This window comes from Arvicanthis niloticus, chromosome 3, assembly GCF_011762505.2.
Source record: "Arvicanthis niloticus isolate mArvNil1 chromosome 3, mArvNil1.pat.X, whole genome shotgun sequence".
NCBI classification, from domain to species: Eukaryota; Metazoa; Chordata; class Mammalia; order Rodentia; family Muridae; genus Arvicanthis; species Arvicanthis niloticus.
In genome coordinates, this window is record NC_047660.1 from 34,873,058 (window position 1) to 34,945,146 (window position 72,089).

The 72,089-nt window shown below is 37.4% G+C and overlaps 1 pseudogene; it reads left to right on the forward strand.

The window, feature by feature from the left end:
* The first annotated feature begins 39,071 nt into the window (after positions 1 to 39,071).
* LOC117705183 (adenosylhomocysteinase pseudogene) lies at positions 39,072 to 39,978 on the forward strand (annotated as a pseudogene).
* The last annotated feature ends 32,111 nt before the right edge of the window (positions 39,979 to 72,089 follow it).

The following is a 72,089-nucleotide window of genomic DNA, read 5'->3' on the forward strand; positions in this document are numbered from 1 at the left end:
ATTAAATAAAAATTCCTTTATTCCATATAAACCACTGACAGTTTCAGGACAGGGACGCCTGTCATTATGTAAGATATTAATAATAACTTACATAGACATGCCTATTTCATTTGTAAATATACATCATTTGGGAAATTAATAGATATTAGATATTAGAATAAAATAGAATAGATATTAATTCTATTCAATTTTACAACAGCTTAAAGCTCTCATTCCTTGCAAAAGGATCTGCTGATGAGAGTGTTGATTTATGCATTTTAAATGGGGACTTTTGAGTAATTTCATCAAAGCCATCGAGGATTTTCACTACCTGATGAAGACTTTTAATCTACAGACTCAGTCACAGTACGCTAAACATACTGTGGTTGTCCCTGTGAGTTCCACATGCCTTTACTCATGCCTTTGCTATGTAGAACATGACAGCTCACAGGGCTGATAACGGTGCTTTCCTCGAGTGGTGTTGTAATAACTGATGGTATGATACATTAAAAAAAAAAGTACTTGATACATGGCAAGTTCTAAATGTATATAACTATTTTGAAACTTACTAATTTTTATGAGAAGAATTAAAAGAAAATGGAGGAACAGATTAAAAGAAAACACAAACCCTACACCAAGTTCTGGGGAAATTCAAAATAGAACCTAACCCTACATTATCATTTGGGTATTTTGGACTTGCTTTTGATATACTAAGGTTTGGTGATCATTGTTGACTAAATGAATAAAACCATGCTTTTGCTAATACCTTCAGCTCCTTTACCCCATCCACTCCTTCATCGTGACTTACAATAAGTCATCTGTCCTACAAAAAGCAATTTCTCCTACAATGAGTCCATATAGCTTTATCCCTGAGTGATAAAGCATTGCCTGAGCAAGCTCCAGCACAGAGCCAGCTCTCTCACTTTAGATCATCACACCCCTCAAAGGGCCTTTGGCATTACTCAGAGATTGTCTCCTCAGTAACCGTGCCTCCCCACCCAGCACGACTTCAATTTCAAACTTGCAATTTTTACACCTCCCACCCTCTCATTCTTAACTGAATACCTCACTTCATGTTTCATTCAGAAAATAGAAAACACAGAATGAAAACTCCATCTGCCCACAACTAAATCTAGAAAACCCGGTTCACTTGCCTTCGTCACTCTAATGTTCCCACCTGTTACTCTGGAGGCCAATCTCTCTACTGATGCTCTAAGCCCCATCTCCTCACTCTCAAGGACACCACACTTCCTGGTCTTGCCTTCTGAATGTCTCCCTTTAACCCGAAGCATCTCCATGAGGATGCAAACATGTCCATATACATCTTTCCTTAAAATGCAATCTTCCTTTAGCTTGACTTTCCCTTCAGCTGTATACATTTTTTTTTCTAGGTTTCTTCAGAGCCTCCTTTGATGAATGCTCACATGTTCTTTGCTCCCTGTGACCCTTCCCCCTTTACACACTCTCCATCCCTCAATGATCATCCCTTCTATTTCATTGAAGGTGGTAGCTTTATCGTTAGGTCTGTTAAACTCAGTCACATAGACCTAACTGGGGAAAGCCATTGCCCGAATAACCAGTTCCAGCTCCAGTCCTTCAGCAAATGAGAATTTGGTTCCTAATTTAGGTTTCCATTCATGATTTGAGAGAGAAAGAGAGAAAAAAAGAGAAAAGAACATACCTGTTAAGCCTTTGTAATCTATCATTTTCCCGTACTTGCCTAGGACACTGGAAAATAAGCATATGTAGATATTGGAACTTAATGGAAAGATGTATTCTTGCAAATATCTGGTTATTTGGCATTAGTAAGTGAGGATCATGCTGATTTTAACCTCAGTGGGTTATATCAACTAAATACGCTTTTTGCCTCACAAGCAGAGATAATTCTGGTTAGACGGAGGTCTTAGTGCACGAAGGCTGAGCAGCAGTCTGGGGCAGCAGATGCTGACCTGAATCAGGCAGGTGCGGCTCCCATCTAAATGGCGTCGCCAACGTGTAGATTAGATTAAGTGGAAAATAATCTTTTCATCCTAATTAAGATTTGCCTCAAAACAAGCAGATCTTTAACATATGGAGTGAAAGTAATTGAATTTGAAGAACTTGAGAAGTTGACAGAGAAATGTGTCAGATGGCAGACAGAAATGGAGAGGAGGATTTAGAGTCAAAATAACTTTTGAGTTTGGTAGAAATCTCCTAAAGAAGAAAAAAAAAAAAAAAAGCAAGAAATGTTTTGTTCAATTTTGAATGATTTCCATGAGAACACATTTTGTTTCTTTCTCAAAAAAGAAATTTTGGTGTTTAAAGTTGACTGTTAGTTATTTGGAAAATTTAGGTGTGAGTTACATGAGTCATCCCATTCTCTAATAGTGATGTTGGTTCAACTTCTAATCTATATCTTGAATACATCCATTTCTAACTCTTTCCATTGCTTCAAGCAGGATCCTAGGTAGCAGCATCTCTTACCTAGGCTACTGTAATTGTATTCCAGTCTCCCTCTGATTGCCCCTCCCCCTCTGGAGTTTTCCTCGACACAGAAGAGAGAATGACCTTTTACATATGTAAATCAAATGATACCAGTCTCCTGCCTGAAATCCTACAGTGGTTCCCATAGCAATTATGTAAAATCCGCATTACTTTCCATGACTTGCAGGGACCCTATATAATCCCACTCCAACCATCTCTCATCATCTTTCCTTTAGACAATTATACTTTGTGTCCCAGGGCATGTTGCTTTTTAGAGCCTGCAAGTTTTATTCCTTTTACCCTGAAACCTTCTTTTTTCTCCTATCTCTCTTCATACACTACTTGTGATCTCTCATTTTCCAAGTCAGTTCCGAGCCCCATTTTCTCATCTTCTTACCTTTTCCTCTTCATGTTAAATGTACTTGTGATGAATAATCATCGTTTGTTCCAAGAGCAACCTGAAGCAAATAGAATCCTTTTCTTTTTGAAAACCATGTTCATTTTCTCCCAATAAATCAGGGTTGTCTGAAAGCATTGATCTGTCAAGATAATCCATAGAGCTGACTTTGCTCATCAATGCAACTACAGCTATCCATAAGAGATAGATCACTAGATGCAGGGATCCTGGCATTGACCATGAACACTCTTTGCTTCCATTGTCCTTGTCTGAGAGTAGAAAGGGGTCTGTTTGAAATGATTAGCTAACGGTAAAGACACCAAACATGTAGTTCACCTTTTCTTTGAAGGACCAAATGCTTTGTTTTTACATTTTTGAATCTAGGTTAATATATAAAGCGATCAAATCAAGGGAAACTGCATTTCATTCTTTTTAGTTTTTCTCCATAAATCCTTTAATGAAAGATCTTGTGATCCAGTTCTTTTGTCAGTACTTATTCAGTGATAAAAACTAATTACATATTGAGTAAGAAGGCAACAATAGTATCTTTACGGACATTTGAGTAGCAAATTAGTGCACAGCACACTTTTGTGTTCTTGGGATGTTGTGTCACTATGAGATGCCCACTGGCATGACTAGTAGCAGAAGCCACATTTCTGACAAGTGCCCCTGGCCCTTCACAAAGTATCTGGACTCTGTGCTCATCTTGCTACCTTCTGTGATGATTAATACTGATTGATTGTCCTATTAAGAGGATCTAGAGCAATGATTCTCAACCTTCCTAATGCTATGTGACCCTTTAATACAGTTCCTCATGTTGCGGTGACCCCCAAATATAAATTATTTATTAGATACTTCATAACTCATTTTGCTTCGGTTATGAACCATACTATAAATATCTGAGATGCAAGATATCGGATATGTAACCCTCAAAGGGGTAGACTGAAAACCACTGATCTAGAATCATTGTCTGTGAGGGATTACCCATATAAGCTTAACTGAAATATAAAAACCCAATCTAAATGAATAGGACAATCTGTACATTTCACACTTGGACCAAATGAAAAAGAGATAGCAAGCTAAGCACTGGCTTCTGTTTCTATCTGCTTCCTGAGTGGACACAAGGACCTGCATACAGCTCCAGCATCAGACCTTTCCTACTGTTAGGGATGGATGGAACCTTCTGCAACTGAAAGTGAAAGCAAGCCTTTCTTCCTCCTCTGGCTTTGTCAGTTACTTTGTTGCAGCAGTGTAGTTGCTAGCAGACCCTCTGATACACAGCCACAAGTTTAGCAAGTTTGTTGCATAGCACTTGCTCTGAAAGCCTCTTGCTTTCCTGTGCCTTTGTTTGGTGTTTGCTCCACTGGAAGGAAAGCGGCATGAGGACAGAGACAGGCCTGCTTTGTGGCTGTGTCACTCCTGTCTGGCACCATGCCTACCGCTTGATGAGTATCTGTTGCCCTGAGTACGGAGCTATTTGTTTCCTAATATCAAATTCAACTTTCAAAATTCAGTTTAGCGCAATGAATGACATTTCTCCCGCAGAATTGGGTTCCTACTGGCTTCTGCCCATTGCATGCACCAGAGGAAAACTGAAGGGCTGGGGCAGAAAAGGACCTTTTGCTCTTCAGTTTTCTTTTTCTTCTCTCAGCACCTCTGTGACAACATATGTCATCCCAGTAGATCAAGTTGATTCAGCAGCAATTGCTTCCAGTGTCCAGGTTTCCACATCTTCTACATTGGCCTCAAGATTCCCTTTAACAACAACAACAACAACAACAACAACAACAACAACAACAGCAATAACAACAACAACAACAAACCCTTTGAGGACTGTGTCAGAGTTGCACATTTTTCTTTTTCTGAGATAGTAAAGACAAAATACAATTGTATATGATAATTAATCTTTTTCTAATAACCATATTGTAAAAATAGAAAAGAATGTGTATAAGAAAATATGGTACTTAACCTAGTGTATCAAAAACGTCATTTAAGTTGTATATAAGGGCACAATATATGGTATTTTTCCCAGAGTATCAAAAATGTCATTTAAGTTGTATATAATGACACATGACTGTAATGCCAGCATTTTGGAGGGGTACACAGGAAGAAAAGAAATTTGAAGCCATTCTTGGCTAGGTAATGTGTTGGGGGTGAGCCTGGGCTCACTCATAAAATTTAAAAAGTACTCTTAATCAATGTAAAAATTAATACTAATTAGTGCTTTAGTCTTTGAAATCCAGGCTGCATTAATGTTTCAGCCCAGCTGACCAGCCACATTTCACATACTGAGAGCACTCTTGTGGCTACTTCTAGCCATGTTGGTCAATTCAATTGAAAGTGTAACATTTCCAATAGCCTCCTATGTTCTTCAGCCCCAGGGGAGGCAGTAGCTTTCTGCTCTCATTATTTCTATGACACCGGCATATTTACAGGCTACTTACCAGTCTAACTCCATCTTAATAAAGCACATCCATTAATGTGCTTTTACCTTAACCAGATCGTATCTATTTCTGTTTAATAAAAGTAATGACAGAGCCAGAAAAATAAGATGTTTATAAAGTAAATGGTGACTCAGACAAAACGGCTTTGTGATATATTAGGAACAGAGAAGGAAACTGAGAACTTCCAAAGAAAGAGAGTTTAGCAGAATGGCCACATGAACTGAAAAGTCGGCTCACGCTGAGCTAGGGAGACTGTGCCTTTTCTATGGAGTGAGACAATAGAGCACCTTGGTCACTTTCTCTTTCTACTCTCTTCTTTTCCTTCACATCACAAAGAGAACTGCAATTATTATCTGATGGATTCTGGCCAAGGCTTTTGTAAAAGCACAAGATGGCTTTTGGAATTATCCATGTTTAACATCAAAACAAGTTGTAATATCTTTGCCCTTAGCAATCTGGGTAAATTTTAAAATGTTCATCCTTTGTAGGCCTTCTTGTCAGCTGCTGGATTGATGTAAAGTTTATATGATTAAAAGTTAAAACACAAGCAAATTGATAAACAAAGAACTATCCATTTGCTTGATTATAGTAGCATGGAAATCAATTTAATTACGTTCAACTTATCAACTACATTCTGCCAAATTGCTTTTTTGTATGCAAATACAGCTTTGGTGGTCAATGTATTTTATATTAGAAACTCTGGATATGATTACAAAACATTTCTTTTCACCATATGCTACAAGCCAAGAAATGAAACCGTGTCTCCACTGGATTTATGCAAATGATTATTTTTGTTATTGTTATTATTAGTTATTGTTATGTTAGAAGCAGAAAGCAGTGGATTGGATTGGTTCTGAGATCATGAAATCAAGCAACAAGGATGGGGAGTATCTTCATCAGGAAAGTGTTTCCAAATATGCATGTGGACCTGAGTTCAAGTCCTACTATGAAGGTTAAAAAGTGTTGGGTCTAATGGTGCTTTTAGTACCCAACATTGAGAACACAAGGACAAAACACTCCATAAAGCTCACTGGTCCTGGTCCATGATAAGGCCTAGAAATAGGCCTTATCTCAAGAAAGAGAAAAAGAAATGGGTGGCTTCTAGAGAATAATGGCAGTGGCAGTTGACCTCTGACCCTCAAGCACACATGTATACCTTCTACCAGTAAAACACACACAAGTTAGGCAACAGCCTTTATTTTTCTTTTTGTTTGTTTCTTATTGGTCATTTTACTTATTTACATTTCAAATGTTGTTTTCCCTCTGTGACCCTCACATACCATCCCTTGTCCCCTTTCTTCTATGACAGTACTCCTCTACCCCTCCATTCACTTTTGCCTCACCGCCCTAGCATCCCCCTATGCTGGAGCATCAAGCTTCCGCAGGACCAAGGGCCTTACCTCACATTGATGCCAGATAAGGCCATCCTCTGCTACATAAGCAGCTGGAATCATGAATCCCTCCATGTGTACTCTTTGGTTGGTGGTTTAATCCCTGGGAGTTCTGAGGGATCTGGTTGATTGATATTGTTGTTCTTCCTATGGGATTGCAAACTCCTTCAGCTACTTCAGTCTTTTCCCTACTTCCTCCATTGGGGTCCCAGTTCTCAGTCCAATGGTTGGCTGCAAGCATCCACATCTGTATTTGTCAGGCTCTGGCAAAGCCTCTCAGGAGACAGCTATATCAGGATCCTGTCAGCAAGGTTTCTTGGTATTAACAATAGTGTAGGGGTTTGGTGTCTTCAGATGGGATATTTCCCTAAGTGGGGCTGTCTCTGGAGAGCCTTTCCTTCAGTTTCTGCTCCATTTTGTGTCTGTGTTTCCTTTAGACAGAAATAATTCTGGGTTAAAAATTTTGACATGGGCAGGTGGGCCCATCCCTCAACTGAGGGTCATGCCTGTCTATTGGAGGTGGTCTCTATAGGTTTTATCTCCCCTTTGTTGGGTATTTTGGCTCATGTCATCCCTGTTTAGTCCTGGGAACTTATTGCTTCTGGGACTTTCTGGTGGCTGCCACCAGTTCCCCATCCTCCACTGCTCCATCTTTCTATTCTTTTTCCTGATCCTCTGTACTTCTGTCACTTCCCATACCTGATCCTGTCCCCCTTTTTTCCCTCCCCCTCTTCTATTCCTCTCTCTACCTCCTGTGAATATTTTGTTTTCCCTTCTAAGTAGGATTGAAGCATCCACAGTTTGGTCTTCCTTTGTCTTAAACTCCATATGGTTTGTGGGTTGTATCATGGGTATTCTGAGCTTTTAGGCTAATATCCTCTTATCAGTGAGTACTTACCATGTATGTTCTTTTGTATCTGGGTTATTTTACTCAGGATGATATTTTCTAGTTCCATTCATTTGTCTGAAAATTTCTTGAAGTTGTTGTTTTTGATAGCTGAGTAGTACTCTATTTTGTAAATGTACCACATATTCTGTATTCATTCTTCTGTTGAGGAACATCTAGGTTGTTTCCAGATTCTGGTTATTATAAATAAGACAGCCCTATTTTTATAGCACCTATTACAAATCTATCATATTCCTCTTCTCTATTAAACTTTCATTCTTTTGTTCTCCCATTTTCTAATAGTCTTTCATTACTTTTTCTTTTTTTTTGTATTTTGAATAATTGTTTGCTGCTTAATGCATCATGTCTTATAGAATTGAGAAATCAAGACCCAAGACTGACTGAGGAAACTCTCTCTCTCTCTCTCTCTCTCTCTCTCTCTCTCTCTCTCTCTCTCTGTCTCCCTCCCTCTCCTTCCCTCCTCCCTTTCTGACTCCTTACTCTATCTTTGTGTTTGATCTCCTATTTTTCTCACAGACCTGCTTCAGTTTGAATGCCTCATTATGATTTTCTGTAAATTCCTACTCTCGGCACCATTCTCTCATCTTTCCATTCCATTAATATAAATTTCCAGCACTTAAATCAAGACTTTTCTCTCTGAGGCAGTATGTGAACTTTAGTTAATCCTCCGTGAATGTTCCCTTATTGCACTGCTGTAGAAGGCAGCAGTGAGATGAGACTCTCATAGCTCCCAGAGGGGTCAATTTGGTATCTGATCTAGAAGTCAGATAGGCCTTATGCCTAGTTCTTTATTAAGACTGGGAGATAAAGGCTCTGTCTCTTTCACATAATAGTGCCCTGGATTTACACAGTGCCCTTTTCCTGAGCATCCAAAGGCATCTGAACACATCTTGCACACAATCTCATGGTGTCCACGGAAGTAAATGCTTGCCAATAATACCTGTGTGCTAAGGAGAGGCAGAGTGGGGCAAACAGGATTGGCTCAATAGGATGGAAAAAGTGTAATAGGCTTGCTTCTCCTTTCAGGTTGGTTTGGTCCTTCAGGGAATCTGTGTTTGGTTGAGCACTCTTCTTGTGCACTCACTAAAGCCAGATGCTTTCTTCCTTGGCAGAGTTGCACAATATGCAAATCAGTAGCTTTGGGAGATGCAAAGCTCACAGGCTGAATGGATTTTCTGTGGGCCAAAGGGCATTTACAAATTAATTGCAAAGCTGCCCTATGACATTGTTGTGTAGAAGGCTAGCAATGTGTCCAAAGTCACTTCTGTTATGACTGTTGAGCTTGAAGGAGTGTCCCTATCCAGGAGCCTTCCTGTGATTCTATGGTTACAGACTGATTTCTGATTTCCTCTTGAGTCGTAGGACAAAGTGCTGACAAAACACTCCCAATAGTAACAGGTAGCCTAATTTGCATTGAAAAGGACATGGTCTCTTATCCTCTGTCTAGCTTACTCTCTGTGGGTTCAGATGAGCTGATTCCACACAAATTTGAATTTCCTCCATTGTGAAGGTTCTCCTGAGACTTGGTTCAACCCTTTGGGTTAAAGCAATTAAAGCTACACTGCCTTTATGGGGTTATGTGCCTAAGGCCCTGAGCACACTGCATAGAACTGCAGAGTTGAGCAAAATAAGCAAGTCAGAGACATTTCTCTCGTTCATACCCAACACATCTGCATGAGCTTCAGGTAGCTTCCAATGACACAAAACCACTCACTTGAGCTTCTGAAGGTCAGGGCTCCAATCACTACCACAGGGCTGAGATCAAGGTGCAAATCCTGGTTGGAGGCCTCTTACCTATTCCTACTTCTGGGGAGTCTGACTCACCTTGGCTGCTCTCTGAATTATTTCAACCTTCTGACTCCATTGTCACGTTCTTCCTCCAGACCCCCTCTGTGTCTTTTTTACAAGGACACTCATGGTTTCATTTTATATCCATCTACACAACTCAAGATTATTTTCCTTTCAGAGAATTATGACTGACTCCCACTCCATAATAAGAGGACTGTGGACTTAGGAGAAGAGAAACCAAGGCAGTTCATTTTATCATTTTGCAAAGCTAGGTAGGCATTACCTCAGAATTGCAAGCATTAGACTACCCTGTCTAATGTCATGCCTTCTCTGCATGGTGGACCATGTTTCTATGGATTGTGAGGCAAAATAAACCCTTTCTTCTTGAAGTTGCTTTCCCCAGGGTATTCTGTCACAATAAGAAAGTAACGAATCTGGAAGGGAACTTGCTGAGAAGAAAGGTTCCAATAGAGAAGGGAGAAGAGGGAGGAGAATGAGTGATGACAATGACTAACATTTATTTTATAAATGTGTGAGTGACACTCATTAGGGGACTCATCCCTGGGGAAGACTGATTCTCTTTCCTTGGGAGTCATGAATTGCACGTAGCTCTTCTCCTAGAAGTGGGGACCCCATTCAATTGTAAAAACATGTACATGTGGGTAATACTAAGTAGACCGAGGAGTCTGTATTTATATTATTTATTCACATATGTGTAACAATAACAATGAAAAAGAGGCTATGAGTCTGAGTGGGAGGGAGGGTACACTGAACAAACTAGAAGGGGAGAATAATATAAATACAGTGCATACATATGAAATTAAAAAAAATAAATCTACGAAACTGCAAAACCAGTATTTATTTTTAAGTTTCACCTAAAATAATTCAGGCAATTTCTTTTTTACATGTTATTTTCGAGTGAACACGAGTGAGTTTTTAATCCATTCTTTGTGTTTGTTGTGTTGTTCCTTCCATACGTATTGGAGAATTCTCTGCTTTGGCTGTATATTTGCCAGGCTATATCCAAAGGCAATAATGGAAGGATATTGCTTTTCCCAGACTCAAACCTATCAACATACATTTACTGGATTTATACATTTGACCATTCAGAGAAGCAATAAAAAAAAATAAAGTTCTCTGGAGTATCCTGTGGGTTGGCTTGTTATGTGTGACTTGGGGGAGACTTTTCCTTATGAACAACTCCCTTGCCTCTTTTCCCTTCACATTATATAATTGATATTTTTAGTACCCCATGGCATCTACATCTCCTTGAAAGTCTCTGCTACTTCTATTTCCTTCAAAGAGACTCTCAGGGTGGTATGTTTAGATTTTCATTGTCGTTCCTCTTTGTTTCCTTAGGGCACAAACTATTTGCCTCTTTTTTTTTTTTTTTTTTCTCCTCAGTGGTTGATGCAGTAAAAAACAAAGACTGGAAGATCCTGCCTGGAAACATTCTGAAATTAGCTACCATTCATCTTCTGTAGAGAAGTCTCTTAACAGAAAGCAGAAGTGTCATGCCGATTTCATGCAGATGTGAAAGAGGCATCAGTGTACTCTCAGATTTTGGGAGGGATAAACTCCTCCGGGCTTATGATTAGGTGTGAGATGCTTCATTTGTACACTGAGGGGATCATTTTGGGGTGTGAACCCTTGTGATAATCAGTATCGTCATCTAATGCAGAAACAGACCAGGTACACTGGGGCTTTCTGTATTTTGTAAGTGAGTTATAATGGGTATGGGGAATAGTCTCACATGTTTTAGTCATTGTTCCTATGTGTACAGATATTTTAATTTTTTTTTTCACCAAGGTAGAATGCTGAACATTCTAATATTTTATAGAACAATAAAAATATTAGTAACTGGACAGGAAGTTTCAATTTTTCTCCCCAGCAGTCTTGAGCCATCAATGTAAGTCGTTAGATGGGCAGCTGTCATAGGTGACTTTAAGATCTTTAAATTATCATAGCAGTCAGGTCCCCCAGATCATGAGGAGAAAGCCCAGAATATAAAGGATGAGGAACCTAGAGAGATATTTTGCCAGATTCTCATCCCTATAACCAATGTACGAAGAGCGGTAGCCTCCTCATTCTGCTTTAGTTCATCCACATGAAATGTGTCTTCCACCTTAGGCCATCATGACCTCAGATCAGAAACATTCTAAACTGTCTATACCTTTGCTTTTCCTTCCCTAATAGCCTGTGTTCTTTCTAAAACTGGCATCATGGGATTTCTTGGTTAAAAGCTTTCAGTGCAGCCCCCAGGCAGGCCTCAAAGTACAATCTGAACTCTTTGGCTCATTCTGTCACATTTCCGTGATAGTGGCGAGAATCCTTTCAGCCTCACCTCCAGTGTTGTGGAGCACAGTAAACTGTACTGACATGTCTGTGAGCACCTCAGATATGATCCTTGCTGATGCTGTTAGACTTTAGACTGGACAGCAATGCTGCTTAGCCTCTTGTCCTGGTCTGCCTCTCCCACCTCTTTTTTTGAACCTGGACTAGCTCAATTTAACAGGACCTCTCCCGCAATCTTTAGAAAGCCACACCCTGAGATTCAACTATTTTCCCTCTTTCTTCAGGGTTTCTGTTTTTCTTTGGATGAATGTGTCTGACAAACCATGTGTTGTCCGTTTTGATCCTCAAAAGACAATGAAGTAAACATCCGTTGGCTGAGAGAAGCCCCATTAAAATAAGGTTATTGTAAAAATGAGAACAGACAAGAAAAAGATAACATAGATACTGAACAGAAGTGTCGGATCCATGTGGAACCCTAGTCTATACTCTGCGTTGTTCTCTAAAGAGGCAGACATGTTAACAGCACAATCAACGCTTCTCATTTCCTTGCAAACTTACCTCTCCGTAGCACTCTAAATTGGTCTTAATAAATGATACCTGCCATCACCCAATCTTTTCCTCCAGCTTTAACTTCTATAAATTAACTCTAATGGTTTTATGTTTTCTTGTTTATTCCTGTAAGAATTTTTGAAGGACATTTACATTTATTTTGAAGACCAGCTTAATGCATTTTAATGGCAAACTTAGAGAGCCAGTGCAGAAAACAGAGGAGATTTAAATGAAAATCACTTTCATGCAGGGACCACTCAGAAAAGTGTTGTGGGTGGGTGGTGAAGTAGGTAGTGGGTGAAATGCTACAAACAACATTTAAGCATTATCAGAAGAAATTTCCTGGTTTTAACACAATATAAATGCTGGTGTTACCTGAAAAATAGAAAGTTCATCTACAATTGTTAGAAAGTTGAACACTTTGATCTATCGAGGGTAAGGACACATGGACCTTCCCGAGTGACAGAGCCCACACTGGAACTGTGAGAAGAAAATAATCAAGCAAGCTAACAAACAAAAGAGAGAAGAGTCATACTATGAGATGCAAATGCTGGACCAAATGGTATCACTTTTTTTTTTTTTTTCCTGCCTGGAGACTCCAGTGTACACTGAGGAAGACCATGCATGCAGGACAGAGCTATGTTCATATGGATTTTAGTAAGACACCATAGAAACCTGTTTCTCTCTTACCTCAGGTAGCAATGCAGCAACATTTGTTTCTTTTTACTATTTTAGGTCTCTACTAGATTGATATGTTGTCAGATAAAAACCATTAAATAAACTAAAGCAGAAGTGTTGCAATGTGTCCACTGAATCATTCTGGTGAATACTAATGTTTCACATCCCAACACTTAGACTAAAAGTCATGCATAATTAAAACAAAGCAAAACAAAAAAACTGAAGTGCCTCACATTTTTTTACTCAATTTTTCCAGTCACAATTATGTTTATTTATCCTGACTCCATTGAGCTGTATTATTACATTTTGTTGCTGTGTGGCCAAAAGCAAGGTAAAGAAGAAAGGTTTCCTTTTCCTTTCCTTTCTTTCCCTTCCCTGTCCCATCTTGTCCTGTCTCGTCTCGTTTTATCCTCCCTCCCACCCTCTCTCCCTCCCTTTCTCCCTCCCTCATTCTCTTCCCCTGCTTCCTTTCTTTCTCCCTTTCCTTCTTTCTTTCTTTACCTTAAACTTCCAGAGGCATAGAGCTTACCATGGCAGGGGAGGGAGGCACGACAACAGACATGGTGGCAGGAGAAGGATGCTGGCTTATCACATTTCATTTACACACAGGAAGCATAAAAGCAGGAAGTGGGGCAAAGCTATAAATAATCAAGACCCATCTCCAGTGATACAGATCTTTCAGCAGGAATCTACTTCCTAAATGTTCTATCACTTGTAGGAATGGTGCTACCAGCTAAAAATCAAGTGTTTGAATGCAAAAGCCTATGCAGAACTTTTCTCATTCAAGTCAGAGGAGGGGGGCGGGGAGCAGATATTCTAGCCTAGTGTTCGCCATCATGGTGGGTTGTTGAATGTATACTCCTTTCATGTAACATGCACTATGGCTGTCTTTTGGCACGATTCTTACATATTTGGCATATAGGTTGCTCTCTTTCCAAATGGCTAACCAGATAGGCCTTACTCACAACCTCCAAATTTCAATCGACATGCACTAGAAGTGAAGAACCATTTTGAAGCCCAGTGCAATTTTCTTAGACTGAGAGAAAGTCAGAGAATCAGAAATTTTCCAGGTTTCTGATAGATTCTAATTTCCTGCATGGCCACAGTGCTAGGTTTGTAAAGATGAGGGCTTTTGTACTCCACCAAGGATGCTTATGTGCAACTGGCTTTTGTAGGTGGTAGCTTCTTTGGTGCTTTGCAAGGGGGTAGAACTGCAGGCAGAATGTCTTACTATTTAGACAGGAAGTTCTACGTTTCCTCAGTATTCTTAAACTATCAATATAAATGATTATACGCATATTTATTGTGGATTATTTGACTGTACGCCTACACTACCATGGTAATTGGGACCTACGGTGGTGGGAGTATGTGATGTAAAGGTCTTAGAAACCTAGAGATCAACTGTGTGGAGTTTCCATTCTCATCATCTGTGCTTTACAAGCTATCACACAAGACTTCCTCAATTTCCTGGAGTTTGACGAGCCCCTGGCCTTGCTGCTCTGAGAAGGTGGCTGCATACCTCAAGTTCTACATTTCTTTAAAAAAAAGCAACAAAGCAAAGTACCCATGGTTTCATGATTGAGACCATGACCTTAGAAGGAAGCTTTTTAGTAAGAAACAGCACATGACACTCTACTGGTAATGTAGAAAGTATCAAGTGTTATTCAACTTTGTTTACTTTGCAGAGTGAAGCGTCATAAAATGGTGAACTTTCACTCCTTTACTTACAGGCATTTGCAAGCTTTAAGCCAAAGTGAAGAAAACTAAATATTTAATAAAAAAATGGGTTTTCCTAAAAGATTTGTTTCTGCTGTCTCCTAATAACTTAAAATGCAATTAAAAATGCACCCTCTAGTTATTGAATTGTTTCTGAAGGTCTGTTAAAGCAAAGTAATTAGCAGGGAGACAGGGAATACATAATCAGCTTTCTGTCTTCTCTCTGCTCTAGAGCTACTGGGCCTTTCCTGATGAATTTTCTCTTAGACAAGCTAGCCACACACAGCATCTCATGCCTATAATTCCAGCACCCAGGAAGTAAAGGCAAGAGGATCACAGTAAGCTTGAGGGCAATCTGAGCTACATTATTTAGAATATACTGGGACACAGAGTAAGATGCTGAAAAAAAAAAAAAAAAGGAAAGAAAAGAAAAACATGACATGTAAAACAATCCCTTCCTTTCTTTTTTATTTAATCATTGGATATACCATTCAGAGATGGCAAGTTGAGACATTTTGTAGCCAAATGGAGGAAAAAAAACATTAAAAAGATCACAGTAAGTTTGATGATCCTAGTGTCTGAAATATGCACAGATGCCAGGGGAAGATCTGGGTCCAGTGTTGTTAGAACAAGAAAGGATTAGGAATAAGAGAAGTTAACTTGATAGGGCAAATGCTGACATTCTGAAATGTAGACAATATATCAGAAATATAGCTAAGTAGATTAAAGGAACAGCAAGCTGAAGAATGTAAACATAAGAGAGAGCAGGAAGACTTAGCTTTACCTGTGTATTTCTTGGTATGCCTGGAATTAGAACTTGTTAGGGGAAGACTAATAAGTCTCAGATGGCATGCAAGAATTAGTCTAATACACAGGCTCATATGTGAATGTGGTTTGTACAGCTCAAATACATTTTTGGACACACAAATACATTGCTATCTTTGACAACACAGAAATAGAATGCAATGAATGACAATACAGGAGTACAAATGGATGAAAATACAGATAAAGGACTGGTCTCCACCAAAATAATTCAGATTTTAATAGGATAGAAAGATGTGTCAATAAATGGTTTTGTAAGTAGAATGCTGGCAAATGTTTTGATGTTATCTTGGAAGTGTCTGGGAATACCAAGAGGGTTGTATGCGGGGAGACAGTGTGTGTGCTTTGCATTTTACAGTCTTTCAGCACCGTGAAGAAGAAAGTGGAGTATCCAGGAGTCAGAGATAAGGGTACCAAGGAAAGTCTAGTGTGCAGATGTAGGGGACATGATGAATGTAACAGGGAGGGACAGACAGTGGCAGCATTAATGTGTTGCATTGAATTAGAATTGTTTGTTCAACTACAAATTGTTTTGCCACTGGTGGAAAAGGGACTGTTTGTTGAGAAGGAGACCCTAACTTCTGACTTAGGCAACCAGAGGAAAGTCTGCCAGGTTGGAGAGATGAGTAAGTGCTTAAGAGCAATGGGTGTTTAGACAACTCAGAACTCAAATCCCAGCACCTACACAGTGGTTAACAACCAGTGCCAACTCCAGTTTAAGGGAATTTAATATCCTCTTCTTCTCTGGAACAAGGCGTGAATGTAATACACAAGCACACATGTAGGCAAAACTACTCATATACACAAAAAATGAGGCCTTCCTTCCTTTTTACTCAGCTGTAAGTTTGGCTTCTGTAGGAACATTCTGAGAACTCCTCTTCCCTGTTCCCTTGAAGGGAAGACTATTGTTTCCTTGACTAGGTCTGAGGTTGATAGTCATTGGCTTATTATTTATTAGAGGAATTGGACTGTTTTCCTCAAAAATAACAAATCAGACCAGAGCCTTCCTCCACTTCCTTTGCTTGTGCTATTGTAGGGAAGTTTTTTTGTAGCTGGCTTCATCAGGTTCATAGGACAAGGCCTTTTTTTTTTTTTTTTTTTTTTTTTTTTGAGGAATATGCTTGCCATTTTTTTTTCTCCCCTTCTGCATGCCTGAGTATTACACAGTTGTTGTTATGTGGCCTGGGAAGTCTATGCACAGTCTGTAATGTTTCCTAGACGCTCCAATTTGGATGATAACTAAAAAAAGACTTCAAGAATAGGGCTCTAAAGATCATTTTTTCCCCATTATTCTTTTTTTTCTTTAAAAATAGTGATATTTATTCTTTTAAATTAAGCATCAAATAAAATAAAAGTAAAACAAAAATTGTACTACTCTTAAAACCAATATATCTTAACATTGAAATGTATCATTGGATACTACTATTAAGCTTGATTTTAAAGTCAGTTTACTAACCAGGTATTTATTTTAGTTTTGTGTTTCAACATTATAAATAATATCTCTGTGAAGATTCCTGACCATGACTTCTGCAGAGTATAACAACCATTAATACAGTTAATATGTTGGCCCCTAACCTTTCTATGTATACTCAACAAGCCAGAAACTTGGAGTACAGATTTAGGCTCCAAATTTAGTAGAGTAACTGAGCATTATTGTAGGTGCTCATTCTGCAACACTGGAGAAACTAAACCCTTTCCATCTTATCTTCATTCTCCTGTCACTGTCTCAATTTGAGTAATTGAGTAATGTGCTCTCTTTTGGCTCTAAAGCTTGAATATCATCTTTAATGCTTCCCTTAGCACCAAAGAATTTCATCCTTGAAACTGAAGGGCCCTGCTTAACATTACAAACCCCATTTTACTTTTAGACTCCATTTTATGTTTAACTTGCCTTTTGATTGAACTCATTGACTGGAGTCACCCCAACTTGTTCCAGGAACCAAGACACCCATAGCAACAGCCACAACTCCCCTAATAAACAGCTACTCCACTTGTACTAACAGCCAATCAGCTCTTAAGAGGAAAGTGCCTAACGTTCCAAATGTCTTAAAATAGAATACTTAAGCTAGCTACTAGTATTTATGCCAATTTAAAATCATTACTAGCCCATAGAAGTGTGCCAAGGTGCAATTTTCAAATGTCAACCAATTATGTAACTGCCAAGTTGAAAGTCCCTCACCCTGCTGTAACTGTGATAAAAAGGCATAGCTTCACCAGCTCATGACTTTCCATGCCCATCTACTTCACTGGAGAGGTTGGAGTGTCTAAGCTCAAGCCTGAATAAAGATCATATGCTTTTGCATATGAGTTGGTTGCATATGAGTGGTCTCTGTTGGTCTTTGGGTACTTCATGATCTGGGCATAACAGAAATAATTTGCTAATCTATTTCTTCCCTTCTTTGCAAGGCATTGTCACAGAAGGTTCATGTTCCCAGCCTCCCCGGAGATGACTGGAGAAACACTTCAACCATTCTTTCTCTGTTTATTGCCTTTCTCCTAGTTCTAAGACTATGCATATATGGTCATAGCACCTGGATGAAAAATGTGCTCCTTATTCTTACTCACAAGAGGCACCTTTTACAATATATTGATACTCCATACTAGGATGGTGCGAAGGATACTTGCTTGGATGGTAGGACATTTGAGCTTACTCCTGGCTAGATGTAGGTACCACTTTCATCTTTGTTTGTTTGTTTTGTTTTTCCAGTGGACACTTTGATATCCTACTTCTTCAGATCTACAGCTGAAATGTCATCATAGCTTCATGAATGGTGTAATGAGCAGTCATAAACAGTGACAAACCTAACCAGAGGCCACACCAAAGAGAACTAAGCTTTTACAGCTCACTTCCCCTTACACTGGCACTTGGGAGGTTGATAAAGGAAGTTCAGAAATTCAGTCTTTCTTGGCTTTATAGTGAGTTCAAGATCATCCTGTTTAGGGAAGGGAGGAATGAGAGGAGAGAAGAGAGGGCAGAGGGAGGGAGGGAGGGAGGGAGGGAGAGAGAGAGAGAGAGAGAGAGAGAGAGAGAGAGAGAGAGAGAGAGAGACTTGCAAGCTATACCCCAATATACCAGAACCTCTAAGTCAGAATGAACATATAAATAAAATAGATGCAGTCTAGAATGCACAAAGATTTTATTCACTAAGAAATTTAAATAGGTTCTTGAAGAATATAGGCATAGAATAAAGATGAGGCAAGATACTTTGCAACTCAAGGATGAGGTCATAAAAGCCACTTCTAGGGGTTTCCATCACTATCATAGGTAGTGGAGACACTGACACTTGCTGTGTCAAATGGAACACAGAGGATAAGGTCACAGATGTGAGCCCTGGGAGTGGTCCAGTCTAGAGTTCCTGGAAGGTAAAATCTTTCCTGGGGTGGATGTTTTAGAATTTTCCTGCCTTTTGGTTCCTGTGCACAGCCCCTAAGTCAACTTACTCTTTTCAACATCCCCATTTCCTGTTACCACTGTTATCTCTGCCATCTTGGTGAGCCACTCAGGATATGTTTTTTCTATCATCTTTAAATAAAAAATAGATCTGAGTACCCTACTCAAAGGGACAGTTCTACTTTGAACATTTTAGTAAATATCTTGACTTATACCAGGATACTTAACTACTATAAACCTATTGTATGTATTCTTGTTCAGTGACTCTTTGTGGCTACATTTGTTTGTCATTTATGTATATGTCCTTGTCACTGTTCCTTTGTTAAAATCTTCTTTCTCAAGAAGATTTCATCCAGCTTTCTTTATCAACCCTCCAGATGACTCAGTTAGAAAAAAATCCTTCCTTTGGAAGAAATCTCATGCCATTTTACTTACAAATCCTGCAAGGTGTTGGAGTTGTTAAGTATTCATCTGCTATTTTTTTTTTCCATGCTGTTTGGTGCAAAGTCACCATGTCTTTCTTTCTTTCTTTCTTTCTTTCTTTCTTTCTTTCTTTCTTTCTTTTTTTCTTTCTTTTTTCTTTTTCTTTTTTTTTTTTGTTACTTTAAGTCTAGGGTCATACACCATCATTAGATGTTTGTTACTTTAGTCAATGATACAGATATTGCATTCATTAAGACACAACAGTCAATTTTAAATTCATTATTAGATTCTTTTTTATAAGACTTAACTGATGAATTTATAAATGAATTGTAGGCAATTGAAATAAAATTAAATTTAGCCTAAAGAGATAAATATAGACAGTAAATGCACTCTTTGTTTATTCTAAATTCCAAAACAAAGTACCAAAAAGGTTTTGAGCAATGAAAGGATGCTTGGGTTAGACATGTCTTCTTCCAGCAGCACAATGGAACCACACCCCCTTTGTCATGTAGTCTTTTCTAACATAACAAATAACATTTGTATTTTATATTTCTGGTTATATAACTATCTTATTTTTTTTTCCCCCTTTTTGGTGAAATGACTAAGTTGCAAGGAGAAAGAAATTGCTTAGTCGGTACATTTTGACAAGCTCTTATATTTATGTTGAAGGTGTTGACCATTTTGAGAAGTTTTACCCTTAAATTCTTCATCAAATTGAACTTAGACTACAAAGCTATAATTTTGTCTTTGTACATAAAGGAGAGTGATTAATTGCTGTCTATTGAAAGAGTCAGTTAATGGAATGGAAAAGAAACCAGACCCAGTGTGATATTGCCTCCTTTTCAGGGCCAGAAGCGCTCATAGGGTACTTGTCTGATTTAGGCTCTTCAGATGTGGAGATAAAAAAAACGATAGCTAATTGTATCTCTAGAATAGGATAAACACTTGGGTCTTTCCCTGAGATTCAGCAGCTAGCTTCAGTCTCAATGATGCTTGCCATCTGAAATTGGACTGCCACAATCAGAGTAATTTTCCATTTAGGAGCCTCCTGCAGAAGCTGAACTCTGGCAGGGCACTCTAGTACTGTGTGCTTGATAACTTTGTGGCCTTTGTAGCACTAGGGGTGAAGGAGGCTAGCGAAAAATCGTCCCATATCTTAGCAACTAATTGATTTAGTAAGATTCATGACATTCAACAGACATCCTTATTACTTGCCTTGTCTTGTCCTAAATCCATCTTGGAACACTGTGACATGGAAAAGCAATTTCTTCCTATGGTGATGCTTAAGCAATCTCACAGTGTGTAATAATGTCCAGTATTCAGTCTGTCTGCACAGCATGTTACTTCTTCAGTTTTGTGACCTAATTTGAGTGAATGACATGCACTTTTTATGGGAGGGGGTGGTTGTATGGATGATTGAAAAGAGGAAAAAATTGAATCCTCAAACATGCTTTATTCTACTATGAGAGAAATGATGCAAGTACCAATATTTCAATATACAAACCAGCCTAAGTAAACCATACTGTAAGGTGTTTGACAAGCACAGTGCCATTTAATGAGGGATAGCTGTGCCACTTACTTGAACTGTTTAAGAATCATTGTTAGCACTGGCTGCGGGACTGCCAGCATGCACAGCTAACTCACAGAACTGAATGCTGATGATAAGACAGCATAGAGTACATTTGCTCAATTTTCTTGCAGAAGTTCTTCTTCTCATTCTCCATCAATTTTAAATTCAATTCTCAGTGGCCATTCTCTGATTCATAACTCAGATTTTGTGCCAAAGCCCATTTTACTTATGGTTCTGTATTTAAATATTGGGGAAAGAAATGTGTAAGGGCCTGGGAGAAAGCTTTCTGGAGACTGAATTAAGTAAATGAAGAGTAGGTGAGGAAAAGTAAAAGGATCAGATTTATTCTGTGGGATAAGAGGGAGTCACCAGGGGATTTGGGAGCCAATACAGACTGTATCTGACATCAGTTAATAGTAAGTCTGTAACTGTGCTGGACACATTGCTGGGCAGTAAGCTTATAGATTGTAGATAAAGGATAGAATCATAATAGGTATAGGAATTATAGAGGAGGCTGGGTCCAATCCTACACTCCCAGGGGAAATGCATTTCTGAGTTGGTTTTAAAAAGTCACACCGTATGGGATTTTCCATATTAATCTAAAAACACAAATTTGTCTAAACAGCAATGTGTACAAGAATGTCATTTCTTTTTATTTTTGTAAGTGAATGTGAAAAAAGTTTTTATTTCTAAGGCAATTTTCCTGGAACAAATAAAGTATGAAATTTGTAAGAGTGAAATTCGTTTGGAAACATTGTCTTTTTGTTGTGTTGATTGTCTTAATTCTTTTTTACTTTTCTTTAAAGGATCAGTAGATTTTGTTGTTTTATTTTCTCTGAGGACACAGCTAGAACTTCCAAATGATCAGGAAAATTAATGCCTTCCATATTTCTTACCCAATAGAATTACGTAGATGAAATTATTTTCTTGGTATTAATACTTAATTATGCCACAAATGGTCAGAGATAATATGATGGAGGAGCTGTGTAAATATAAAATCATAGAGTTAAACAATAACAGCATTCTCAAAGGATATTGGAAATTCACTTATCATGATTTAAATATATGAGAGAGCATGGAATGTGTTACCTTTTGAGATGGGAAGGTGGATAAATGTGCAGTCTCATATACAGTGACTGTTTGAAGACTATTCTGCTTTATCCAGCTGGTTATCCTCTACTAGATTGATTGTAGATTTTTAATATACTGCCTATCATTCATGTTTCAGCCACCATGGATGAACTTACTCAGTTAGGTAAGGCATACTCTGGTAATGTGTGACCTCCAACAATCAGGGAATGACACCTTTCCTCTAAGGAGACAGAAGCAAGAGGCAAAATTAATGTACTCCTTTAAGTCTCTTGTATTCATGTAAGAAATTTAAAAGAATTTTTTAAAAAAATCATTTCTTCCATTTTCTGTTTTTCATTTTTCTCAATTGGTGTGAAATTCTTACAAAGAACTATATTAGAGAATAGCTACAGACATGTGGAAATATTGTCCTAGAGATCATCCCTTATGTCCCCTTTGGTTCCATGACCTTCTGATCGTTGACAGAATCTGTCCTGTCCTCTGGTACTGCTTCCCTCTCAGTTCCCTGAAGCATCCTTTGAAGCTGAGACGACACAGGGAATAATGGATGATAGAGCACAATGCAGAGAGGGAACACGCTAGCTAGCTGTTGACTTCATTCAGCTGCATTTCTATCTTTCACAGCTCTATTTGTGACATGAGTAACTTGAAAGAAGGCTTGAAAATCTGCACAGTATTTCTCAGATATTTCATTTGGGACTTTTCACTTTGCACAGAACAAAGCTATCCATCTATACAGTTGTTGATTTTCTAAAATTCCTTCAGTGATAGAGTTGTCAAATATAGCAAACAAAAATTTCTCATGAAGTATTCTTGTCTTAAAACACTAAACATTCATATTAAAGTGTTTGTAGAAAGCTCAAACTTCAATGCCTCTCTTGTAGTTTTCTTTACAATCTTATCTGGGATTTGAGCCTTTGGAGTTAATTACTATCCCCCCTCCTGTATCCTCAAGTTGGAATTGATGTGGGATCACCCAGAAATCATTTTAATATCTAAAGAATCAAGCCAGATTAAAGGAAAGACTCACAATCTATGTGATTGGTTATAAGCCTTTTAATAGTCCCTGAAATTGATTTTAGTTACTGAAATTGATTTGGGGATAACTCATATACAATAGTCTATAGGTGTATTTAAGATTTCCTTTCTAACTCTTCCCAAGGCTTTCCTACCATTTCTCTCTCCCCAAACCTAAGCGTCTATCAACAGAAATGGGAAGTGTAAGTGTTTCACTTGGGTACAAGGGTATCCTGGGACTTGGAAGCTCAGAAACCATACATTTCTGGGGTAAAATGTACCCATTGGAAGGGCATCCTGATGCACAGGGCCAGGAACCACACAACTTTTGGGTGAAACAGTGCCACAATGGAAGAGTATTCTGAGACACAGAGGCTCAGGAACATTTATCTCTGAGTTAGAATAGGTTCCAAAAGAAGGGAATCCTGAGATTCAGGAGTACAGAAAACACATAACTCTGAGAGGAAAACTCCTCAGCAGAGGTACTGTACCTCCCAGGGAAGGGTATCCCCAGATGAACTGAGGAGCTAAGGAGCCTCGGCCCTGTTCTTTCTCTTTGATACTCTCATAGGCATTGTGCCTGTATGACACATTTAGGAATACAAGGCTTATACCCAGTTTTTCTTTAACCTTTTCAACTGATTTGAGATGGTTAGCCTGTGAGTTAAGGGACTATAGAAAATTCATGGCTTTGAGTTCATTGTTAGGATGTTTTCTATATTTTATTTAGAAATAGCTGAGAGGAGTTAACAGACAAGAGTCCAGATTACCTTACATGGATAGTTGGTTTTCAAAACGTCAGAAGTCCACAGAATTGACGTTACAAACATTTCTGTATTAATGTTCATTTTGATTAGAGACATGTCTGCTCCTGAAAGCTTCCTGTCTTAGATTCTAAGAAGAAATTGAGCATCTTTGGAGTTACTCCAGTTGTGGTGAGACAGCCACTAGGCAAGAATTGCCTCTTTCCATCTACAGACAAATTACTGTCCAGAAAAGGACACACTTGCAGAATAGTCGACTGATTATATCTGCCCGGACAGAGTAATCAGCCCTTAATAATTCTGCATCACTAATGTCTGTCAGATGATGCTGGGCCAGAAGGCTGAAGATCAGATGCTACAACATTTTATAGTACAGGGACTGTCCAGGTGTTCAGCGGTATCTATAAATTGGCTAAGTTTTAGAAGCTATGCTTTGTGCTTTCCATAATTTCAGTTAACTCAGTCATTCTGGATTTCTGACGGGGTTGAAAACTTATAGTCTCATAGCCAATCCTGGCTATTTACTTTGAGAGAAAAGATTTGAGTGGATGGTTTTCAGCTGACATTCATTCTAAAGCCAAGAAAAAAAAGCCAGGTTCAGAACTAAGTGTTTTAGTTAGGAGAGATGACAGAGGTTCTGGTTAGTCAACAAAATGATGAACTGGGTATTAGGACTATCTTGTACCTCACTGGTACAAATTGGTATAATTATGCTCTAATTGTATATTGAGAGAAAAGTGTTATCTCTTTGCTTCTTCTGCTCATTGCTTCTTTTCTTCTTGGGTTCTTCCAATGAAAGAGTCACAACCCGCAGGATATCTCATGAAAGAGTTTTATTGGAGGATCCAGTGTATAGAGGGAAAAATTTAGGAATGGCTGCCCCCTACTCCTGAAAGTGGGCAGCAAGAATTTAGAAAAGGAACAGTGCTTATTTCTTGAGAGGTAGATTTTTTTAGGGCAGAAATTTCCAGATTGAGAATTGGTGGGATTTTGAGTCCTGAGCTTCAGAAGCCTAGGGATTGCTGAGATTTTCTGTTCAGAAATTAGTGGATTTATGCTCAGAGATTGGTGGATTTTTCTGCTCAGGGATTGGTGACTTTTTTCAACCCCCTTTCCCTGAATTGGCCCATGGTTGAGGGTGAGAAGTCCTTCCAAGCTGCAACTGGCTTTTGCTGGGGTGCCTTCTCTGTGGAGCTGAGGGCTGGCAGGGGGAGAAGCTGTGGACAGCTCCTGAGTGGCAGCTCTTGCTGAAGTAGAAAGAAGCTATACCACCATGGATCGCTCCTGTAGGATAAGCTTGGGGGTGGGGGGGGAGGAAGAAGGGGTCTCCACAGTGAACAACAACTCATGACTGTAATCAGCTGAGACAGGAAAGGTCTTGTCACTGTGGACAGCTCCAGTGACAGCTGCAAGCTGAGTTGATGTCATGGTGCTGCCATTTTGAGAGGAGCCACCATTTTTGACAGCTCTGGGAGGGCAACTCACTGCCGCTGACTTTAGGCTGGGGCTGAAAGAGAGGATGGCCAACATTTTGATAGATTTTGCTGCATATTGCTTAGGGACTACAGGAAGGCCAGAAGATCTTTCCTCATTGCGTTTGTAAACCTTTGTGAATCTGGAAGTCTTGCTAACTGGGGTAGAGTAGTGAAGATGGCTGTCCTTCCACAGATCCAAGGAATCAGGGAGTAAGAGGATAGGTGTTTCTTAGAAAGAAAACTGCCCTTCTGCAGTTTCCCTGCTTCCATTTTTTAAGAGTTAAGGGGGTGAGAGACTTGGAGTTCAGCAAGCTCTGGAAATAGTTTCTTACTCTACAAAGTTCCCATCTCTCCTTCATTATGTTTCTTGAACCAGGAGGACCAATCTCATTCTGAACTTCACTTCTTTCTCTGTCAGTTAGTTGTATGATATATTTGTCAGTACTGAGATGAGTAGACTTTCAAATCATTCCTGCCCTTCATCCTCTTTTGTTTTCCCATATTCTGAAATACTTCACCTCTTTAGGAATAAAGTGACCTCTGACACTTCCCTGTGTCCTCAGCTTTTCCTATGTAAGGTTCTCTCACTAATTTTTGTCTAATCAAACATCACTTCAGCCACACTTACCTCCAGTACAATGCTTTCATCTCTCATATAGCTAGTGAAGGTTCTTTGGTCTTTTACTATGTCTAGATCACTTTCCCTACGTTTGTCTTTTTAAAAAGTTGTCAGCTCTACATCTTCTGCTACCAAGTAGTAGTTATCACACACTGTACCTTTTGTTGTGCAGACCACCCCTGCCACATTCATCCCTTTGGGCAATCTCTTCCCCTATTTTTTTAGATGTAGTTCCAAGCTTTTTCTTTCTACCTAACACCACTCTTGTCAGAATCTTAATTGTTTTAAAATCCATGTACAGGATTTTCCTAGTGCTCTACATACTCAATTTCTTGGCTCAGTTTTACCCCAGACAACATCCTGTGGCCCTGATCTTGATGAATTCTTTACTCAGACACATCCGTTAACTCAATTTCAAACATTTCATTAACTGATTACCACCCATCCTTATCTTCCCAGTTTACTCAATTACGTCAAGCCCAGTAATCATCCAATGCTTCCCACAGTCCATTATTTTTTCTTCATTCCTAACCTCCTTTCTTAATCCCCAATCAATTTTGAACTTTGTAGTCAACCATTATACTCATTTCCTTGCAAACACTTTTAACTCCCTTGCCCTCCTTCTTTTTGTTAGGACTCATTTAGCTAAATCACAATATAATCCTTCTGAACACACATGGGGATGGCCAATTTAGCTTAGAAAGGAGATCGGGGCTGTATAGGGCAATGCATGACTTTAAGGCTAGCACTCAGGAAGCAGAGGCAGCATGATCTCTGAGTTTGAGAATAGCTTGGTCATAGTCTACATATAGCAAGTTTCAGTTAGCTTAGGACCACACAGTGATACTATTTCAAAAACAAACAAACAAACAAACAAAGTCCCCAAACTAATCAACCTAATAATAGCAAAAATTGATCCTTAATATCATGGCAAGCTTTGTTCTTTATCCTAACAATGTACTTATGGTCCTCATTAAACACACACACACACACACACACACACACACACACACATACACACACACACACACTTTCCCCTAGAATCTGCAATGTCTTTTTATAGTTACTCTCACTTGGCAGTACTTCCTTGTATTTCACTGATAAGATAAATACAATCGGAAGAAAACTTCCACATGCTCTCATTACCGACTTGTGTCTTATCCTGAATAACCTACCAACCCTGTAAGTGACTTTTGATTGTCCTGGATGAAGTCAACAGTCCAGATATAATTATATGCTATCATGCCTTCCCTACTCAAAGACAGCACTTTAGTGATGTCCTTTCTCTCTCTCTCTCTCTTTCTTTCTTTCCTCCTTTTTTCTTTCATTCTTGCTTAAACATCTTCCCCTCTCTTTTGAAATACTCTAATAAGCTTACAATATGCTAACCCTTCCCCAATATTTATAATCACCCTCCTTTTGTTAGAAACTGATATTCTCAGTGTTGCAGAACAAAATACAGGAACAAAGCAAAAGTAACTCAGCAAGATAATTTCATTTAAACAAAAGATAACCAATAACCCAAACTAGTTAGGAAGTATACTAATACAGGTTGTTTACTTTCTTTATACTCTAATCCAGGTTGTGTTTGTGTTTTTTCCCCATTAGCTGGAGTACACAGTCCTTCAAATTAACTAATTTGAGAAAATCATCATAGAGGAAATGAAGTTGTGGGTGTGAATGGAGGGGTGATGTTGGGTTAGGGATTAGGAATAGAGTCTATCTCTTCAGTTTATCAAGTTCTGGAAAAACATCTACCTTTGCATAAATATAAATTTAATGAATGTGGGTGAGATTAAAGGATTGTTATAAAAATTTTATGAGATGGAAGAAATTTATAAAAAATATTGGCCTATCATGGGCTAACTACCTTTGATAGAAATAATTATCATATTGTCACTCCCACTTCCTGCTTTAGACGTTGAGCATTCTCCTTGAGAGGACCTGAATTTGTTGATCACAGTTTTGAGTTACTTTCTTCCCTTTTGTATGGAACTTATTCACATCATCAGTTGGCCCTACTTCATTACTGAAATCATTCCTGGTTAAGTCCTTTACATTATCATCACTAAACCAAAACATTATTACTCAGATGTCATCACCTCACTTGATTTTTTACAAGTGGTTGACATTGCTCACCCTTGAGATGAGCTGACTTCTGAGGCATCTAGATATTTCTAGAAGTATCTAGAAAGTATCACCTTTCTAGATACTTCTCCACTGAGTCCCTTTGTTTCCTTATGTCTTTAATTTGGAAAAGTAGAATAATTCGTTCTTTAAACAGGTTCATTCTTTTTACTCTTTTTTTCTCCCCTCAGTAGAAGAAAGGCGTCCATGACTTTTGAAACATGTATACATGCTTGTGAGTTTATATTTAATCTTCTTCTTCTTCCCTGAATCACTCCTATTAAATTATAATATCCAAATGCACCTAACTGTCTAAATACACCAATGAGCATGAGGCATTCAATTGAGATGGCTTTTAAACATCACATACTGATGATTCCTAAACAGATTTACTTGTATTTCCTTCAGTGTCTGTGACTATCAAATGATATGGATAGGCAGAGACATTGTAGCTTTTATAATGTTTACAAATGCAGGGACTATTTTAAAACACCAGTTACCAGGGAGAAAAATCATGCTTCACTGTTGGCTACTAGAGAGAGGTAAAGTACGGAGTAAGTAACATGTTCTGATGGATTGTTGTGGTCTGCAATGTGTAAGAGCTTAAGAGAACTTTTTTTTTTTTTTTTTTTTTTACATTTTGAGTGACAAAGCTTGATAAATTGGAGGACACTATGGCAAATTGAAATACTTGCATTGTGCCCACTTTGAGGTCTCACCCGCCTCTGTCGTTATGAAGTTTCCCCTTATTTCTAAACTTTTACAGCAGTTTAATCCTATCTCCTCTTTTATAGTGGTCATAAAATTATTCAGCCTTCTTTTAATATACAGCTGCTGCATTTGACTCTCTGATCTCTCAGAGCCCTGAATTCTACTGTGTGCAGAGTATTTCATTTTATTGGTTTTTAAATTTTCTTGCTGCACTCTTCATGAGTAGTTATTCTCATATTGTATGATGGCATTTTAAGCTTGGAATTGATAAGTTTGTTCCCCCTTTCCTAATCTTAAACAGTGCAATTAAGTTCCTTTCTAACTATGCTGATTGTCAGCCAAAGAAACCAAGGTTTTAAAAAACTACCTTTCATTACATGTCAGTGCTGTCAGACACTCAACCTCCCTTATGCACCTAATCTGTGTTTTCCACTAAGCATGCGTACCCTACCCTATAACCACGAATGGCAGCAATTGTGACCTGCTTTGAAAATCAGGAGGCCATTACCTGACAAAAATCTTACATTTAAGTAATGTTTTTGTCCACAAAGATACTTGCTGTTCTGTGGCAACAATCTCGGTTCTTCAGACAGCATCCATTTAATGGAAAAGCATGTGTGTGCTATCTCATGCCTGTATGTGCATCTTTGTGGGGAGTTCATCCTGACTTAGTGTCCTCCCTAGGGAAGAACTTTTCAGGATTGATAGAATGGTCCTACAGGTCTCACGCAGGAAGCAATGTTTACTGTTGCTGCAGGCTGGTCTTTTAAGGTGCTCAGCCAAAAGCCAAATAATAAGTCCAAATAAAATTCAACAGAACATTGAGCAGTTGCTAGAGGCAAAGAAAAGTGTCCGTCTAGCCTTTTGCTACAGCTTTGAGTTAAGCAGAAATGTGTGTAGGAGGCCTGGCCTGGCCGAGAATGCTGCTGTGTAATTCCAAGACAGCAGAGCACAAACACTAATTCCTATTAGAATCTTCAGATTTTGGTAGCTCTGCTAATCTTCCTTTTATAAAAATGAGCCCCTCCAAATGTGTCCACCATTTTTACAGTTTGCTTGATTTGTAATATCCATGTGGCTCTTATCTCAGGGATGGTATGTTATAAACCTGCCTCATGAATGGAGGAAACTTTACGTATCTCTTCAGGAATTGTTCATGGTGCAGGCCTTTCCTGTTATATAATAATAATGGGGAGCAAGAAAGCATCAACTGATATTGTATTTCAGATATGATAAGATCTAGAAGTGCACATGAGCATGACAAAGTCATAAAAACTGTGGGCTCAATTTTGAAATGTAGGTTAAGACCAAGTCAGACCCAGTGAGACCATTTTATTGATTTTCACACACTTCTATCTTGAGTGCTAGGTTTAAGGGGGGGCTATAAAACTCAGCAATCAGAATAAATAATTTCCCAATGTTGTATAAACAAAATAAGTGCTTCAATGATGATGAAAATATCAAAACTTTAAAGCAATAACATTATTATTATTATTTCTTTGCCTCAGATTCCAGTATAGGTTGTGTGACCTTCTATTATAGCAGAAATCTTAGAATCTTCCCCTGTACTGCGGAACAATGGCATCTTACTGCTGTCTACTATGCAAGATTCATGCTCTAGCATGCTTCTTAGAAATATCTAAGGTTTGGAACGTGTGCCAGCAAACAAACCTGTAGCCCATACCAAGCTCACCCAAATACTCTAGTCTGAATCGTGGGTTCCGTGGACATCACAGAAGACATCAATCAGTGGATTGATAATAACTGTATTTTGTGGTGCTGTTTAAACTCACAGACAGAAATGGTAGCTTCTGTGTTGTTTTATTCCACAAATTATTACATTATAGTTTTACTATAATGTAGGGAAGTTGGAACATCACTTTAAGGGTAGGATCATTTAATAACCTCAAAGAAGTCTCATTATAGTGCATTTTAATGTGTTTTATATAACTTACAGCCCCACAGAATGTTTGTAGTTTCACAATTACTTTATATGGATCATTGTATAGAACTCAAGAAATAAGGAGCACTCATGTGCTTAATATGATCTTGCAAGGCTTTACTGTGAAGCATTTCACACTATCTCATCAGTCTAATACTTCAGACTTTTATCCAAATTGAGGACTGCCATACAGCAAAGGATGGGTTTCATAGTTTATCTCAGTTGCAGATTTGAGTAGTGTTCTGGGATCAAAAAAAAATTTTCCTCACCATTTCTACTGATAGAAGCAATGCTGAAAAGAATTGTTGATGAAAAGACAATTTTGTAGGTTGGACTTCTTTTTACAAACAATAGCCAAGGTTTTGCCTGAGATTATAATCTGAGTAAATAGAGACTATGTCAAGTAGCATGATTGTGGATATATTTCAGAAGAGATTAGTTTCTGTTCTTGCTTATAGTTAAACAAATAGAACATAATGAAAAATAGCAATGGTCTAGGTAAGATGTAATTGTATTCATTGTTTTTCAAAATCTAAAAAATATTCAAGACCTATATGGTATCAAAATTCAGATTTTTTCTTCCTGACCCAGCGCTATGTCATTTCCTTTAATGTTTTATTCTTAGGTGATCTGATGGCTCAGAATGGCTAGTCTACCTTCTATCACTATGTTGACACTCAGAAAGCAAGAAAGTGTAAAAAAAAGATCTTTTTTTGATACAAAAAGATCAAAGGTAAGCATCAACTCCTGTAAATCAAAGCATTTGAAAATTCATATATATATATATATATATATATATATATATATATATATATGTATAATGTGTGTGTATATGATCTTACAAGGCTGATCTTACATGATATACATGTATGATCATCATGATATATGTATATACATCATGATATGCAGGATATACAAGGGTGTATTGTGGGAGACCTCATGACCCCTTTCTATATATGCCCTTTACTTATATCACATTGGAAAAATTGAGGAGCACAGACATATCTAACAGTAAGGGAAGTTGGTAGATGTAAATATTCTGAGCAACTGGCTATCAAGCAAGAAACTGAAAAGCAAGAGAACAATTGTTTGTATAATACTAACAGTCTCACATAAACAATTGCCAGAACATTGAAAAATCCTTATTTCTTAAAATCTGAATAACTTCCGTTTCAGAGGTGGTTTCTCATAGAGGCATTTAAACTATTCACCATCAAGCATTTAACATTTTCAGTGACTTTTGCTCCTGTCTTTTAGTTTTCTTATCTTGAGTTAAGTTTTTGTTTATGTTATTCAATTGCTTTATTTTAAAAGCACATCATTAAGCTAAAGTTTCTTCTTGCTTTATATCTCGTAATTATGACCTACTTTACTGTTTTATCTTTGTTCTTTTATCTCTCAAGGCAAAAATTAAATGCAATTTTATTAAATCATATGTTATACTTTACGACTGCCATAATTCTTTTCTCCTTTTGGTTTCACAATATCTAAACGTTACTAAGTTCTTTGCAGATAATTTTTACAAATTCCAAAAAAGGGTATCAATATAATGGCATTTCTAATTTTGATTATAGCATTTTTAGGATGGTGGAGGTCCATGGGGATCAAATGTCTAGAAGAGATGAAATCCTTATAATTTAAAAATGGAAGTGTCAATTATTTGGAAGCTGCACAATGTTTATGATTCTTTACTCTCCCCCTTTTTTTCTACAAGGAATTCTTAAACAGCAAGATACATAAACAGGAAATTTATCTATTTAGGTAAATAAATTCTATAGTCTTGGAACATAATAATACAATATGCAATAACTATTATACTATATTGCATGGTATACTATAATACCATGCAATAACTATGACACTTGTATTAAATTCTAATGACCAAATAGTTAAGAACTTTAATAATATTTGTTATTAGTGCTATGGCAACAAACTCCTCTTTGACCTTTAGATTAATAGAACATTTTGTTCAAAACATGGCTAAAGAGTAGAGCCCATTTGGTACTATTTTGTTCAATTTATTCTTTTGCAATTAGTTGCAAGCATAAGATTGTGCTGTAGTATTGCAAACTGTCAGGAGGTGGTATAATAAATAGAATCAGTTTCGATGGGTCAACCTACCTCTGTCACAAAGTATTCAGCTTCTCTATAGTGGGTGTCCTCTTTCAAAAGTTCTAACACTACTCCCTCTGTTATTTGACTTCACCTGGATGAGAACTGTAAGTCTTTCAAGCCCTTGATCCCCAACACAAATAGCTATTTTTAAATCATTCTGATAAAGCATGAATCTATGCCTATGGAAGCTATACTTGTAGCAGTAAATTGCAACAATGCAGCCAAGATTAATGAGGTGGGGCCACAGAGATTTCGATCTTGCATAAATAAAAAAATAGAATCAAAATCTGTTTTAAGGTTAGTCCAGGGGGGCTAAGCAAGAGCCTTATATCTTCTGGATCTTATTAATGTTCCCTCTGGATAATTGCTGCTACATAAGTTGAATTTATCTGCCAACTAGAAAGAACTAAATCAATAGAATTGGCCAAAAGAAAGAAAGCATATGATGCTCTTGACTGTACAATTCATTGCCTAAACTGATAACAAGTAAATAACATTGACATACAGCCATTCTTTCCATACACGAGAAACTGAGATAGCTAAATTTTGCAGGGATTTTGGGAGCTATATTACTTGTTGTTTTGGTTAACATGAAGATTTTATCATTACTGAAAGCCTTACTGATAATACATACATTTTTCTAAAACCATTAGCAGTGGTTCCAATTCTGGACTTTCTGATCTAATTCCCTTTATTTAAAATTGTGGTTAATATTTGCAATAATCCCAATCACCATAGACTCGAACAGGTTTTAAATGCTATTATATAATTAAATAATGTTAGCAGTATTTAGTGTTCATTAACTTTGTTTGTGGCTGATTTTTATGGTTGGGCTTTCTTCATATTTTGTTGTTATAAAATAGATAAAGATTTATATAAAAACACAAATAGAGTAAGCACGAGTTTTTTTTTTTTTTTTTTTCTTCTGGAATTGGAAAAGTTCTGTAATCTGCTATTATGTTGAGGATTGTTGATGATATGTCCTAGATGCTTGGTTATAATTGCAACTCCTAAGGTCTCTGTGAAAGACTTTCTAAAGGCACCATGAATATGCATGGTCAGAAAATTCTCTTTTCTTGCTTGGAAATGTCAAGTAGATGCATTTCTCCAAAAGCTCGTTTGTTGCTTGAGGAAATGTAAAGGGGCAGTCCACTCTTCCTTTCTTAAAAAATGCATCTTGTCCTAAAGAAAGGTTTGAACATCCATAACTGTGTTATAAAAAGATGGCTGTACAGTAAAAACATAGTTTATAATAGTTCATCAGCTTGTGACACTAGAAAAACAATTCTAAAGAGAAACTTGAAGGCTTGGAGAGGTGACTTTGCTACCATACCTGATGTCTTTGGTTCAATCCCTGGGACTCACGTGGTGAACAGAGAGAATCAACTCCTACAAGTTATGCTTTGACCTTACACACACATGCACATACAGAAAAAACATTAAAATTGATGAATATCTTAACTTCCTATTTTAAGTAAGGGCTAGGGACCAGAAACAAATATTCAAGCTGCATCATGAAGACTCTCATATAGACCTGGATACAATATGGATCACCTACTCACACAAAGCTAATTGAAGGTAAAACCAAGATATTATGTGTAATTCGTTATTCCCTTGCTAGTGACCACATTGCTACAGGCTATCACTTTTACAACTGGTGGGAGTCAGTGATAGGTTCAGAATTATTGCTTGATAATGACACCATTACTGTGTGTCACTACTGTATTTGGTCTTGGGGCTATTTGTAACTTGTTTGATTCCCAGCACAGAGCGGTAACTGAACAGGCTATTCTAAATGTGCACATTTGTTATCCAGACACTATAGATCAGGGTCAGCTGGGAAGCAACAGACAGTACATTCAGGGCTGTTGTACTCCTGTTGAGTTATGTCTGCTCACCCAACCCAACACCATTCACTCTTAGCAATTTCAGATGGCACTGGCCTGTATGCCAGTAATTTGTGCATATTTGTGATTGAATGTTAGTCCGGTAAGGGAAGCCATATGGTTTGCCGTTCATGTCTGATGCATTTGCAAAGTAACAGATGCAAAATTGAGCACACCTGGAATTCAGAGGCAGAAGCCCTGACAGAGCAATCTGTTATGTAACACTATATATGCTGGAAGATTTGTGGGGACAAACTCCCTACAGAAGCAACCTGCCTGCATATAACCCGTGTCTTAATACATAACCTACACTGGGCTGTTGGGCATTTATTTTTCATAGCTGGCTACATTTATACTCTCATTAGTTTTCTGTGACAAATGAATAAATATGGCAGCCCATAGTTTATTTGAAGGAATAAAAAGAATGGGAGGTATAATTTGCAAATGCGGGCCTTGCCTTCAGTATATTATTTTGCAATAATGTGGTAATGTTTCTATGGAAATAGAGCACACTTGCATATGGATGGTAGTATGTCGGAGTATTGCTGGATTTTATGTAAATAAATGTGATAGCTTCTTCTGCATTATGCTTTTGCTTTATTGATACTAAGAATCCCTCTGTGGCAGGGCTAGGGAGTGTTGCTGAATGTCCTGTGGACTGTATACTTGGGTTACTTAAGTCAAATATAACTGTATAAAGCAGGACTCAGGATATAGCTGGGTTAGGCACAAATATAACTCTAGCATATTTGACAGTTCAAAGTCTTCTTACATCTTTATCACATGATAACACAGACTGGAAGACTGAGAGAGAGAGGTGGTTTAGTCTCATAGAAAAATAGATATTTTATAATCTAAGGAACTTTGACTTAAGCAGTATGATTTCAGCTGCCACCTGAGAATTCACCAACCCATTATAGAAAAAACTGGAATTTTGTTTTGTTTTGTTTTTGGTTTGGGAGAAACAATACAACAAAGAAAAAGCACAGATAATTACCATGGCCAAAGGATTTGCCCCAGTAGCCTGCAATTGTGTTAGGTTAAAGGAAAAGATTCCATAGATAAAGAAGAGATTACTGGTGTTGGTACATTGTGCAGTTTAATATAAGAATTATAATAAAAGAAGTATCATTAGTCATCTAATATTATATTTTAATAAATGTTATAAAACTCAACAATGGACCTTTTTATTAATGCAGAGATAAAATTTAAGAAACTTCTCCAAAGTGGAGAGACACCAAGGAGGAAATGAGATTCAGGAAGATAAGATTATACAGATAAGAATATACATATCTTCGGGAGTGAGAGCAAGACGAGCCTATGGAGGAACTACATCACATTAACCCAAGAGTAAACACAGTCTGAAGCAATATATAAGTGTGTGTGTATATATATATATATATATATATATATATATATATATATATACACACACATACATGTCTATATACAGATACACATATATATACATGCACACACACCTATATCTATATCTATATCTATATCTATATCTATATCTATATCTATATCTATATCTATATCTATATCTATATCTATCTATCCCTATATACAGTTCTAGGACTTGATTCATCTTGATTCATCTTCCACTCAATTCTACCTTGGTAATAGGAGTACACTTCATAACAACAGCATTTTATTAGGACTAAAATTATCATGTTTTCAGGGGATAGTAGACATGTAATGACGTTCACTTTGAGAAAACCCTGAAGGGAATGCAAGAGAGTATTCCCCTATAAAGAGTGTGACTGAAGACACGGCTGGTGCTTTTCCATGGCTACATTAATGAGACTGTGTGCAGCATTGGGTTATGACGTGCTGCTGACTCATGGCTCCTCCTTCTTACTCTGATTATGACAACATCCTGTTTGTTTCCTTCCTTCCACTCTTTATCACAATTATGTCTTCAAGTAGAAGCCAAGAAGCTCTTTTCCTGGCCTCCCACTATCGGGAAACCTTGAAATGTACAGAGAAATGTTGGTATCTACAGTTTGAGTTTTCCTCTTGCGTAATTGCTATCATAGCTATACAATACTCACAGCTTTATATGACTTTAAACCACATTCTTTCATCTCAAAGTATTAGGCATTTGTGATACAGTTACTGAAACATGTATTTTGTCCTCTCTATAATTAAACCATCAACATTACTGTATCTTCAGTAGTGTAAAAGATCTGAATTATTGAAAAACACATTTATTTATTTAATACACTTGCCAAAGATTCACATAGCACCTTCTCTGTGCTCAGCACTATTCTGAACACTTAACCAATATTAAAGTCTCAAAGATACAATAAGAAATTTTATGGTAGGCTAAAATGAGATTAGTTTTACTTATCCAGATTATTGAAGAATGTGTAGTTTATATTAGGAATGAAGTGGAGTTTCAAATGAGTAGAGAAATCATACCTGAAACCCACATTATTCAGCATCCTTCACCTCTGATGTTAGCCATGGTTCTCAAAGTTCATGGATGAGCTTTCAGAAATTTTATTCATCATATCACCTATTTAATAATAGTGATATAATATAAAAATATATAATGTTTATATATTTAGCATATATAATTGTATTTATACATATTTGATGTATTATAATTATATATAATTAATATAGAATTACCTCACTTCCTCCTATATTTTCCCTCTAACCCCTCTTATGTAGCTCCATAACCCCTCTTATGTAGCTCCACCTCCAGTCCAAAATTGATAGCTCTTTTCCTTTGATTATTATTCGTAGGAGTGTGTGTGTATGTGTGTGCACCAATGTATAAATAGCACCTTGTGTTTCTTTTTGTTGTTGTGCTTATGTGATTTTAGCTTTGACCACTTTGCATAAGATAACCAATGAAAAGGTTCATCCTGAGGAGAAGATAACTCTCTTTTTCCTCTCATAGTCAATAATTGTCTGTAATTCTGTGTGTAGGATTGGTGCTCACAAAATCTCCCCTTTTCGTGTTAACACATCTATCATTCTGTTCTTGTTTTTGCATTCATTTCTATAGGAGAGTGTGTCACAACATACTTCCTAGTATTCTAGCTCCTACAATCTTTCACCCACTTCTCCCTGATGTTCGTGAGTCATTGATGCAAGAACTGTAATAAGGAGACATCCATTAGGGATGGGCAGCCCATGATCCATTGATCTCTGCCTTGTGGTTTTCTGTGATGGCTTCCATTTGCTGTTAGGAGAAGCTTTTTATTTGTGCGGGTAAAAGGACAAGACATAGAATGAAGTAAAGAATTATGCTGTTCTAGCAAAGTAATGGTAGTAGATTCTTTTCTAATGTCGATGACTGGATTAGCCCCAGAAGTTGTATCTGTTTTCAGTACAAGGCATGATTTCCCTACTTTTGAGTGGGTCTTACGTCCAATTAGAAAGCTGTTGGTTACCATTGTCAAGGGCCACTTAATGGACAATTTTGTTTAAAAAAAAAAAAAAAAAAAAAAAAAAAACCCCAACAGCATCCACAAGGAGCAATGGTAGGGGTGGTGTCACCTCTTGGCTAGTATTTGTTATCATTTCTTCATTTTAGTTTTGGGTTTTATAAACAAACTATTTGTGAGAAACTATTTACTGTGCAAGATGGGTTCAGAATGGAAATCATTAATGTTTGTATACAAGAATTAGAATTAAATTTTTGTTCTAAAATGTAAATAAACAACAATAAAAGCAGATCTCGACATGGTGCATCCCACCTTCAATCCCAGTACTTGCAAGGTAGAGGCAGCTGGTCTCTGTGAGTTAGAGTACAGTCAGGGAAAGATATCGAGACCCTAACTCAAAAACAAACAAAAATCCATAAAAATAGTGGAGAAGTCATTAAAAATGATTCAGAGTGCAATGAGAATAGACAGTTAGAATGTGTGAGCTGCTAAGCATGCCTCTCTTGATGTCAGTTATCTAGATGAGGTAAGAGTTAACTGGGACTCAGCATAGACTTTGTTTAATCTACAGCTAAGTTCAGATCTTCTCTAGAATGTCACAGGTCTAAATAAATAGTAGTGGTGAACTAAGCCTTCTATTGTGAGAATCACATGACAGTATAGAAGGGTAGAAGAAAATAATCTCTCTTGGTCACTTATCAGATCACCTACTTAATGATAGTCAGTTCTCAGGGTCACTTTCTTCTGCCCTTCTATTCTGTCGTGTGAATCATGATAGAAATTCTTGATAGTGAAAAATGTGTGAAGAAAGTAAAGTATGATGACCATTTAAGGGTTAGCGGTCAATAGAGTTTCTTTAAAATGATGACATCCCCTGCCCCACGATGCCCGGCCCCCTTCACTGAATTTATCACTCCTAGCGAAAGCACAGCCAACATGTCTGATAAGCTGCCCTAAAAAAGTCTCAGATATCAGACTGGCTCCCTGGGGACGGAAGGCCCTGGACATAGCTGAGAATGAGATGCCAGGCTTGATGCACATGCAGGAGATGTACTCAGCCTCCAAGTCACTGAAGGGTGCTCACATTGCTGGCTGCCTGCACATGACTGGATGATGGTCATGACCTTACTAACCTCATCCACACCAAATACCCACAGCTTCTGTCAGGCATCCGAGGTATCTCTGAGGAGACCACAACTGGGGTCCACAGTCTTTACAAGATGATGGCCAATGGGATACTGAAGGTGCCTGCCATCAATGTCAATGATTCTGTCACCAAAAGCAAATTTGACAACCTCTATGGCTGCCCAGAGTCCCTCATCGATGGCATCAAATGGGTCACAGATGTGATGATTGGGGGCAAGGTGGCAGTGGTAGCAGGCTATGGTGATGTGGTCAAGGGTTGTGCCAGGCTCTGTGGGGTTTCGGGGCCCTAGTCATCATCACTGAAATTGACTCCATCAATGCACTGCAAGCTTCCATGGAGGGCTATGAGGTAACCACCATGAACGAGGCCTGTAAGGAGGGCAACATCTTTGTCACCACCACAGGCTCTGTTGATATCGTCCTTGGCCATCACGTTGAACAGATGAAGGATGATGCATTGTTTGTGACATTGGACACTTCGGTGTGGAGATAGATGTGAAGTGGCTCAATGAGAACGCGGTGGAGAAGCTGAACATCAAGCCCCAGATGGATCGCTACTGGGTAAAGAATGGGAGCCGCATCATCTTGCTGGCTGAAGGCTGTCTGGTCAAGCTGGGTTGTGCCATGGGCCACCCCAGCTTTGTGATGAGCCTCTCCTTCACAAACCAGATGATGGCACAGATTGAGCAGTGGACCCACCCAGATAAATACTACGTTGGGGTTCACTTCCTGCCTAAGAAGCTGGATGAGGCAATGGCTGAAGCCCACCTGGGCAAGCTGAGTGTGAAGCTGACTAAGCTGACTGAGAAGCAGGCCCAGTACCTGGGCATACCCATTAACGGCCCCTTCAAGCCTGATCACTATTGATATTGCGTGCTGGGACTGTCCTTCACCTTCCAGCTGCCATCCTTGTTCTGGGCCTTACCTCTTGTCCCCAAGAGCAAATGTCACCAATTTTGCAGTTGCTTGGCCAGTCAGTGTTCCTCCCAACCACCCCCCCCTGCCCTCACCCACACTGGGGCTAGGTCACTCTGTCTTTAACCTCTGCTGTATCCCTCATACTGTTCCAGGTGTGACGAGAGAATGGAGAGGAACCTGGGAGGCATCCACAGAAGATGGGAACTTAGAAGTCTTGGAAGTCCTGAGGTGGATGTTGCTAGTAATGGTCACAAGCCCATGTACCTTATCATCCAGAACCTTCACTTGGTCTTTAGATCTGTGTGCTTGGTTTACAGATCCACTGGTTTCTCAGCCCAGGACTCGAGAAGGAGCTCTACCAAAGGGTAGGGACTCCTAGAGTTTGAAGGTTGTTGAGAGCTTGGCTTTTTTACTGTTGGGTTGTCTCTTAAACCTCATAATACTGAATTGGTACTTTTTGGGTCCCTAATTCACAATGCTTAAGATAGATTAACCAAGAAAGGACAAGTGACAGAGACTGAAAGGGGCTGGAAAAACAAATAGGAAAAGCCCTGTAACTACTGTATAATTGATAGTTCTTATCATAGGCTCGGGTCACAAACAGATTAATTTGTTTTATAATGCTTATTTACTATTTAGAATGTTAACAAAGGAAGGTGGATAAAATTTCTAGTGTGGAACAAAAAGGATGACAATGAGGAACGGCTGGATGATAAAAGAAATACTGACCTGTCAAATATTTTGGAGCAATGCATGCCTGGAGAGAAAGCAGAAGGTAAAGGATGTCTAAAACAAGAATGACTTTCAGAGACTCAAACTATAAAGGGCAATTTTATCTAGCCTGGGATAGGATGGAATTTAGGTTAAAAATATATGCTATCAACCACAGTGTAAAGTTTGAATGCTATTACATTTCAAGAGGAGGAAAATACTTGAGTTGGATTAATTTTCCCACCTTTTCTAGTAGGACATCAATATGGATTTCTAAAGTTAACCTATATTGCTCAACAGTATAATGATACTGTCTTAAGTTAATGTCACTGTTGCTCTGATGACCAAAGCAACTTGGGGAGGAAAGGCTTTCTTTGGTTTACTATTCCACATCACTGTTCATCATCAAAAGAAGTCAGGACAGAAACTCAAACAGAGCCTTGAGGTAGTAACTGATGCACAAGCCATGGAGGGGTGGTGCTTACTGGTTTGCTCCACATGCCTTGCTCAGCCTATTTTTTTTTTTTTTTAAATAAAACCCTTGACCAGCATCTCAGGGATGACTTCCCCTATTAATTATCAATTAAGAAAATGCTCTACAAGGTGCCTATACCCAAATCTATGGAGGAAATTGCTTATTCATGGGTTTCCCCTTTGAGATAACTGAAGCTTGTGTCAAGTTGCCATAAAACTGGGTAGCAATATACTTAATTCATTAATATTTAAATTATTTAGGCCAAAAAATAATTTTTTCCATGGAGTCTGCATTGATTTTTACTTGCCTCTTGTTTTTACTTCTACTGGAAGTTAGTTCAAAGGAAACTTAATATATGTTTGTTTAAAACCATGCTAGCTATGTTTCTAGCTTTATAAAATCATTTTCTCTTCTCCTTTTCCCATATTTTCTGTACGTGCAACTTGAATAATATGTCTAGAACTGTGCTCATTATGTGATAATGCTAGCTATTTTCCTTCACTATTTGTTTTATTTTTAATTTTAATATATTATCTGTCATTTGCTAGTTAAAATATTTTGTTTGTTTTTCTGATGTAATTTTACTTCTTGTAAAATTCTCTTCTTGTCATAGAAATTGATTTTTTGCATGTATATCTTTTCCATTTTATTTTTAATATTAGAAATTATGGAAGATATCAAGATCTTTCACCTATAAGTTGTAGATCTTGAATTTTTCCAAAGACATTATAACATAGATTACTTTCAATATATTTCCTAGTACTTTGTACAGTCAAGAATTTTAAAACTTTCTTCTAGTCCATCCTGTGAACAAATCTTAGTTGTTTTTCTATTGTATTTAAAAATATTTTTGTGAGACATATAAATTAATATCCTATAATAAATTGTATTAGCTAATGGCCATTGATGTTGACTAGATTAAAAATATTTTTTTGCCATTAGTCTGTATTTATTTGATGTGAGAGGGTGGACCTTCTAGGTTTTTTTTCTTTTTCTTTTTTCTTTCTTTTATGATTCATTCTTTTTAAACATTCTTAAATAAATGTATGTTTATTTTTCATTTTCAGAAAAATCACACATATAGGAAAGTGTACTTTGTCAACAAATTAATTTTAAATAAGGTTGATGTAGGCTGCTTAGTCTTTAAATAACCACACCAAATGTTGTTTCTTAAAATCAAGATTGGAAGTATGAATGCCATAATAGATTGGTTTATTGTTCTCACTTTTTTATATTCTCGACCTGAATATCAAAAATGTACTTATTTTATGTATAACTTTGTAGCGTCTGAGATAAGGTATGTAAAATCTGCCTCCTTGCTAAGTTGGCTTTAGACGTGGCCATGTGTATTGCATGAGTCAATAAAATGTGAAAGTAAGCAGAGGCTGTAAATCTGTCACTACTTGTCATTCACCTTTTGCCTGTCCCAGATAGATTTTTGCCTCAAATAATAAAGAAATGGATGTATCTGAATTTGGAGTCTCCTTGGCAAGCACAGAAGTGCCTAAGTGACACCACTGAAGATCAGCCACATTGTGATTGGCATCGAAACCCATGATTAAGCAAACCAAACCAACCAACCAAACAAAACAAGTTTACTTCTATAGCCCACTGAGATCTTACATTTATCGTTGTAGCATTGATATGCAGCTTTAGATTTTCATTATCATTTCTTAAATTAGGTATATTTCCTTATTCCCCAATTCCATAAACACAATGATGTTGAAAACCAAGGGAGTTTTTCATTCATTACCCCGACCTAGTCCAGTTATGATTTTGACAGTTACAACTTCTGATCATTGAAATATTTTCTTTGTTCAGGTGAACCTGTTATTTTTTCTTTTTAAGACTTGTGCAAAATATTTTCTTTAAAGACTGGAGAGTTGGCTCAGTTGGTGAATGTCCTTGATGGGTAACTTGAGGACCCAAACTAGACTCCCCAGGACCAACAATAAAAAGCTAGGTGTGATCACATGCATCTTTAATCTCACTGTTGGAGAGAAATTGCTGGTGCCGCTCACTGCCAATCTTAGTTCCAGCATCAGTGTGAGAAACTATCTCAGGTGAGAATGACAGGAAGTGGTAGAGTAGCACAACAGAAGTCTTCCTCTGGTATGCATATAGACACTAATATACACATGCACTCACATAGATCCCCATACACAAAGCACACATACATCTTTGGCATAGGATACACTCTTTTCTATAGCACTAAAAACATGTCCATCAATTTGTATAACTGTAGATACAAAGACATATGTAATAATAACATTCAATATTCACATTGGATTTATTATATATTTAAGCATAATTGTAAAATATATTATTTTATACTTCATAATAAGTCATCACGTTAAATGTTTTTCAAAATTAATGTGTGAATTTCATTGCACAACCAATACTTTTAGGTTGAATAAATATAGACTTTTGAAATATATTTTATTAAATAGAAGTCAGCCTTATCGGTATAATAAATATCTATAAAGAATTTATAGGGATATATCATAGGATAGCCAGTCACAGAAAAAGTTGTGAAAATACTTATTTATTTTAGGTTTTTTTTTCCCTTGAGAATTTCACAGTTCTTTTTTATTTATTTGATTGCCTTTTGGTGGTCACAGCTTAAAACTGTAGAAACAAACATTTTAGAATTTTTTAAAAATTGGTCACATGACTTTCCTTATACTTTTAATTTTTATCATGATTTCACTTTTATGCAAACAAAACTTATGAGTTTTCAAGGCATGTCTTTTATTACACTGAATATACATTAAGTTTATAAGAATTTAAGACAATGAATGTGAAGACCAGTGAAAACTAAGCCTGTTCCTTCTCACTTTGTATATATCAGCCCATCTTTTGGCATGCTTAGTATCTGCACTTGATTATTTTTATTCCTGTTCCAAGATAAAGAAGTACAGGATTTATGTCTGGTGCACATGAACTGGATATTGTAAGTGTATTATGAGCTAATGACTTGTACAAGACTCTGATGGGTCTTAAGTAGACTTAGGTAGGATCTTTATATCAAGTCTAATATTTTCATTTTGTCATGAGGATTAGGATGATTTGCATAGGAAATCCATCAATAATATTAATTAAACTTTTGCAAAATACATTATAAGATTAGATATATGTAGGTATATACATATGTACATATCCCCTTGCATCACTAAGAAAATCATCTTGAATAATATAACTACTAAATGCATAATGAAACAGGATGTGTGCTTCAGTTTTATGTATTAGACAAAATAATGCCACATGATATTTTATACCTCACGGAGGACAAAGCTGGGCAGGTGGATAGGACACCAATTTCATACATATGTATAATTTTTATCATATTCATGTCACAGTACTAGAGGCAATATTTCTTCAGGAACTTTGAAGTGTGAGAAGGAGATGCAACTGAGTTTGAGTTTTTCGGGTTCATGTAGGATGAAGGTGAGAGTGAGAGTTGGCTTATGGGAGGTGGTACATGGTGGATGTTACAGAAAAGGAGGCAGACTTATTGGAAATAAAGTGAAAGGTAAAGTGAGGTAAGAGTGTACATGGTTAGGTTCAGATATAAAAAATTATATTACATAGAGAATAGATTATAGTGGAAAGAGACAATGAGGATGATGGAAAGGGGGCTGTTGCAAAATTCAGGTGAGAGGTAACTGTTGATCTTGGTTAGAATGACAGTTATGGAAATAAAAGTAGAATTGAGTTTTATTCACTTATTAAAAAAAAGAATGAGATTCTTCTTGTAGGAAAAAGGGGCATTCATATTAAATAAAATAAACCAGATTCAGGAAGACAAACATCAAATTTCTTTTACATATAGATTATCTATCATCTGTCGAACTATCTATCATCTATTTATCATATACCTATTACATAAAATTAGAAAGAAGACTCTGAGAAGTTTTGAATGAAGTGTGGATGAGGAAAGTAAATAAAAAGAAGGCATGGGTGCAGGTGAGCCTGCTGCAGATGTGTGGGTGCAGGTGAGCCTGCTGCAGATGTGTGGGTGCAGGTGAGCCTGCTGCAGGATGTGTGGGTGCAGGTGAGCCTACTGCAGATGTGTGGTTGCAGGTGAGCCTGCTGCAGGATGTGTGGGTGCAGGTGAGCCTGCTGCAGGATGTGTAGGTGCAGGTGAGCCTGCTGCAGGATGTATGGGTGTAGGTGAACCTGCTGCAGGATGTGTGGGTGCAGGTGAGCCTGCTGCAGGGTGTGAGAACAGGAGAGCTAACCCTGCCTCCTACTGATGGCAGCATTGGGTGGCCTAGCTGGAGCAGCCTTTGAGAGCTTGCCCTGTGGTTGTTGATAAGAGAGATCCAACAGGCTGACCAGCTAGGCTACTACCCAGGACCAGATCCAGTGCTTTGAGTTGGCCTACCCACAAATCTGTATCATTTGTGAACTGCTGGTGTGTGTGTGAAAGGGCCAGATCTGCTGATCAAAGTTGCAGGATCTCCATTACACAAGGCTACAACAGGATAACCAGAAGGAGTCCTGGTGAGGATCCAGAGACCTCGAACCAGACAAATGACTCATTGCAATGAACATTTGTAAGTAAAGATGTGTGGACAGAGGGGGCATACTGTGAGACACACTGTGACACACTACAGCTTCCACAATGTGATGGTTTCATGGCTTTTTTTCTGTTATTCTTGTTTTGCTTTCGTTTGTGTGTTTTCAAATTTTTGGGGGGAGAGGTTGCAAGGGGAGAGGGCAGGTAGAACAGGATAGGGAGATGGGTGGAACTGGTGGTGCATGATGTGAAACTCACAAAAACTCAATAAAAAGTTAATTTAAAAGGTTATAGGGTGCATGGAATGCAAAATATCACCCTTCTGTTGTAAATGGAGCTAGACTGAAATTCACAGAGACATGAACACAGACACATACACAAACACACATACAGACGTGAATACGTGAATACACAGAGAGACACACATAGACACACAGATGTACACACACATGCACACACACACACACACACACACACACACACAGACCTGAATACACACAGAGACACACACAGACACACAGATACACACATGTACATACACAGACACATACAGACACAAACATACACACAGACACAAACATACACACAGACACACATACAGGCACACACACAGACACACATAAACTCACACACACACAGTCACACACATAAACCGTGATGCAAAGTAGAACTGTTTGTGGGCAGGAGGGAATGATGCAAAGAGAGATATGACAGAGGACCAGTGAGGTGGTGAGAGACAAATATGATCAAGAACAATGATATACCTGAATGAAGATGCCACGAGCCCTTCTGTATACCAAGTTAGAAAAAATAAAAAATTAAAAAGATGTCTGTGGCAACAACAAAAACTAAGACATGATTTACAAAGAGTACTTGAAGAGCACTTCCATGTTTCTGCAAAATGTAGTAACAGTGGTCCAGTGATATTGCTGGCAAGTTTTGTAGATGCTAAGAAGCTGGCTGAAAACAGGCCTTGATATAGGATCAGGAAAAAGTGGGGCTTCGGGTTTTTGTCATGAAAAGCAAAACACAAACACAGCACAGTAGCTGGTGGCTCCCAGAGAAAACAGTCCCAGATAGCTAAAGTCTAGATGGGTCATGTAAACAGGTTATTCTTACGCTGTCGACCTGGTCCCACTACCACGCTGCCAAACAGCACTAAGTGACAGCGGCAGGGTGTGAAGCAGCCTCCAAGGAGACAGAGTGATGAAGTGTAAAGAGGTTTCCAAATCAAGCCCATGACAGAAACAATTACTGGCTGCAGGCTCTTTTGCGAGTTTCTTGAATTATCTAGCGTTATTTATAAAATGGGATGAAAATATTTACCCTGTGTGTTTGCATTGGATGTTAATTCCGCCAATGTTTACAAAATACCTTGCACAGAGTAGATGACAAAAATGAAGGTCTCCTGGCCTCCCGCTGTGTAAATTAATTCATATCAATGAGAGTGCACATTTACTACTAATGAATATTCTTATTCTGATTTTATTCCTTGTCCATTGTCATCTCAAGGCCTAGTGTATGAATGCAAGGACTTAATAACTATGTTATGTTCTAGACTAGAACATATGATATATTTGAAGACAAACTACATTTTATATCATTCCACACAATTAATTTTTTTAACCTTTTATATTTTCCAAACAATTTTGTAGGAGCATCATTTGCTTTCTTTAATAAATAATGACAAGCAGGCATAGTTTTGAAGGGTGGAGCAAGGTTTCTTAGTCCTAGAAAGCCTGACTTCTAATGTTTGTAGTACGTCTCCGCATGCTGCTTCTTCAGATACTAGGGCTTTCAGAGTTTCATTCTTAGGCCTGAAAGAAGTGCTGATTTCCAAAGGAATGAGTTGCTTGCAAAAGAACTATTTTGTTCTCTGGAGTTTTATTTCTGGGGGCATTATTTGAGAGAATTTATATCCCTTAGAGTTTGGTCAATCTGAGTCACCCGCTCATGGAATTTGCCCTATTGCATTTTAGAGACAGTGCAGCCTAGGGTAAAGACCTGGTATCTTGAGATCATTCAGCCCATGGCTCTTTGGCTATCTTGCTTCACTGCTAGTTCAGTATTTGCGTGATGTCTGGGAGATTAATTTATTTATTTTTCTTTAACTCCATGACATAGCCCTCTCCAGAAGCAATAGTAACTTTTATCAGTATTAGGCTAGCCACACATCACATATCACTCCAATCTCCACTTAGAATGTTACTTGTCATCCCAAGTTTGATTTGATAATAAAAAAATCTCTTAATTTCTCTGTCTCACTCTCTCCCATAAGCTCTCTCCCAGGGAATGAATCTCAGTCACCCTTGACTCCTCTTGTCCTGCAGAAGTAGACAACTACTCGGGTAGTCCAGGCTTGACATTGCTGTGCCCTTTCCTTCTGCTTTCCCACAAGGTCTTGCCTCGATTATTTTAATACCCTCCAAGCAGTCCTGCTGCCTTTCCTCTGATGCTGTTCTTCTGTTACCATTCCACAGAGGATATGGTTGATCCACTTACATTAGGTCCACAAATCAGCTTCTCTGCTTTGCTTGATCTCAATGCTTTCCTAGCAGACTCCCCTTTCTCTCCTATCCACTTGGCTGTAACTCCAGTGGCCCTTCTTTAGTACTGTGAACCAGCTCTCAAAAGCTCAAGGCTTTTGATCATTCTTATTCTTTGTGAGCAGAATCTTCTTTCTCCCGATAAGAAAATTGCTATTTCCACATCTTCTTTATGTCTCTGTTGAAATATGACTGTAGCAGAGAGGCCTCTTGGGATCACTCATTATTAAACAGCAAACCTTAAGTTTCTACTCTTTGCCCACTCTTCTATGCTATTGCTTTTTCTTAGCATTGTTACTGCTTGACAAATACATTTTTCATTCCTATCTTGTCATACTATAGTGTTAGATATGTTAGATCACTAAAAATAAAGACTTTTGGTCAGTTTTGCTTACAATTACAAAAATGCTTGCTGTGAATTGGAAACTCAAGATCATATTTGTTGAATGAATAAAACAGTGATAATATTTATAGCATAACTTATCATTCTTATAAATTGGGTAAAAGTGCTTAAGTTTATAAATTTAAATTTTTTATTGCCTTTATGTCTCTGACCTTTGGATTTATTATAATTAACTATGACATTGATGATAAATAGTCTCAATTTATGCCATAACTTCTACATCAACCCTTTAACTATGCCAAATGGCTAATATTACAGACAAGCAATTTCTTGTAAAATATTAGAAAATAAATTTCCTTTAAGTTTATTTTAATTTCATATAATTTTTATGCAATGCTAGATTTTATTGCATTTATTTTATTTACTTTAAAATTTAATACTCACTATACTTGGGAGCCTGAATTGGATAAAAAGCAAACCTGGTCTGATGCTGTTAAGAGACTGTATCCAACATCTAGTAGAACAAGTAGGAATCTTTCTTCTGAATTAATTCCCATTGACCATCTTCTGTACTATAAAGATGAAAGTCTACATTTTAGCTTGTCTTTCGGCCACATTAAGACTGTCTTATTGAATTTAGAAACACGCACATTTGAAATTGAAACTCCACTGCCTGCAAGGAGAACCTGCCATGGCTAAATTTTACCTCCTTCCCTGTGGTGTGCTGCAGCTGATCTCAGCTGAACCACTTGTGATGCTTGTTACTGCTGCAGTGTCAATGAATTTAGAGTGCTAATCAATTAGCAGTAAATAGGTTTCTTTCTCAATTTGGAAGCATCACAATGAAGGTAAAAAGAGAGTGGGATAGAGTGATAAATAATTTATACTTGGAAGGAATCCTTAATTCTGTCTACCCACTTGTAGGTTCTAAGTTTTTCGTTGTTAAATGAGAAACATGAGACCCACAACCAGACTGTGTAAATTAAATCTGTTAAAGAAAGAGTTATGTAGATTTCAGTGTGTTAATGTCTCTCCTTCTCCCTGGATTTCAAAACACACACTAAGATTCCTAAACTACACTTGTCTTTAACTCTACTGAGCCGTACTAGCATTTATCTTTTCTGGTCTGGTCTTTTGCCTTGCATAAAATTATTCCTGTGTATAACCTTGATGCTGTGTTCAGTCTTCTTTGGGAAGTCTTTATGTGCATTTCAGGGTCTCACCTCCTCTAAACATTTTCTTTATTACCATACTGATATCTTGGGGCCGTGATTTGGATGACAATCAGATCTCATCAGCGTGAGGATGCTTTGTAGAGACATTTGATCAAAAATGACTACCATTCCTATCTAGTTTACCTAGTTCTGTCAAAGTGTAGATAATAGAGGCCTGTCTTTCCAGCCCAGTATTTGAGACAAGAGAACTCTGGTAGTGCTTCTATACTTGCTTTCCCACCAAAAGCATCTAGAAGTAGTAGACTCACCTGGTTTTTCCATTGTTAATGTGCAATAATAGAGCCAGTTCACTTACCAACCAAAGTCTAGCTTCTTGATCTTCTCAACTTGTTAAACTTTACTTCCTAACTTAGGGCTTTATCATACGCACAGTCTCTTGACTAATCTCTGGGCCCTATTACATTTTACCAGCCCTCTAATCTGTCAAATTATAAGTTTGATTTTTAAAACTTTTCTTTACATTTTTGTATGTTTACGTTTCTTATTTAGAACACTCATTGTTGTCTAATGAAAATGGCTTCCAACTTGCATATACTCATTCTATACATGTATGTCATTCTATCTTAAATTAGATGCTTAGATATGGGATTTGGCCCAAATTAAAGAGTGTTACACACACACACACACACACACACACACACACACACACCCTCGTTGATCCACTGGACTTGTGACTTTCAATATCAGATCATTCTTTTAGTTTTTGTTAGCTGACAGTTTTATGGATTTAAGTGTTGATTTTGGTCTCAGTAGAAGTGCAATAAAAAGAAATAACCACGGACTTTAAACACAGAGATAAACATCTGCAAGGCTTAAGATATTTTATGTGAGTATTACTCAGCTATTAAAAACAATGAATTTGAGAAATTCTTAGGTAAATGAATGGAACTAGAAAATATAATCCTGAGTGAGGTAACCCAATCACAAAAGAACACACATGGTATTCACTCACTGATAATTGGATAGTAGCCCAGAAGCTTAAAATACCCAAGATTCAACTCACAGACCACATGAAGCTCACAAAGAAGGAAGACCAAGTGAGGGTGCTTCAGCCCTTCTTAGAAGGAGTAACAAAATACTCAAGACTGCAAATATGGAGACAAAGTGTGGGACAGAAACTGAAGGAGTGGCCGTCTGGAGACCATTCCACCTGAATGTCTATCCCATGCACAGTCACCAAAGGTGGATGCTGATGTGGATGTCAGGAAATGCAAGCTGACAGGAGCCTAATATAGCTGTGTCCTTAGAGGTCTGCAAGAGTCAGACATATTCAGAGGCAGATGCACAGCTAACCATTGAACTGATCAAGGGGTTCCCAATGGAGGAGTTAGAGAAAAGATTCAAGGAGCTGAAAGGGTTTGCAGCCCCATGAGGAGAGCAACAATACCAACCAACCAGAGCTTCCAGAGTCTAAACCACCAGCCTGGGAGGGACCACATAGGGAGGGACCCATGACTCCAGCTGTATATGTAGGGGAGGATGGCCTTGTTAGGCATAGGTGGGAAAGGAGATCCTTGGTTCCATGAAGGCTGGACGCTGGGTGTGGGGGAATTCGAGGGTGGGGAGGTGGTAGTGGGGGGTTAGGTGGGTGCACATCCTCATAGAAGCAGGAGGAGGGGGATGGGATAGGGTGTTCTTGGGTGGGGGAGGGGGAAGAAATGGCATAAGGGGATAATATCTGAAATGTAAATATAATATCCAATAAAAAGATTTTATATGAGATTAGTTAAGACGACTGTGTCTTTTCACTTCAACTTTATTGTATTTCTACGCATGTGTGGCTGTACTGAAGAGGAACAAGAATATTTCTTTGATATGATTCAAAGAATGTGAATGAAATACTTTTTCAGTCTGGGCTTATTTGAGTGGATACATGTACTTAGAAGTTACTTCTGTCAGTAAGCTATGGCTAGTGGCTTATTCTTGGAAGGACATGGCCAATCAAGAGGACCAGATGTTATAGCTTTAGTGCATCCCACTAAATCTACAGTCTATCTTGACTTCTCTAGCCAATGGTAGACCATGGATGTGGATAGAACCGGAGATTCCTGCCCACCACAAGACTCTTCTGATGTGACATTTTTTTTAAATTAAATATTTTGTTTGCAAATAAATAGGAAGAAAAATGATAGATCATGTAATTAAAAGAATTAAACATCTGAGGTCTCACAAGTAAGGGCCAGAGTCACTGATAAAGTTCATATATTGCATCTCATAGCCTTTTTTTTCCTTTACTGCCCCTCCCAGCAATTTACTGGTTGAAAATATCTAAAATGGTGAGGTTGTGGAACCCAAGGAACTCAAAAAAATGATCTTATGAAACCTTATAAAGGGATATAAGATTATGTTTTTAAACAGAGAGTGGTTTAAGAGGCATATTAAGCAGGCATATTAAGTATATAGTTTTGAATTTTTGGTGATATTTTAATTCTTTTAATAACATGATCTATCATTTTTCTTCCTAAGCAAAATCTGACTTTATAAGCAATTTTATATTCTTCCTTTTGAAAGACAAATCTCAGAATTGTGTAAGCTTCATTCCACAATTATGAGTTTATTATCATTCTTTAGAAATATAATTAAAACACACATAATGCTAGTAAATTTGGACCTCACTGTGATCTATGGGGCTCAAGATCACAGTTTTATTTTCTGGGATATAGTTACATAATCTAAATATGTCTAATAAAGTTTAGTGAAGCTGAACATTTCTATAAGTGGACAGTAATTCATTATTATTATACACGTAGGCAGGAGATTTAGCCTTCTCACCAAACTCTCTTGCCGTCTTGGGAAGATTTTTTTTAAGCTGTTAAATAATGGAGTATTCATGGCATGGCATGGATCCAGGGGTTTTGCTTTAGCAGTTCATATAGGTGGTCTCCATAACTTAGCTACATTTTAACCTTACCATGATAAATTAATTAGCATATTATGCAAATCTTACCTGGGAACTTCTGAAATATTGGCCATCATACCATTATCTTGTTTAGGGCCTTTGCCATCTTCTACCTGCATCACCATTACTGCTTCTGAGTTTATATGGTTTCTAGCATTATCTATATGGATCTTTCAATTATCTGTTTCACCATGTCAGTGCATATTGGGGTTATTCCATAGTTTTCTCACATACATTGATTAAAACCTATTCTTTAGAAGGAATCTCTAGTAGCGATTGTATGTGTAATTCTGATACAACTCACTCTCCCTTAGACAAGTCCTTATGCTATGCTTTTCTTTATGTTCTTAGAGCCATATCCCCCCATGACTAAGATGACTGAAGCAATTTATCTTTCAAAGAGGAACATGTTGGAGTAGATCTGCAGATATCTAATTATGCTAAAATAGTAGGTATTGTCCCAGGCATAAGCTACGAGGCACTCCTGAGGTTTCTTGAGTGTCTTATGCACAGCCCATCTGTCAATCCACCCAGTCACCCTGATTTCAACATTTTTACATCTAGACCTTCATTGTCTTTCTGGAACAAGAACCACAGTTACCACTGGTCTGAAGAGGTTTGCTAATTTTTCTGACATTGCCTCTGACCATACCTTGTGACACTGAGCCAGTATTTAGAATACGTGTGTAAAGATTTGTGTTGATGTGGGGAGTCCTGTATGTTTTTAAAGATATTTCAGTTCTGTTCTGGACTGTTAACCCCTTCACATTCCAGACAGAGGTGTATATTTAAGTGTCTCAACAGGATTCATTCCATCTGATGTTTGACTTACATCAATAGGTTATTGCCATACTATTTAGTCATATATTATACTCATTGACTTATGATATCTTAGATGGAAGAGACCATATCTTATTGACTTATTGACTAACACAAAACCTGGCATTAAGTGGCCTCCCAATAAGTGGCTAATAAATAAATGACTTGGTAGATGAATAAATAAAAATAATGTCAATTTCCTCTCCTGAGTCTCTTGGCTTCTCTTTTAACATTCTAAATTCAACCTCAAGTGATCTATTTGTTGTTATCTTACATTGCATTAGTATATATTTCATAAAATTAGCCAGAAGGCTTTGTGGGCATGAAAGCTCTCAATGTAGGGCGCATGTGTGCTGATGTTTCTTTCTTCCCCTTTGGATCTAGGAAGGACCTTCCACACCCTTTGCATTCACTATCTCATTTTTACAGATGAATCTGTGAGGCCCAGAGAAAGGCAGCAGAAGCAAAAGGTTAATTTCTTGTCCTATTGTCCCCACCCACATCTGTGTTTCTGACACACTTCCAAACTCCTGTCACAAGATTAATGTCTTCTCTTAGTGTTAGAGCTAGGCACACAATATGGTAACTGTGTTATAAGTTGAAATGTTCTGTTTTATTTTTTTTCTTTTGGCATTAGAGTTGAAGATTTGCTTATAAAAGAGTATGAAACAGACCAAATGGATGGGCATTTTGGTGAGTGCATAAACAACAACAACCACCCACCAACCAACCAGAACCAACACCATCAACACCACTACCAGTAATGCCCCAAAACAAGCAGGATAATAAAAGAGGGGGAAAAGTTGAGAAAAAAACGCTATCACTAGTCACAGGTAAGGGCACCATCAGTGGCTATTTTCAAAGTAAAGCTCTTTGTGAACAAAAAGACATACAGTGATTTAATTTAAGGTTCAAGGAGCCTTTATTTACTCACTTGAGTCAACACATGCTACATTCTGAGCATGCTCAGTTTAAAAAAAGAAAACAGACACAAGTATCTGTAGTCATACTTGTGGTCCCAGAGCACACAGATAATGGCACTGTCACCACACAAAGTCTTCCCTGGTCTCTGTTTTCATATGACTGTAAATGAAGGGACTGGTTTGATTCAAAAGCCTTCAGTAGGTAGAACGACAATGAATTTATAACCAGAAGTTAGGTCTCAGCACCAGTTTAACTCTGCACAGTGATGTTAAGGAGCAAATGTAGACCAGAGACCTACACTCCAGAGAGTTCCAGCTGTGACATGTCATCTTACTGACACTTTTTGGGAAAAAGAGGAGAAAGATGAGGGCAAGTCTTTGCTATTGTGTTGAGAATCTTAGCAATATCCTTTAGCATTTATTGATATTTTTCAATTATTTTCTGGTTTTGTCAACATATACTTTAATATAATACAAAATATTACATTATAAAATGAAATCTTATAACTGGTGAAAATTTTTGAAATATAATACAATAGTTTCATAGATCCTTTTACAATTTTCAAATCTAGTTATTTTGTATGTCTTTCTCATATATATATATATATGTGTGTGTGTGTGTGTGTGTGTGTGTGTGCGTGTGTGTATTACTTCTGAACTTTTCTTTGAATTTTTAAAAGATATCTTGGTCATTAATGTAAAGAAATTGTTCACTACACATAGTATAATTTTGCAAAGTAATTTATTAACTTTTTGTTCTTTCTATGGTATGTACTTTTTGGTCAGTTTTGTTAATTACATTTGCTTATAGGGGAAACATATTTTACTGATACTTTCAAAGTCTTAACATAGAATCTTACATAGTAGTTCAATCACCTCTGTACTATGGTATTTCTTTCTAAATTATAAACGCTTGTGCCAGGATTTTAGTTCAAATAGAGAACAGTCTTTTTAATTTATTACCTTACTTGGAGGAATTAATTCTACTTTAAGATTTTAAGCTTAAATTATTAACATCTGCTCTAAAACAAAGAATCAGCTTCTTTCTTTTAATTTTCCTAAGTTGCCTTTCTGTATTTCAATTTCTAATTTATGAAATGAAATATTTAACATTTCTCCTTTTGCCTTTCCTCTTAACTCCCACCCCTACCCCTTATGATTCAAAAGCAAAGAGTTTTAAAAGCTAAGCAGCACTTTTTTTGAACAGTTTTGGTCAGTTTTCCATGTCTTTGAAAAACTTTCTATAGTTATTATTTTTAAATAGCAAGTTATTTTGAGATTAGTAAATCTTTCAAACACTTAAAGTATTGGTATAACTTTTTGACATTAACTCTTAACTTCAGCATCTGTTTCAAAGCAATCATGGAACTGTGAACATTAAGAAAAGTATATTTACACTTTATATATGTAACTCAGCATAAGTCTTTCAAAGTTATCTTTTTAAAAAGTTATATATTGAAAGTACCTACAGTATTGCGGTGTGCTTCCCTCTGGATCTCAAAATAGGCACAGACTACACCCAGTCACCAATTTCCAAACAGAAAGCAATTCTTTATTAAGTAAGGCAAAGAGACAAGGTGGCTGAATCTGAATCAGGCAAGCAGCAGCAAATAGCTTTGCAAGGGTTAATTTTAAAAAAAAATATAAAGGAGGTCTGTGTTAGCATGGGTTAGATTTTCATGAGAATCTTAATTAGACAGCTAAGTGGAGGGAATTTTTGATTGGTGGACCTTGATATTTTGATAATTGGACCTTGGTGATCTGCTCCAGGAATGAGTTAGACATATGCAAGTTGCTAAATAAGGGAATAGACATTGGTGGGTAGCTTCACGAATGCAATCCAATGGTTTAGCAAAGGAGAGGGAAGGGAAAAGAGCAGGACCTGTATGTGCCATTTTTGCCATACTTGGGCCTGCTAGAGCCCTTCAGATATTTTTATATCTAATGTAGTCATCAAAGCCATGACTTTGGAAAAAATCCAATTTTTTTTATCTCTCTAGACCCCTTGTATTTCTGTTTCATATGCTTGAAAATATATTAAATGCTATAGGTTTTTATAATTTCAGTATCATTATTATAGGTTGTTTCTTGAAGAAAATAAAATTATACATACTTTATATTTTTTGTTGACTGCTGTGCTTTTGCTAATAACATGCCTTAACTGTCACTTCTAGTGTGAGTGTGACTAGTGCCTACTTGTCCAAACATTTACTTTAAGTTCTTGTCATCTTGTTTTAGAGAGACCCATTGCTGTGAGATATTTCCTGTAACCAAATCTAAGATTTTTCTTCTAGCACGAGTGTTTATTATTATAACTTACATTTTCATCTAACTTTCTCATTTTATTGGGAGATTTTTATAATTTCACTGTTTAAATGTTTTGCTCATTTGAAAATTTGTATTGTCTTTTAATGTATTTGTTGGTGATTTTTGTGAGACAATCTCTCTCTATGCTGTCTCAGCTGTCCTGGAACTCACTATGGTATTGGGCTGGCCTCAGTCACAGAGATTCACCTGTATCTACCTCCCAAATCCTGGGATTAAAGGCATGTGTCACCCTGTCCAGCTTTCAACTGTCTTTTTATTATAGGGCATGTATTCATTTTATTTTTAATACTTAGTAACATGAAAGTAAAATAATACCAAAAGAACACTTTAAAAGATGCCTTTAAATTGCTTTTTAAATCTTTTTTTAAAGCATATCTTGTTCGTGCCATTTTAGTGCTCTTTTGACATCAAGGTTTTTCTCAGATGATGGTTTGAACTGAAAGGTTGTGATTAAATTATATTTTAACATTAAGTACTTCTTTTAAAACATTTTTTGTACTTACTTTTTGTTTTACAAATTGATTCAGTTGGGATCAATTTCTATCACCCCCTTCCTTCTTTTCTCCCTCCCTCCATCCTCCCCCCTTTCTTTTTTCCTTCCTTTGTTCCTTCTCTCCTTCTTTCTTTCTTTCCTTCTTTCTTCGTTGTTCCTTCCATCCTTTCTTTTTTTTTTTCTTGTAATTTGCTCATTTTTAGTTCTTTTTAAAATTAGATCTCTCCAACAGTTAACATTTCCATAAAGAACACTGGGGAATAAGTTTCTGACCTTTTTTTTTTTCTTCATTTTTTTGTATTTCTTTATTTTAATTATTTTTTAATATTTTATTTACATTTCAGATGCCACCCCCTTTCCCCATTTCCCCTCCCTAGAAAACTCCTATCTCATACCTCCTTTTCCTTTTTGCTTTTATACATTTTTTAAAATGTTAATCAAAGGCTTTATAAGTTTGGTAATGCTCAATCAGAAGTGTAACCCAATACCCAACCTTGATATATAAACTATCTTTGACTGGTGGAGACACGTGAACATCTGCCTCCATGCCCCCCCTCTTTCTCTCTCTTTCTCTCTCTCATCACCTAGCTTCACCCTTTTCTTTCAAAATGCAATTAGAACATAATTATTCCTAATTGTACCAGTGAGGTACAAGATAGTACTAATACCCAGTCCATCATTTTGTTGACTAACCAGAACCTCTGTCGTCTCTCCTAACTAAAACACTTAGTTTTGAACCTGGCATTTTTCGGGGCTCTTAGAATGAATGTCAGCTGAAAACCATCCACTCAGATCTTTTCTCTCAAAGTAAACTGGCTTCTTTTTTTTTATTACTGAAACTAATTTTATTTCACCGCATTTCTTGAATCATAACGACTAACAAAGGCTTTTATTGCAACTTTTCCATTTTAAAAACATTTGAAATTTTGTATTTTATTCATAATGTTTTCTAGTGGTGTTTTAACACTGTAGAATAGACTATGGTCAACTTTACATACTTTTCTCTGAAACTGAGAATCCTGGAGGTCCTGACTTAGTCTAAGTTGATGTATCAGTTGTCCCATTTCTTTTTTTTCAAATTATTAATCATTCCATTTTTCTAAATCTTAAATGACATCCCACTTCCCAGTTACCCCTCCACAAGCCCCTCATCCCACAACCTCCCTCTCCTCCCTCCCCTTTGCCTCTATGAAAGTCCTTACCCACCCACCCACCACCCACCCTCTCCCACCCCACCCCTCCAGCATCCCGCTACACTGGGGCATCAAACCTCCATAGGACCAAGGGCCTCCCCTCCCATTGATGTCAAACAAGGCTACCCCCTGCTACATATGTATCTGGAGCCATGAGTCTCTCTTTGTACACTCCTTAGTTGCTGGTCTAGTCCCTGGGAGCACTGGCTGCTCCAGCCAGCTGATGTTCTTCCTATTGGGTTGCAGTTTAAATCTTGACCAAAATGTAATGAGAAAATAGCAAGGTTAAGGAACTTCACTGGGAAGTTTTCTTGATATATTTTGGAATAACTCCAGAAAAACATTTTATTTAAACACATACAGGAATTTTTTAATCTACTGGGAAAATACAGGAAAGCTTTACCCTTTATGAATTCTTCATTCTTTTATACTGCTCATTTTGTATTGCATATTATTTCTTCAATTCTTTTCTGCTGAGAAATCATTTATTACTTTCTGGTAGGTTTCTGTGACTTTACTTTCTTTCACTTGAATCATCTTTAATTAAAGACAATATCCCTTTTTTACCCTTGGTATTCTTGAGTTGTTTCTCAGGTTTGTTGTGTAAAGATTGTTCATAAAATCATTTTCAAGCTTTTTTTTTATAATCTAAGATTGCTTATAGTTTCATAATGATATGTTGAATGAATGATTTAATAATCTTAGAACTTTATATCATTTGAGTTTTCTTTTCTTCCTTGTTTGTCCTGCTGTAGTCAGTTTTCTTTGCACTTAAAGTCTACCATTATAGTATTTGCAGAGTCCATGCTACTTGAATTTCAGGAGGAATAAAAATCTGTTTCAAATAATAAAGAACCTATTATTTTATCATTTTATGCAATAGATATTTCTTTTTTAATTTTATTTTTTATTGGATATTTTATTTACATTTCAGATGCCATCTCCTTACCCCTTTTTCTCTCCCCCCCTAAAAATCCCCTATCCCATACCCTCTTTTCCCTTTTGCATATATACACTTTTTAAAAATGTTAATCATAGGCTTTATAAGTTTGGTAATGCTCAGTCAGAAGTGTAACCTAATACCCAACCTAGATATATCAACTATCTTTGACTGGTGGAGACACGTGAACATCTGCCTCCCAGTCTCCCCCCTCTTTCTCTCTCTTTCTCTCTGTCATCACCTAGCCGAGAAGCAATAGATATTTCTTTTTTCTTTTTCTTAATGTTTTGAATTCTTATTATTAAATTTAAGGAATTATTTGTTATTGCATTTTTAATTTATTTTCTTTACAACTCAGTACTGATCCTTTCTTTCCTGAATGTTTCTCAGAAGGGGAAACATATTTCTTAAAATATGTTTTTATTTTTGTCTTAATATTTAGTTTCTCTCTTTTAAATTGTAGTCTTCATATGTGCCCTTTCTTTCTTTCTTTCTTTCTTTCTTTCTTTCTTTCTTTCTTTCCTTCTTTCTTTCTTTCTTTCTTTCTTCTTTCTTTTTATTTCTTTCAATATATCATTATTTATTTATTTGTTTATTTATAAGTTTTGTTTACTTAACTCTTGAGTAAGAACAATGTATCCCAATAAGATATTTATCTGCAAACAGAATTGGTAGTTTTTCTGGGTTATCTCCACTTTTGTGTTTAATAGAGTTATAGAATTCTCAGATTTTAAACTGGAAGCAAGTGTTAATAGTGGTTGAATCATCTGAAACTCACTGTTTTTTGACATCTTCATATGATGGCTTTGGAAGACACATTTCCTGATCCGGTGACATGGCATTGTTGTAATCTAAGGAATAAATTTCTGAGTAATTGAAGCAGTCTTTAGTTTTAGCAAGGCCAAAAGCAGCAAGTAAACCATCCACCACATTCTTAATGCTCTCAGATCTCTCAATCCTGTTCCTTCTCTAGAATTGCATGGATGTCCCCTGAGATTGCACATCACATTTTGATGAATGGTTGGTTCATCTTAGATATATTCATGGTTTCATTTCCTGGTGTATTTACACTGCAGAAGGTAAAGAGAGGTAATATATTCATATGGGCATTGGTCACAGGAGGATAAACAGGATTCTGGCAGCACAACTCTTGCTAGAGCAGACGGCAAATCACAAACACATACAGGAAATCTCTGTTTGTCAGGAATGTCTCCAAGAGGTAAGGATAGAAGCTAAATGTTGGCCTAAGCATGGAAGCAGGAATCTGACACCATTAATCCTGTAGTTTCTAAATCACAGTATGCTTTGAAAACTCTAAGGAAAGGGAGTTTAAGGTCCCACAGCCATCACAGTGCTTCCTCAAGCATCTTAGTATTCTAATATTTTGTTGACAGATGCAGCCATACTTTTGCCTCCAATGTGGCCTTCCTCATAAGATACTTATTTAAACGTAATTGCTGCATTTGCTCTATGGTTGGGAAGAGACTTCATGAATGTTTCTTTTGAAAGAAACATTTAATTGGGAGCTGGCTTACCCTTTAGTCTTAGTCCATTATCACCAGGGCAAGGCAGGAAGCATGGTGGCATTGCTAAAGAAGCTGCTGAAAGCTACATCGTGATCTGCAGAAAGAGATAGAGATAGATGGAGATAGAGACAGAGAGTATGCATCAGAGCCTGGCATGGGGTTTTGAAATTTTAAAACCCTCCTCCAAATAGTGCTACTTCCTGCTGACTAAGCATTCAAATATTTAAGCCCATGGAGGCCAATCTTACTCAAATAACCTCAGTTACTCACAGAATAAGGACGATAAAACAGCAGTCTGCTCTAAGTTTTGAAAACTTTTTTTTTTTTGTAAAATATAACATATAGGCCATAAAATATAATACTGAAAATACTTTGAAGAGAATAAATCGATATTCAAGAATCTTCTAAATTAACATGCCCTGTGCCTTTCTTTTTGCCTCTATTTTTCAGCCCTCTACCATAATGTAGCTGTGCTTCTCATCCTTCCCTGTGTGATTCCTATCCTATAGGAAACACAAATATGGCCAAAGCAACACTAAATAGAAAGTATGGACTTGGGACTGATTGCCTTGTGTCCAAGGTCCTCAGTTTAATTACCAGCACTGGAAAAAAATACAGAGAAGCAGCAGCAGCAGCAGGGATAGAAACTATGGACGTGAACTCTAACACTGGTATTTCATTAGTTATTATTAAAGCATTCTCCTAACGTCTTTGAATATAGTTTTTTCCCAGAAAAATATGTTTTTCTGATTAAATGTAATAAGTAGCATGAGAAAGATTTACACATTAATGCTTTAAATGCTAAAACCTTTCTATTCACGCGTATTTTGCATTTCCTATGGCATTCAATCACCTCATATATTTGATCATAATTTAAAGAACAACACGTTGCATTATCAAGCATTTGTCAACTGAGTGAGCACATTTAGAACATGCTAGGTTTCTTTTAAGCAGCTGGAAATTCTTTTTCCTAAAATGGCAGTTCTGTCCAGATTTTGTTGCTTCTAAGTCCATGGCCTTAACAAGCACCATCCTCCCTGAGTACGGAAGAGTAACATAACTCATCCCAGGGCATTTAGGAAGTTAAAGAGAAGTGCTGGGAATAATTTAACCATAACAAGAAAAAGCTGAGACTGTCCTACATAGAGTGATAGTTTTTCTAAAGACTGGAGAATCATATAATGAACAAGAGGGAAGAAATGGGGGGGGGGGGTATCACTCGTTTGCCGAATGGATAGGCTGTTTTTTTTTTTTTCTTTATTTTAAATAAAGCATGAGCCAGCTAACCATGTACTGATGCAACTGGCCCTAAGAGGAGTTTTACACTTATATTTGGAAATAATTATTTTATCTTGCTATGAAAAATGAGATTTTAAAGTTTGAAGTTTTGCTCCGTGTTATTTTTCTGAGAAAATGCATGCATGTACACACATGCGGTGCTTGACTACCCACTTTAAGCTGTGTCTGCTAAGTAAAACCAGTTATCCCTGACAGCAGCTCTTGAAACAAGTCCCATCCTGTTTGACTCTTTAATTCTCTGGCACTAGTTGGGCTTAAAATCACCTATGGTACTTTTGAAGGAGACCCCACCCAAAGCCAGAGCCCAGTGTTGAACAGTTCTCTTCCATCTTCTGTCAAATGCTTCCTCTCCGTTCCTTCTTTCTTCCCTTCTGGCCACACAGACCTTTATCTGGCAGTAGAAAGGAAAACACATCTTATGAAAGTGTTGGCAAAGGATTCAGTTCCCCACATCAGAGCTCTGCTTCTCCTGGGACCTCATTATTTCTTTGTGGTACTTGCCCAGCAAATTAGGTCTGTCCTCTTGGTCCTCCCCTCTGTTTTTTTCTTTTTTTCCAGTCCTTTGCTCCAGGACTGGACTCCTGCAGATGGCTAGAACGTACAATTTTTCCAGCCCTGGGCAAATTCCTCAACATTCTAATTGCATTTCTAATGTATAAAACAACACGTTAAAAACGCCACGCTTTCAAAAATGTGTTTTTATAAAATAGAAGAAAACCCCGGCCATCTCTGCAAACAAGGAAGCCTAGAGCTTCTTGTGTTTGGAGAATTCCTTAAGACTCGAAGACCATTAGGTCACACAGGTTTGGGAAAGTTTGATTTTCTGTTAAGTTCAAAACAAACAAGGCAGGAGGAGGGGAAAAACTGTCCTGACAAATGTCACTAGCAGCCTGAAACCAAAGAACACATTTAAAAACCCTGTCTGCTCAGGTGAAAACTTGACAGGTGGCACCCCGAAGGTGGCTTGGACCTGTTCAGCTTGCCCTGCCCTGTGGCCTCTGATGTTCATAAATTTTCCTCTAGCAGATGGGTCAGGTGGTGTCTGGACATAGCATGGGCCCCCCTTTCCAGAGCCTTTGCACCACCTTGGAGGCAGGCAGGAGGCTCATTCTCAGTGGAGGCTGATTTTTTTCCCTTGTTCCTGCTTGTCACTGCTGGTGCAGAACCACCTCTGTTCATCATTCTCTTTTAATCTGGCTCAGTGATGAAAAAGACCTATAGGGGCCTGCCTGGCAGGTAAAGCATCCAGATGCTAAATCTCCAGCATTAATTTTGCTGGCAGTGGCTTCTGGGAGTAAACTCCTCTCCCCTGCCTTGGCTGGCTGACTGGGTTAACCCCTTATTGTCCAAATGGCTTATTTGATGTGTCAAATTAGCAGTCTGGTTCTCATGGCAGGAAGAGTCACATGGATGATGCTTTTGATATGAAAAAAAAATCTACATTTAAACATTAGAGTCTTGAAGTTTGATCAGAGTCTATGTACACTGAGGGACAAAGAATAGTGCCTAAGGACAAGACATGTGATGTACAGTGTCCATGTTCATCTAAAGGGAGAAAAGGCAGAAACTAAGAAAAATGTCCTTACTAGTAGAAATGATTTATGGATAGAAATATTACTCTAGATATCAGCAATTAGATATTAGATGCCGTTCTCACTGCGTGCATGCACGCGTGCGTATACACACACATACACACACACACACACACACACACACACACACACAGAGAGAGAGAGAGAGAGAGAGAGAGAGAGAGAGAGAGAGAGAGAGAGAGAACCTCCTCTCCTCCTCTCCTTACCCTCATGTCACTGCTTTTTTTTTTTTTGGTAAAACTGTATTCCTTGTCCTCAAACGTCAAGAACAAAATTTATAGTTAGACTCTGGCTTCATGAAATCTTGCCTCCACTGTGACATTTTTTTTTTTTTTTTTTTTTTTTTGGATGTTGTTGTTGTGGGAAAGTTTACGACTGAGTGTCTGCAAGCAACAGTACTTTTGAAAGAGGCCCTAAATATTAAACTCATTTCAAGTGTGACTTGAGACTCAGGCAGACTGCAGGAGCAGTGACAATTTATTACTCTTCTGAAGCCCTAAAGCAGAGTAAATATAGATTTGCCACTGATAATATGAGAACAACAGATCAATTTGATTTTAAGTAAATCCTTCCCCCCAAAAGCTAGAATTTGATTAATCCATTGGAGCTCACTGGCGTCACTTGAAACTAATCGAAACACACGAGTTCCTCTTCTCTCATTAAATTCACCTGGCTCAAGAAGAGACCGTTCCAAACTATCTGTTGGTGCAGAATGTGATATTTTTGTTAAGTAAGTGCATACCCTAAGCTTAGATATCCTGTATTTAGCTCCAAAGAAGTCGGAGGCCTAATTTAATTTACACATTACAGATGCAGAAAACAGCAGCAGTGTCCAAGTCTCATAATAAAATTCTGAGGTTCTATATTCAATGTGTGCCGAGATAACAGTTTACAACAGTTCTCAAGAACCCAGAAACTCTCAACCAATTTAATTTGCATATGTGCTAAGGACAGAAAAAACATACAAATTCCAGAGGGGTGTCATAATACTTTAGTGTCACCTAACCCTTACTAGCACTTTGAGTTTGCTGGCTGCTTTTTGTGCTGTCTTCGAGCAACGTTTTGAAACATTCATGCATTCCAAAAATATTTGTAAGTAGTGAAGATCAATTTAGTTTTATAAGAAGAAAAATCTAGGAAAACATGATGGGACACATCCAGCACTGCCAAGAAATTAACAGTCAAGATGATCTAGAAGTGAAATCTCCATAGAGTCACCTGATATGCCATACACCTGAGAATTCTAAATCATGAAACTTGGTAAAACTGTGCTAATACTGAGTTCTTATGTCTCACTATCTGCAGGGCACTGTGACATGCAGTGTTTACTTTGCTGCTTGAAGATTTCAACAAATAAACACATGGTGCCCACTTTCAGGAGATGAACACAAGGAATATTAAATGACCTTCTTATGTTAACAGTATATTGATATGAAATCTGTGTGGGAGCCTGGGGTCAGGATCATCTCAATTATTGCCCAGTATGGGTTTCTCACCTCCTTCTTCTTCTGACGAGGCCCCTTGAGTACAGTTGATGTAGAAAGTTGAAAGGCTGTTTGCACCTCTTTTTAGAAAGTGACTACTGACTATAATGACTTATTCATTTAGGAAACTTAAAAACAATAGACTTTAGTTCTATTCCCATTCATAGATGCTGACAGTTAATTTGTTATTTTTCCCAAGACACAGCCATTATTCCGTTTATTTTAAGTAATAATGATGGCAATGATATTAAGTCCATTAAGTCAAAGGGTTGAAAAATGCCCGTGGAATGTCCAACTCTTCATATTTAGAGCTGATTTTATTCTAGAGAATTTGATAAGCATTCTTTTATAGGGCTATTCTTGAGAGTTAAATGGGTATTTTCTGAAAGAGCCATGGAGTTCTGATTCTATTCAACTGAAAAAAAAAGAGAAATGATTTATACACAACTGCATATAAATGATATGTGCACTATATTCCCATGTGTCCCAGAAGCTCTACTGCTTTTTAAATATTGCTTAATAAAATTGAAGATGAAAGTTTTTTTTATTATTATTATTAAAAGGTCTTACTTTGCTTTGCAAAATAAATAGTTCCTGGTAGTTTTTGTTCTGCTATAAACTTCATTTTGACTTTGGAAAATTTTGTGGAATCATGTTGCCACCTACTCTATCACGTGAGATATGGAGTAACAGATTGCATTTTTTTATAATCCTTTCACCACAGAAATTTTCCAGTGAGGAAAGTAATCACAGGCACGGGATGTGGCACTGTGCCTTGGCTATTACAAGAAAGGGAGTCACTGAAAATGTTGACTAATGATTTTTTTCCCAGTGAATTATGAGGCTTGTAATCAAACCGTATCAGTCGGCTGCTCTATCAGATCTAGTTAACTAACAATTTTCACCACTATTAATCCCTGGCTGAGGTTCAGTGCTTTGGATTGATGCTCTGACCCATGTACAAGAAATAAAATACTGAACATTAGTCCATTTTGAGGAAGATTCTGACTAAGGTATCGACAAGGCTGGGCCTTCATAGGCCAACAATTCAGAGACATGTATAGGCTCTGAATTAATTTTGTGACCTGTGCGCTTTGAAGACTCAGCTATCCAAGGCTTGTTAGAAGAAGTAGTTAGATCACATTATGCTGCCTAAGTGAGTGGATAAAACTGGAAAGCTCATCCTAAACCGTAACCTCCCTGTTCCTTTCCTGCTAGGAGGGTACTGATGATGCATATCAGGAAGATGGCAAATCATATTACTGAGGCAATAGCTTTATCTTGCAAAGGTATAACACTCAAAGGACAGGCAGTATTTCTGCCTTGGTGATGTGACTTTTACAGCCAGGTTCAGGTATGGATTTCTAACTTGTATATCAAGCCTTCATCTGCCCCATACACTGTCTCTGTTTCCTTGACTGTAATTTCCTTATATTTTACATTTCTCTGCTATTATTTACCATGGTAACATTTTATTATAATTTTAGCATTAATTTTTTTCTTTTTTTTCTTTTTGATTGTGTGTGTGTGTGTGTGTGTGTGTGTGTGTGTGTTCAGGTAGCATTTGCATGAGTATGTGGAGGCCAGAAGAAACCAACCTAGAGTGTTGTTCCTAAATTGCCACTTACTTTGCTTGAGATAAAGTCTTTACTGGGTTTTAATCTTGATAACTAGGCTGGGTGAGCTATCCAGCTAGCCTCAGACATCTGCCCATCTCTTCTTCTTCCACACTGGGATTGCACAGACATATTATGATGTCTGCCTTTTCTACCTGGGGGGGATGAAGATGACCCTCAGGTCCCCAGGCTTGCCCTGCAAGCATCTTACTAGTTAAACTATCTCACAGCCCAAATATTTTCTTCTTACTTTTAGATTTAAAGGTAGATCTGATGATGTTTGTTCTGGAACATCAAAACTTAAACTACCCTTTATATAGAACATATCCTAAATACATACTTTTTAAAAAAGTCAGTGGGTTTCCATAATAAATAATATCATTAACTATCCTTCAAAACATACAGATATAATATGAAGTAATAATATTAAAATGCTCATATATAAGAGATAGATTATGAACTTATGATTTCCCCTTTGTTATAAATACATATTCATGAAACTCAAGAGGTATTGATGACAAATTTATCCTAAATGTTCTCAGCTTAAAACTGAATATGAATTATCATAGAGTAAGTTTCTCCCCAAATTAAAATTTATCAATCTATATTGATTAAATTGTATATTATATCTTTTTATGTTCTGTTTTGGTATTTTTACCCATGATGTCACTATTGTTTTATCAAAAAAATGCACAGAAGTATTTTATTTTATAGAATAAATTTCCAATGAAATACCAAAGTTAAAATTTAAAACTGTATTAATGCCTACATTAAGATTACAAAGAAATCTGATCCTGCAAGGGGAAATTTCAGTTTATCTGAGGAACTTGAGGTAAAATTTTACTGTTTCCATTGTGTAATCTTCTATAGTCATAACTTAGATTTATATATAGTCTGTATGAATGTATTAGGTTAGTGTAAATTATTCCATATCAGAATCTTATTATTCGATTTTCTTCCCGATCTGTTCAAATATATGAATACAGTGACTTAAGGAAGAGTTTATTTTGACTTACAGTTCAAGGGAACAGTCCAGCATGGCAGAGCAGCTTATAAAGTGGGTGGTCACATTGCAACTAGTTAGGAATCAGAGAGAGAGATGCATGCCTTTGCATTAGTCATCCCAGAGCCCTAACCCATGGAGTGGTGCCACCTCCAGTGAATGAGAGTAGCTGTTCCCACCTCAGTTAACCTAATCTAGACAATCCCTCAGTGATAGTCACACTGGTTTACCTCTTTAGTCTTATTTGACGTTGTCAAATTGACAAGCGGCATTAACCAGTACAAAATAGTACTTGGGAACTGCACTAACTTATGCAAATGACACATGTCTATGATAGGTTCACTATGGCTGTGATCCATATCTTCCTCACTGGAGGTCTCAGCTGACTTAGTAGTACCCAGTCTCACCATATTCAGTCATTACAAATCAAAAGACAAAGTCATCATTTAATATGTGGAACATGATGTTTATGGTGCTACTCTTATTGAAGAGAGAAAAAGCTTTGTGGATCGGATTACTCTTTAAGCAAAAGCAGAAAATTGGTCTTTTATAAGGCCATTATTAAGAGGGCAGTCTTGGGATTTATGGGTTGCTAAGACAGGGTTATGTTGACACCAGCTACAGAGGGTGGTTGCTAGGGGAATACCATCATTGAGTACTTGAAATTCAGAGCATGTTTCTTGCAATAGTCCGTTCTCTAGTGGGCGATGTTAAGAAGCGAGAGCTGTTAATGATTGGCTGATGTTCTTGAGCAGTTCCAGTGCTTATTATTGCCATAGCTACAGAACTGTCACTGGTGGATCAAATACATTGAAAAAGTTCTGCTTAGTTGTTACTGTGGATTCTGAACAATCGTTTGCTAAGAGTTTACACTTTCGTCATTTTATTCTCCCATGGCAATAAGAAAAGATGGTAAGACCATATGGGGGATTGTATAGCTTGGGAGTGACTGGTGCAACTTTCATTCACGTTTTATTGTTCAGAGAAAATAATAGGGGTGTGCTAACAGCAATGGAAAATGAAGGAACAGTCAACCCACATCAATGGGCAGCAATGTTTTCTACAATCATAGGTCCTCTACCTTGGTAGAAGTCATGGTAGATGAGAAGTGCCATGCACTTATCTGAAAAGGAAGGGTGTAATGTCTGTTTAAAAATACAGCCAATACTATTATTACTTGAAAAAGTCTATTTCTTCTGGCCATCTTGTGAGTGCTTTCATTTGTGGAACTGAAAGACTGATCAATACTGCGGAAATCATGTTCATAAATACCATACATTTTTTTTTGTAATGTGTATTTTCTATAGCAAATTCTAAGGGACAAAAACATAGTCTCTAGATCTTTAGTTTGCTACTTTATCTGAATTTTAAAGTGAGGGACATGACCCAAGAAATATAAGACAGACTTATGAGACTGATGCATTAAAATACTACCTTAATTAAACCTCGAGTGGAATCCTTTTCATCTTTAGACTGGCATTTCTGGTTTCGTTTATTCTATCTTCATGTTAGATTTCTGATAATGAGTGTAGTAATGAATTATATTGCTGTTTTCTAGTTTATAAAAAAAAATTTAAAGCCCTTCATTTAAAAGTTTCTCATCTAATAGTATAAAGCCCTTTGCTTTATTGTTGAAGTGAGAGGCAACCAATACTAACACAAATGCTTGGAGAAGTTAAAAACACTCATTGCACACAGAGAATGGAAATCGAGATTTGTTTTAGGTCTACAGTGTTTTGCCCTACAATCTGATGGGCCATACCAATTGACCCACTTTTAGCTTCCCTCATCTCTTCTGCTTTAGTTTGCTGTTAGTCCTATTATTCCCACCTTTATTGTGTGACTCAAATGACCCCCGTGTGGGCTGAGGAGGTGATGCTGTTCTCAGCTGCTTAGCTGACAGGATTTCTCAATATGGAACAATAGCACCTATTAATGAACTCATCATTTCTTTAAGATTAGAATTGGAGATATTTTCCCGAGTTTCATCTCATAATACTTTAAAATTCATAATAAATATTAAAATAATAAAGTTAAAATAAATATGGTCTTCCTAAATTTTAAGCTTATGTTAGGGTTATAAAACTCTCATTTGAAGATGTTTACAGTCCCAACCGTGTCCCCGAGAGACTATGCATGTACCTGTGTGGAATAGTGATGGTGGAATCTGATATGAATTTTTCTGATTTTCTTCTTGAACTGTATTTTGCCTTCACTATCCTTTTCAATGCTTGTCACAATAGTGTAGATTAGATATAAGGTATATAATTGCTATGTGACAGGTACAGTTTGAACATCAGTAAACAATATGATGGATGTCAGTACTTAAACTCCAGAACTATTTCTTTTAACCACATCCCTCTGTCTTCTACAGCAGTAAATATGCCCTGGTGTGTGCTGTGCACATGTGTGTGTGTGTGTGTGTGTGTGCCTGTGATGTACATTCTTTAGTAATGAATTCATTCCATTATCAGAGGAGGTATCAAAGTGTTGTGTGTGTGTGTGAATGGATCAATATTTCCATGGTAGTGTCCACAACTCTGACACACAAACCAGCATTTAACAACTGGGTAGCAGAATTTTTTAGCTTTATCTGATTTCAATCATTATTATCTTAATGTCAGCTGTATCTGTCTGACATAAAGCAACTTCATCCCTTTTGTGCATGTCTGTCTCCTGAATTATTTTGGACTGCTTCTTTCTGGTACACAAAGTGCTGAGTAATCTCCTCCTTTCATGGTGTGCTGCTAATATACTCTAGACACCACTACGTAAGGTTAAATTATCCAGTGCCAATAAAATACTCACTTTTCATGTCAAACAATTTGTGGATGAAGCGTGCTTCACTTCTGATTATTGGTGGACATGATGTACTGACTCTATAAACACAGTATTCTGCACGAAAAAAAAACCCCATATTTTTCAGGTAAACAGACTATTTTATTGTCTTCATTTTTCTTCCCTGTGTATTTTTTCTTAAGAACATACAAAATATGTTTTGTTATTGCCTCACCTGGTGCTTTCAGATTGGTTTCTTCCAGGATGAACAGCTTTTAGATTCTTCAGCAGACCAATGAAAGGAACACTGTCAAACTTGCCATCTGAAAGAGCTCAAGTAGATGGAACAAAGTCAGTTCCCAGTAGAGGTGGTCTTTATAGCTAAAGGTCAAATAAAATTGTACTGGAAGCTGTGAGATTACCTTCAAGTGGCTATTTTAGGTGGTGGGAGTAATGGGTAAACTTTTGGGGAACTGGCGAGAAAACTGTAACATTCTAAAGCCAGTGCTCTTCATCCCTCCCAATTCCCCTTCTTTATTCTAAAGAAATAGGAAATGCTGGCTTATACTTGATTCATTTTTTTCTCCTTCATTAGACTAAGCAAAAGGTTGGAGTAGGGTATTTACAGTCAGAAGGTTTGTAAGTGTGAAATTCACCATGTTGGTATAAAGCCTATTTTGTGCTAGAGCCACTTTCAAAATAGCAGAGGCCAAAATACCACCCAAATCTCCCCTGTTCTTTCTTAAACAGGAGAATGAAAGGCCATGTGAACAATGTCCTTCCAGTACTAGGAAAAAAAAATGTTCATCAAAAAGTCAAAACCTAAAAAATCTGCACAAACAAATATCACTTACATAATTCTTATCTTCCTCTACCTCACCCCTCCCCCATACCATATAATTATTTTTCCATAGTTACCTATTTTGTTCAAGATTATATCAAACACTTGGGCTTTGGTACCCCATTTCTTCATGAGAGACCTGATGCTGTGTAAAGATGTAGGCTTTCTCCTGTACATATTTCTGATGTCAGTTCACACTTTTCTTTTGTCAGTTCAAGTTTCAAGCCAGCATGACCTATAAGAACTATAAACTTGCTCCATGCTCTAAAATTTGAGGAGGGGGGATGTACAAGGTATGTACTAAGTTGCTTTATTGACTCATCACAACCTGGTTGCTCAGGACAACAGAAAAAAATTGTCTGGCAGTTCTGGATGACAGATGTTCAAACTGTGTCCCTATCTGAAGGCTCTAGAAAAAGATCCCCTCTTGATTCTTCCAGGCTCCTAATGGTTGGTGGGAATATTTGGTGTACTGAGGCATATAGCTACATTAC